The 72089-nt window shown below is 43.9% G+C and overlaps 2 protein-coding genes across 3 annotated transcripts in view; both read left to right on the top strand.

Moving 5' to 3' along the window:
* The first annotated feature begins 11600 nt into the window (after nucleotides 1-11600).
* On the top strand, nucleotides 11601-31024 carry LOC311127178 (keratin, type I cytoskeletal 18). 2 transcript variants are annotated; one of them, XM_084158959.1, is made up of 11 exons: nucleotides 11601-11671; nucleotides 13531-13804; nucleotides 14023-14148; nucleotides 17090-17172; nucleotides 17706-17862; nucleotides 19197-19364; nucleotides 19693-19818; nucleotides 23618-23740; nucleotides 23850-23944; nucleotides 24600-24622; nucleotides 30423-31024. In XM_084158959.1, the coding sequence occupies exons 2-11, from the start codon at nucleotides 13538-13540 to the stop codon at nucleotides 30542-30544; spliced, it is 1290 nt and encodes a 429-aa protein (XP_084015085.1). In that variant the 5' UTR covers nucleotides 11601-11671; nucleotides 13531-13537; the 3' UTR covers nucleotides 30545-31024. The 2 variants fall into 2 exon arrangements, with proteins under 2 accessions (XP_084015085.1, XP_084015084.1); XM_084158958.1 differs by having other exon boundaries at nucleotides 11613-11671; nucleotides 19669-19818.
* Nucleotides 31025-69012: 37988 nt separating this feature from the next.
* rc3h2 (ring finger and CCCH-type domains 2) overlaps nucleotides 69013-72089 on the top strand; it is a gene marked incomplete at its 3' end in the record, with an annotated part of 19842 nt that continues 16765 nt past the window's right edge. Inside the window, 1 exon segment of the mRNA XM_084159255.1 lies at nucleotides 69013-69219.

Below are 72089 nucleotides of genomic sequence, written 5' to 3' on the forward strand. Positions count from 1 at the left end.
GATGGCCATGTCGACCAGCTGGTCGAAAGTCAACGAAGTGTCCCTGCACGCCAACTCTCGCTGGACGTCCTCCCGGAGGCTGCAGCGGAAATGGTCGATATGGGCCCGCTCATTCCACCCTGCATCAGCCGCTAGGGTCCGAAACTCCAAGGCAAAGTCCTGGGCGCTCCTCATCCCCTGTCGGAGGTAGAATAGCCGCTCCCCCGCCGCCTTCCCCTCTGGTGGATGGTCGAACACAGCACGGAAGCGGCGGGAGAACTCCGCATAGTTCGTGGTAGCGGCGTCCATTCTCCTCCACTCGGCGTTGGCCCACTCCAACGCCTTGCCGGTGAGACAGGAGATGAGGGCTGAGACGCTCTCGTGTCCCGAGGGCGCCGGGTGTACGGTGGCGAGGTAGAGCTCCACCTGCAGCAGGAACCCTTGACACCCGGCAGTGGAGCCGTCGTACGCCCTCGGGAGCGAGAGCCGAATCCCACTTGGTTCAGGAGATGAGACAGGAGGGCTGACCGATGGAGCTGGGTCGGTTCGTGGTGGTGTGGGAACCCCGCTGGTCTCCCATCGGTGCAGGGTATTCATCACCCCCTCCAGGGCGTGACAGACCTGATTGATGCGGTCCTCCTGACCACGAAGACGTTCAGCCATCTCGGCTGTCGGCGTGGTCTCTCCTGCTGATTCCATGATTGATGCGTGATTCTGTCAGAGGTGTGTGTGTAGATGAGTGGAAGGAATCAAGCGCAGGAACCAGGATGACTTCAACCGTCTTTAGTAATGTTTCCAAAACACGAGAACAATGAGTCGCCAACCCAACCGGGTGGCGCAAACAATTACGCACCAAACACAGTGCGTCAAAAACAAGAAAAGCGCACGCAGTGCGAGCTCTCGGGAAAAACAACGAGAGATACAATAAACTTCACAGAGGCAGGCTGACAATAAACAATCACGCATAACACCTGACCCAAACACACGAAACTAAATAGGGAACAATTAAGACACAAATAAGGGACAGGTGTTATGAACAGACAAAACCAAATGAACATGAAACATAGAACGGTGGCAGCTAGTACTCCGGAGACGACGACCGCCGAAGCCTGCCCGAACAAGGAAGAGGAGCAGCCTCGGCCGAAACCGTGACACAAATAACTACACAAATGATATCTGTACAAATGATGCATTTGTAACATCAATATTTACATTACTTTTTTTTATGAATCAATACAGTAATATGAGATCTGTATGTAGCAATCATTGGTGAAAACACAAATGTGAAAATTGGTGGATATAGCGTTTTGAAAAGAAACTCTTCAAATGTTAAAGCATAGAGGTGCCTTATTTAAAATAAGACACAACACTTGTTAAGTTCCATGTCATTCTTAGTAACAATTTTGTTCGAAAAAGGCATTTCAGTAAAGAAAAGAAATATGGGGCATCTTTAGGCAATTTTTATGTTTAGGATCTTGTAGACTGAAGACATGATATTGCACTCATATCCTCCTGCAACACAGCATATTCTTTCGGTTTGATAGCAAAAATTGTCCAAAAGTGTTAGGTAGTGTCCCTGTGATTTGTGTTTTTCTGTACATTTCTGAGGTTCTGAGGTTCTGTACTTTGGGAAAGTTCATTGGGGTTACAACACAGGTTAATGTATATGGTATAGAATACTGTAGCAGCATGACACACAGACAGATACACACACACACACACACACACACACACAGACACACACACACACACAGACACCCTCACTCACTTTTCCTCATATGGTCACAAACCACACTCTAAATGTTACCAACTCCACTGATAAAAATCGCCACACACATTTTAAGCTGTCTGACATGTTCCACAAACACAAAAGCAACTTGTACTCAGGGAAAAAATACAATAAAACCCCAAACTGAATGAGAGAAAGAGTGAGGCAAAGGAGTGCAGGTGCTGACCTCCTGAGTTGTTCACATCTGTCTGTATCTGCTTGCAATTTCTCCACCAGAGATCTTTATCATTGATTCGTCAGTGTACTGAAATCAACCACCAGCCCGTTTTGAACCTCCGCCTCAACCCTCAACAGCCCAACTAGAAGCCAATCAAAGGCCAGAAAAGAGCAGACCTGTGTGTGTGTGTGTGTGTGCACAGTGCACATGGCCCTGAACCAGACCTGGCCATGCCATGCATCTTGGAGCACTTGTGTTGTAGATCTTCTCTGGATATCACCAGAGTAATTGTGTTGAGTGGTCACTGTGCATTTTGGAACACAAACAGAAAACACCCCAAGGGCAAGTCTGTCGTCGGTCGGTCAGTCTGTCTGCCCGTCTGCGCCAACAACAGGGCATAGAACCCAGTACAGCTGGTCTGGTCAAACAGGAAACAATCACTTAACAACAAAAAAACAGCCTCTTGAAATGCCATGGAGTTTGGGGGATTTGTTGTCCCTTTTTGTTGTACTGTGATGTGTGAGTGACACCTTACTTTTACACAATGTAAATGGCCCTTTCATATTCAAGAAGTGTAATTCCTATTTTAATATAAATTAAATAAAGTAAACTAAGATACATTTCGAAATTGTGTACCAAAGCCACGTGTTTGTCAGCCAAACCTCTGTGTACACTCCCTCCGTATTTATTTTGACTGGGAAGCTAAAATGTGTACACTTGTCTCCATACTCCAGCATTCTGGATTTGAGATCAAATGTTTCATATGAGGCGGCAATACAAAATGTCCCCTTTTATTTGAGGGTATTTTCATATATACAGTTGAAGTCGGAAGTTTACATACACTTAGGTTGGAGTCATTAAAACATGTTTTTCAACCACTCCACACATTTCTTGTTAACAAACTATAGTTTTGGCAAGTCGGTTAGGACATCTACTTTGTGCATGACCCGAGTAATTTTTCCAACAATTGTTTACAGACAGATTATTTCACTTATAATTCACTGTATCACAATTCCAGTGGGTCAGAAGTTTACATACTGTACACTAAGTTGACTGTGCCTTTAAACAGCTTGGAAAATTCCAGAAAATGATGTCATGGCTTTAGAAGCTTCTGATAGGCTAATTGACATCATTTGAGTCAATTGGAGGTGTACCTGTAGATGTATTTAAATGGGAAAATCAAAAGGAATCAGCCAAGACCTCAGAAAAAAATGGTAGACCTCCACAAGTCTGGTTCATCCTTGGGAGCAATTTCCAAACACCTGAAGGTACCACGTTCATCTGTACAAACAATAGTACGCATGTATAAACACCATGGGACCACGCAGCCATCATACCGCTCAGGAAGGAGACACGTTCTGTCTCCTAGAGATGAACATACCTTGGTGTGAAAAGTGCAAATCAATCCCAGAACAACAGCAAAGGACCTTGTGAAGATGCTGGAGGAAACAGGTACAAAAGTATCTATATCCACAGTAAAACGAGTCCTATATCGACATAACCTGAAAGGCCACTCAGCAAGGAAGAAGCCACTGCTCCAAAACCGCCATAAAAAAGCCAGACTACGGTTTGCAACTGCACATAGGGACAAAGATCGTACTTTTTGGAGAACTGTCCTCTGGTCTGATGAAACAAAAATAGAACTGTTTGGCCACAATGACCATTGTTATGTTTGGAGGAAAAAGGGGGTCCTTGCAAGCCGAAGAACACCATCCCAACCGTGAAGCACGGGGGTGGCCGCATCATGCTGTGGGGGTGCTTTGCTGCAGGAGGGACTGGTGTACTTCACAAAATAGATTGCATCATGAGGAAGGAAAATGATGTGGATATATTGAAGCAACATCTCAAGACATCAGTCAGGAAGTTAAAGCTTGGTCGCAAATGGGTCTTCCAAATGGACAATGACCCCAAGCATACTTCCAAGGTTGTGGCAAAATGGCTTAAGGACAACAAAGTGAAGGTATTGGAGTGGCCATCACAAAGCCCTGACCTCAATCCTATAGAACATTTGTGGGCAGAACTGAAAAAGCGTGTGCGAGCAAGGAGGCCTACAGACCTGACTCAGTTACACCAGCTCTGTCAGGAGGAATGGGAAAAAAATTCACCCAACTTATTGTGGGAAGCTTGTGGAAGGCTACCCGAAATGTTTGACCCAAGTTAAACAATTTAAAGGCAATGCTACCAAATACTAATTGAGTGTATGTAAACTTCTGACCCACTGGGAATGTGATGAAAGAACTAAAAGCTGATATAAATCATTCTCTCTAATATTATTCTGATATTTCACATTCTTAAAATAAAGTGGTGATCCTAACTGACCTAAGACAGGGATTTTTTACTAGGATTAAATGTCAGAAATTGTGAAAAACTGAGTTTAAATGTATTTGGCTAAGGTGTATGTAAACTTCCGACTTCAACTGTATCTGTTTTACTGTTTAGAAATGAAAGCACTTTATGTACTGTATCTAGTCCCTCAATTGAAAGATTTGTTTTCATAAGTATTTGGACAAATTCACATATAGTGTATTAAAGTAGTCAAAAGTTTAATGTTTGGTCCCATATTCCTAGCACGCAATGACTACATCACGCTTGTGACTCTACACAATGGATGCATTTGCAGTTTGTTTTGGTTGTGTGTGTTTCAGATTATGTTTTGCCAAGTAGTAACTGAATGGTGAACAATGTATTGTATAATTTTGGAGTTACTTTTATTGTAAATAAGAATAGAAGATGTTTCTCTACACTTCTATATTAATGTGGATGCTACCGTGATTATGTATAATCGTGAATGAATCATGAATAATGATAAGTGAGAAAGTTACAGAGGAACAAGATCATATTGCCCCAAAAATGCTAACCTCCCCTGTTATTGGTATTGGTGAGAGGTTGGCATTCTTTTTTTCTTGGGGGGGGGATCTTTGTTTCTTCTGACTTATCATTATTCACAATTCATAATCATGGTATCATCCACAATATAGTCCAAGTACTGGAGAAATAAAAAATAAAATGGGGGAGACTAGAAACATAAAATGCTTTTATTTCTAAACGGTAAAACAGATATGTATGAAAATACCCTCAAATAAAAGGTGACATTCTGTACTGTCGCCTTGCCTCATATGAAGATCTCAAATCCAAAATGCTGGAGAGCCAAAGGTACAAATGTTTGCTTCACTGTCCAAATAAATACAGAGGGGTGTATATTTTGCTGTAGGGGTCTATTTAGGGATGTGTCTCTCTGCTGGTATAATCACTATGACAGGGGTGAGGAAGGGTCAAGTGGTGTCAGGAGCTGCATCCTGACATTGCATTAACCCTAATCATTTACTTATTGATTTAACAGCAACTTGCATCCATGTTGACTGACTCCTCTCATTTAACATGGGTGAGTACGGACATGCACAAACTGGTTTGTTTGTTTGTGTGTGTGTGTTGGGGGGAAGGGGGAGTAACTGGTTACAAAATCAGCTTTCCTTATTTTGTAACCAGTTATCAGCTTTAAGAAAAGTTGATATTTTGTGATGGAAAGACATCATACTAGTGGTAAGATAGAGTTCTGAGATTCTGCAGCTGGACATTAGTAGTAACAATCCTATGACAGCACATTGGTACGAAGTTTGCTACTGCCCTCTTTTGGAGATGTGGTGATTGCCAGTGGTGTAGTCTTGAAGATCTGGCTCCTCCATTAGACCATTCCAGTCTTTTTCACTAGCCTGCAACTACCACCTTTCTCATATAGAGCAAGTGTATTCTATGTTACAAAGACTTCAATATTACTTGTATATTTTGTGTTCTTCCTCTCTCTTTATCAGACTTACAGTATAAACACAGTGATGTACAGACCTTGTACTAACCATCATATGCCACAGGGTGGCAATAATTCCTTACAGATACTAAAGAAGTCTCAGAACTTCTGTCATTGGAATTTGCTGGGATGGTTGCGAAGCAAAAGCCATATACATTCACTGATATTCAAATTATAAACGATGAGCCAGATACAATGGATGGTGTATTCCTTCTCTCACCAATGCAAATTATGTCAACATCAAAATTATGTCAACAAGATTTTTTGCCATATTTGTACATTTGATGTAATTGGCTTCTAACATTTCAAAGCTTGTACAACATTGGCTGTGTCTTGTTTGTCCTTAATTCTGTTCCCAAAGACTTTAGCATATATTATTCTAAGAAAGATTGACACATGCATCTTACCACTGATCCTCAATACAGATTCAGGCTAGATACAAAATGTGCATGGTTCTCCTCCTTTGCACAGTGTAGAATGATGATTACAGTAGGATGCAAAACACTCACCAATGACCTCACGGGAGTGTCCGGTATAAAAGCCAAAGACAAGTTAATGACTGGAGATAATTGTATCTACTATCAGGGCCGGACAACCACATCTGGGGCCCCGGGGCATCTACCTCCAGGGGGCCTGCAATTCTACACATTTTAACATGGGGCAGACAATAGGCAGAATCTCAAATCAAATCAAATCAAATCAAATTTTATTGGCCACATGCGCCGAATACAACAGGTGCAGACATTACAGTGAAATGCTTACTTACAGCCCTTAACCAACAGTGCATTTATTTTTTTATAAAAAAGTAGAATAAAACAAAAAAGTGTTGAGAAAAAAAGAGCAGAAGTAAAATAAAATAACAGTAGGGAGGCTATATATACAGGGGGGTACCGGTGCAGAGTCAATGTGCGGGGGCACCGGCTAGTTGAGGTAGTTGAAGTAATATGTACATGTGGGTAGAGTTAAAGTGACTATGCATAAATAATTAACAGAGTAGCAGCAGCATAAAAAGATGGGGTGGGGGGGGGGGGGGGGCAGTGCAAATAGTCCGGGTAGCCATGATTAGCTGTTTAGGAGTCTTATGGCTTGGGGGTAGAAGCTGTTGAGAAGTCTTTTGCACACCCAAAGCATATTTGGTGCTGGAGGTAAAAGGCAAAACTGGAAAAGGTCTCTGCACACTTCCAGTCAGATGCAAATGTATTTTAATTATAGCTGAGCAAACAATAGTGGGACAGATAAGGTCACACAGCGAGCCAGAGGTAATTGCAGACACCTGTGGTAATCTCAAGTACCCAGAACGGCCACTAGATGTCATAATATTAGATATAAATATAGGCTAGAACAGACCATGTTTTAGATGTATTTCTACTAGAACAAAACACATATACACAGGGAATGTGGTGTTAGTATAAGGACCCCATACTCTCAAAGAGAGCGCAATAAAGTCAAAAAATGGCTAAATATTTTTTTTTATATATACAACACTATATACTGTAGAACCAGGAGAAATCTAGAAAACAACTAGATAAAGGTAAAGGTTAAGGTAACCTGTCGGGGAAGTGTCAGGCCACTAGGGCCGTCATGAATACAGGACACCCTAAAACCAGGGTGTGTTTGTGAAGCTAAGATGATGGCAATAGGAATTACAACATGACCCTCATGTCAAAATGCTAATTAAGTCCTAACAGCTGTAGGGTGCCTAAAGTATGAATCCAGACAAGTTCTCTCTGGCAGAGTTTACGGTCGTTGCCGCCTCCTCTTGGTGACACTTCCACCTTCTCAATGCCCTGGAATTGTAGAGAAGACACACTGTGAGAGCACTGGACAAAGTGACAAGCAACAGACACACTGTGAGAGCACTGGACAAAGTGATATAGCAACAGACACACTGTGAGAGCACTGGACAAAGTGACAAGCAACAGACACACTGTGAGAGCACTGGACAAAGTGATAAAGCAACAGACACTGTGAGAGCACTGGACAAAGTGACAAGCAACAGACACACTGTGAGAGCACTGGACAAAGTGACAAGCAACAGACACACTGTGAGAGCACTGGACAAAGTGACAAGCAACATACACACTGTGAGAGCACTAGACAAAGTGACAAGCAACAGACACACTGTGAGAGCACTGGACAATGTGATAAAGCAACAGACACTCAGTGAGAGCACTGGACAAAGTGACAAGCAACAGACACACTGTGAGAGCACTGGACAAAGTGACAAGCAACATACACACTGTGAGAGCACTGGACAAAGTGACAAGCAACAGACACACTGTGAGAGCACTGAACAAAGTGACAAGCAGCAGACACACTGTGAGAGCACTGGACAAAGTGATAAAGCAACAGACACACTGTGAGAGCACTGGACAAAGTGACAAGCAACAGACACTCAGTGAGAGCACTAGACAAAGTGACAAGCAACAGACACACTGTGAGAGCACTGGACAAAGTGACAAGCAACAGACACACTGAGAGCAATTGACAAAGTGACAAGCAACAGACACACTGTGAGAGCACTAGACAAAGTGACAAGCAACAGACACACTGTGAGAGCACTAGACAAAGTGACAAGCAACAGACACACTGTGAGAGCACTAGTCAAAGTGACAAGCAACAGATACACTGAGAGCAATTGACAAAGTGACAAGCAACAGACACACTGTGAGAGCACTGAACAAAGTGACAAGCAACAGACACACTGTGAGAGCACTTGACAAAGTGACAAGCAACAGAAACATTTTCATCCTTAGAACTCTTATAGAACTCTTATGTTCGCTTATTCTCTGTTTCAAGCTTCTGGATGTCTTGCCCACGTACATGTTGTCACAAACACAATGTAGGATGTAAATCACATTTTTTGTGTTGCATGTGATCACACCTTTAACACTGTATCTTTTTTCAGACCTAGGGTGTCAGAACTCAGAGGTTTTTTTGGTGTTGTTGCACTGAGCACAATTGCCACATGGGTAGTTTCCATCTCTCAGGGGCATAAGGAGGGTTTGTTTAGCACCCATGTTGAGGCTGGCTTGGACTAGTCTACTGCGAAGATTGGGGCCCCGTTAATAGACGAATAAGGGGGGTCCTTGAATTCTTGGCTGAGCGTTGGGTCTGAAGTGAGCATATGCCAGTGTTTCATCACTATGTTTTTAATCATAAAGGCTTTGAGGGTGAATGTAGTAATGAAAAAAAAAAGTGTTTCTGTCAGTCTCTTTATGATATAGAGTGGTCATAAGTTCCCCATTAGCAACCTCTATTCACATGTCCTTGAAATGGACCCTCTTATGGTAATATTCAATAGAGAACTTCAGGTCAGTGTTCAAACTGTTAAAAAAGGAAGTGCATACATGGAGTTCTTGTTCACTGTCAATCCACACACAGAGAATATCATCAATTTACCTGAACTATTTGAGGATCTTGGAAAAGTAAGGGTTCCTGGTCTCATCACAGATAAACTTGTGCTCAAAATAGCCCACATATAAATGTGCATAATTAGGGGCAAAGGTGGAGTCCATAGCAACTCCACTAATTTGAAGGAAAATGTGTTTTTCAAAGGCAAAGTAGTTGATCTTGAGAACTAGAGAAGCCAGTTCAAAGATGAATTCACTAGGTGGTGACATTTCTCTGTCACATTCCTGTAGGTAATATATCCCAGTGCATCTAGCCTTTTTCATGAGAGGTATTCGTGCAGACTGTAGAGGCTCTCTAGATCAAATGTAGCCAATATGATGTTGTCAGGGAGATTAGACATTTTATGATATTTTGTTAATCACATCTGTAGAACCGTTGACAAATGCTGGGAGTTTTTGCACAATAGGCTTAATGAAAGAATCAACAAAGTTGGAGAGTGGCTCTAGAAGAGAGTCAGTACTGGCAACGATGGGTCTGCCCTTAGGTTTGTATAAGCTATTATGGATCTTAGGTAGTATATAGAAAACAGGTATGACAGGGAATTTGCAATGAATCAGATGTAGGGTAAGTTCTGAGTTTCCTATAGAAATGTTCATCATCAAGCTGGCGATAGGCCTCTGCCTTATACAGTAGTCTGATAAGACAGACTATAGCTCCTCCCTTATCGGCAGGTTTAATGACAATCCTAGTATCTTTAGCAAGTTCCTGAATGGCTAGTCTTTCATCTCGGCTCACATTCTTTGGAGAATAAGTCAGTTTGGACTGAGAGAAGTTTAAAACATCCTGTTCCATAATTCTAAAGAAGGTACAAATGGAAGGATTCGATACTTGAGGCATAAATATAATCTTGGGTTTGAACACAGGCATATTGGGTCTTTGTGTATCATTGGAGTCATTAGACCTGCCAAACGTGAATAAGTTAGATTTTTCAACAACAAAAAAGGCCTAAAGATCAGTCTTTATCTCAAAATAGTTACTTTCATATGTGGGGACAAAAGAGAGGCCTTTACTTAAGGCAGGCACCTATCAAATAGATTGATTACAGCATCCTCGCCTGTCGGCGGGTGAGAGGCCTGTTCCTAGGACTGTGGTTTCTTCTTGCCCCTGCTCGTCTTCCTGTGCCCCATCTGCCGTTTTTTGATCGCTGGTGTCCACGGTCTTGGTGATAATAGCCGCTCTGATTAGAGTCTGAGTCACTTGGGAAGTCACTGTCGTCTGCAAAGTGCAATTGGTGGTGGGGATGGCCTCCCTCTGGTGGGTTATGTTGTTTCGTGGGGTCCTCATATGTCCACTTGTAGACTTGGTTAAGCTGGTAATCAGTTGTGTCCCGCTTATATTTCCTGAACTTTTGAGTCATTAGTCCTTCTTCAAATATTTGAAGTGTCTGTTTAATGGAATCGTGGATTACAGTGAAATCATTTCCAAACTTCTGTTGCATCAGTCTTCTGGTTTGAAATGTCTTTGATGACGTCCTCTTTCTGGCATGAGACCTCCTCATAAATTTAGAGCATCAGATCTAGGGAACATTTGTTGAGTATGTTGCAACACTTTTTGTTTAAATCTATGTTGTCTTTCCCAGGGGTTGGAGCTTTTTGGATGCCGAGTCCCTATGGAATGTGTTTATTACACCAATAGAAAAATGTGCAGGCTCACAGTGTGAAGCCAGTACTAGCTACTGTGGAGCCTCAGGCAGCTGCTGAGACCTGCCGGAGATGTTGTGGTGGCAGGAAGTCATGAAGTCAGGAAGTCATCAAGTCGGGATGGACCTTACTGGAGAGCAGGTGGGTTAGCTGTAATCAACCTGTTGTGTTGGGTGTTATCAACCTGATTAACATCAAAGAGAGACTGGGAGAGACAGGGGTAGGACATGGTTTTACAGCAGGAAGACAGACCAACAGGAAGACCAGGAAACCCACTCTCTCACTCACTCTCTCTCTCTTTCTCTCTCTCTCTCTCGCTCTCATTGTTGTGTTAAATTTTTTTGCACTGGTAGACAATAAAAATACAAAAAATAAAACAGATCAGTATCTTTAGATCCTCATGGGAGTGTGACTTTGGGTGAGTACATTTATAAGAAGTGAGGGAATGCCTAACCAATAATGATGACTAACCAATCAGTCAACTCTCTGTAGCCTCAAAGTTCTGAAATACAATCACACGCCTCCTAAACTCCTCAGAATCAACAGCCTTCTGTACACTTTAGAATTGACATAACCACACATAGAACTTGTTAGAATGTACATAGCCTTCTGTTGTTTGATTAGACCAATTCCCTTTCCTTCTTTCAACATGTTGTTGAATATTTTATGTTACTCTCCTGAATGAAGTTCAGGTTACCTACCTACCCACAGGAGAGAATGATTCTTACAGAGACTCCACCCACTTTACACTTTACATGGCAACTCCCCCTTTCTCAACTCCATATAAATGCACCTGTAGGTCAGTCTCAAGGTAGACTGAGCATTCTCCAGGATCCATTCTCCAGGATCCCTCTCTCCCTCTTTCTCTCACTGAAGAAAACAGAATCCAGGTACATGTTTTCATTTCATTGGTTCTATTTAGTCATATCTTACTGTGCACACTAATCAAATATAAAAAATATGAAAGATAAATACGTTTGTGTGAATAACTAATTAGATTTCATTTTCAAAACTTTAAATGTATAATTACTAAAATATTTTGAACTAATTTATAATATTTCAATGATCCATCTTACAGGTAATTTTTTTTGCCAATCTAGATATTTCATATGCCATTATTGCTTTGCTTCTGTACATTTCTCTACTCATCAAAACAAAGGAATGTTTTACTTTTTCTAATGTTTTGTCATGGTGATGGTGGGAGTAATTATGTGACAGAGATGACAGAGAGAGGTTCACCAGCCCACTAATCTCTACTGAACAGCCGAGTGGCTGTGTAGAATGTTTGTTTGACACTAAACAATACTAGGCTACTGCTTTCAATTTCTAGGTACGGCTCTGTTTTAGACAGAGCCTCCACATTTTACATTTTAGTCATTTAGCAGACGCTCTTATCCAGAGCGACTTACAGTTAGTGAATACATATTTTTTATACTGGCCCCCCGTGGGAATCGAACCCACAACCCTGGCGTTGCAAACGCCATGCTCTATCAACTGAGCTACATCCCTGCCGGCCATTCCCTCCCCTACCCTGGACGACGCTGGGCCAATTGTGCGCCGCCCATGAGTCTCACGGTCGCGGCCGGCTGCGACAGAGCCTGGATTCGAACCAAGATCTCTAGTGGCACAGTTAGCACTGCGATGCAGTCATAACTCTGCCCTCGTGTTAGTTCTTGTTTTTGTGATTTCTCTTATTGGTTATTGACAAAGACCTACAAATACAGGAATATATTATCAACAATAACAATCAAAATAGTAATGTAAGATATGAGGGTTTTCTTCACAGTTCTTGGGAAGCTCTTCTGATAAGACTCCTGAACAGCTAATCATGGCTACCCGGACTATTTGCACTGCCCCCCCACCCCATCCTTTTTACGCTGCTGCTACTCTGTTAATTATTTATGCATAGTCGCTTTAACTCTACCCACATGTACATATTACTTCAACTATCTCAACTAGCCGGTGCCCCCGCACATTGACCGGTACCCCCCTGTATATATAGCCTCCCTACTGTTATTTTATTTTACTTCTGCTCTTTTTTTCTCAACACTTTTTTTTGTTGTTGTTTTATTTTTACTTTTTTGCTAAAATAAATGCACTGTTGGTTAAGGGCTGTAAGTAAGCATTTCACTGTAATGTCTGCACCTGTTGTATTCGGCGCATGTGACCAATAAAATTTGATTTGATTTGATTTGATAGAGGATGGGTCATTTACATGTTGATGATTGTACACTGAACTGGGATAAAGTAATGCTTGAGTGGAGCTCAGACAGTCTAGTAGATATAAAAGGCAGTCAACCATCAATGTTTATCAGTCTGTGGTTGACTTTTAGTTTGAATAGACAGCAATGTTGGGCTCATTCAAAACTGGCCCATAGGCTGTGTGTTATTTTGGCTCCTGTATGGGTGCAAAATAACCGTTTTGGACCCTAGCCAAAGGTTTGTGTGCCTAAAATAATTATTTGAATGTTGTATGAAGAAATAATTGACTCAAAGCTATCACAAGTGACCTTGACTAATTTTGTCCTCAAATACAGTAATGATGATTTCCGTACCCATCAGATCAGACATGTTTCTGGAGGCCACATCTGTCATGTTTTCAAGTCTAGCCTACATCTCAGACTGAATGATATAGTGAAAGACCAAATCCTCCTCAGTTTAATACCAAGTTCGTGTTTGTATAATGTTATTAGCCTATACTGTATGCGTTTCAACCAAGTCTTCTTCCTCTTTGTCATCTCTCACACAGAGCCGTCATGTCTTCCAGTTTCTCTTTGCGGAGCTTCTCTAAGGGCCGCCAGCCCTCCTTCTCCAGTTTATCTCTGAGAGACAGTGGCCGTGCCCGCTCCAGAGCCGCTGTGTCCTTTGCCGCGGCCAGCCCCCTGACCCGCTCTGCATCCGTCAGCCACGACCTGAACAGCCAGCCCGTCTACTTGAACCTCAATGGGCAGATGGGTAACCATACCAATGAGAAGGAGGCCATGCAAGGCCTCAACAACCGCCTGGCCACTTACCTGGACAAGGTAGGCGGAAGGTAGCCTAGAGGTTAGAAAAGCTGGTCAGCAACCAAAGGGTTGTTGGTTCAAATCCCTGATCCGCTGGAAATCTGGTGGGAAGTGAGCTGGCAACCAGATAGTTACAGTATCAGTATCCTAGATGCCATTTCCTGCCGTTGTTCCCTTGAGCAAGGCACTTGCAGGTACTAAAAGATGATGGACAATAAACTTCTTCTTCTTCTAAGGTGCGCTCACTGGAGAAGTCCAATGCAGATCTGGAGCTGAGGATCAAGCAGATAATGATTGAGCGCATCCCTAAAAGTCACGACTTCGAAACCATGATGGCCCAGGCCCACCAGGTGGAACAGGAGGTGGGTTCCCAATGTCCCTACGTTGCCATGAGCCCTCTTTCTCACCCCATGTAACTCCCCATGCCCTTATCTCACTTCTTGCAGCATGTACAACGAGGACACACTGTGTCATGATATGGATATACACATTGTAAACATAGTATGTATAGTCACATAGTACACACTTGTGGCCATATACGTATGTGTTCTTCACACTCTCTTAAATAGGAGTTTAACATTAGCAGAAATTGACCCTTTTAGTTAACCTGCACTAGACTGACACACTAGACTGTTGGTTAAAGATTAGTCAAAATAAGGCCATGTAAAATTGAATGGTTACACGTGAATGAGAATGGAATGTGTTACCCAATTTCTCAAGGATGTACACCTACTCATTCAAGGGTTTTTCTTTATTTTGACTATTTTCTACATTGTAGAATAATAGTGAATACATCAAAGCTATGAAATAACACATATGGAATCATGTAGTAACCAAAAAAGTGTTAAACAAATCAAAATATATTTTATATTTGAGGTTCTTCAAAGTAGCCACCCTTTGCCTTGATGACAGCTTTGCACACCCTTGGCATTCTCTCAACCAGCTTCACCTAGAATGCTTTTCCAACGGTCTTGAAGGAGTTCCCACATATGCTGAGCACTTGTTGGCTGCTTTTCCTTCACTCTGCGGTCCAACTCATCCCAAACCATCTCAATTGGGTTGAGGTCGGGTGATTGTAGAGGCTAGGTCATCTGATGCAGCACTCCATCACTCTCCTTCTTGGTCAAATAGCCCTTACACAGCCTGGAGGTGTGATTTGGGTCATTGTCCTGTTAAAAAACGAATTGTAGTCCCACTAAGCGTAAACCAGATGGGATGGTGTATCGCTGCAGAATGCTTCACGGTGGACTTATCAGACCAAAGGACAGATTTCCACCAGTCTAATGTCCATTGCTCGTGTTTCTTGGCCCAAGCAAGTCTCTTCTTCTTATTGGTGTCCATTAGTAGTGGTTTCTTTGCAGCAATTCGACCATGAAGGCCTGATTCACGCAGTCTCCTCTGAACAGTTGATGTTGAGATGTGTCTGTTACTTGAACTCTGTGAAGCATTTATCTGGGCTGCAATTTCTGAGGTTGGTAACTCTAATGAACTTATCCTCTGCAGCAGAGGTAACTCTGGTTCTTCCTTTCCTGTGGCGGTCCTCATGAGAGCCAGTTTCATCATAGCGCTTGATGGTTTTTGCGACTGCACTTGAAAAAACTTTCAAAGTTCTCAATGTTCTGAATTGACTGACCTTCATGTCTTAAAGTAATGATGGACTGTCGTTTCTCTTTGCTTATTTGAGCTATAAGGCAAGTACGGGAAACAATAGAACACAATGAAAAATCTGGGAAACCAGGCCTGCTATTTGTAGCTGACTTTGAAAAGGCTTTTGATAAAGTACGACTGGAGTTTATATAAACTCAGCAAAAAAAGAAACGTCCTCTCACTGTCAACTGCGTTTATTTTCAGCAAACTTAACATGTGTAAAATTTTGAATGAACATAACAAGATTCAACAACTGAGACATAAACTGAACAAGTTCCACAGACATGTGACTAACAGAAATTGAATAATGTGTCCCTGAACAAAGGGGGAGTCAAAATCAAAAGTAACAGTCAGTATCTGGTGTGGCCACCAACTGCATTAGATACTGCAGGGCATCTCCTCCTCATGGACTGCACCAGATTTGCCAGTTCTTGCTGTGAGATGTTACCCCACTCTTCCACCAATGGCCCTAGCCCTCACCCTCCGATCCAACAGGTCCTAGACGTGCTCACTGGGATTGAGATCCGGGCTCTTCGCTGGCCGTGGCAGAACACTGACATTTCTGTCTTGCAGGAAATCACGCACAGAACGAGCAGTATGGCTGGTAGGCATTGTCATGCTGGAGGGTCATGTCAGGATGAGCCTGCAGGAAGGGTACCACATGAGGGAGGAGGATGTCTTCCCTGTAACACACAGCGTTGAGATTGCCTGCAATGACAACAAGCTCAGTCCGATGATGCTGTGACACACCGCCCCAGACCATGACGGACCCTCCACCACCAAATCGATCCCGCTCCAGAGTACAGGCTTCGGTGTAATGTTCATTCCTTCGACGATAAACGAGAATCTGACCATCACCCCTGGTGAGACAAAACCACGACTCGTCAGTGAAGAGCACTTTTTGCCAGTCCTGTCTGGTCCAGCGATGGGGGGTTTGTGCCCATATGCGACGCTGTTGCCGGTGATGTCTGGTGAGGACCTGCCTTACAACAGGCCTACAAGCCCTCAGTCCAGCCTCTCTCAGCCTATTGCGGACAGTCTGAGCACTGATGGAGGGATTGTGCGTTCCTGGTGTAACTCGGGCAGTTGTTGTTGCCATCCTGTACCTGTTCCGCAGGTGTGATGTTCGGATGTACTGATCCTGTGCAGGTGTTGTTACACATGGTCTGCCACTGCAAGGATGATCAGCTGTCTGTCCTGTCTCCCTGTGGCGCTGTCTTAGGCGTCTCACAGTACGGACATTACAATTTATTGCCCTGGCCACATCTGCAGTCCTCATGCCTCCTTGCAGCATGCCTAAGGCACGTTCACGCAGATGAGCAGGGACCTTGGGCATCTTTCTTTTGGTGTTTTTCAGAGTCAGTAGAAAGGCCTCTTTAGTGTCCGAAGTTTTCATAACTGTGACCGTAATTGCCTACCATCTTTATACTGTTAGTGTCTTAACGACCGTTCCACAGGTGCATGTTCATTAATTGTTTATGGTTCATTGAACAAGCATGGGGAACAGTGATTAAACCCTTTACAATGAAGATCTGTGAAGTTACATGGATTTTTACGAATTATCTTTGAAAGACAGGATCCTGAAAAAGGTATGTTTCTTTTTTTGCTGAGTTTAGAATTATGTAGATATGTAAAAGTGAATGCTGCTTTTCTTAGGTGAGGAGGAAGACACTGGAGAACGCTCGCCTTATGCTGGAGATTGACAATGCTAAACTTGCAACTGATGACTTCAGGATCAAGTGAGTTTCGGGACTGGTTCCATGCACCTCTCTGTTTGTCATGTCTTTGCATCTTTGCTTCTGTTGTTCAGTACATCTGTAGCTCTGTTCAATTTCAGGTGAAGGCTGCAAAGGGTAAAGCGCTTGAAGCAGGTTTGCAGGTGTATGTTTAGGCAAAGGCCTGTGTGTACTGTTGTGTATTTTGTAGTCTACAGGACATGTTCATTGGCACCACGCAAACATCACTTAGTAGACAAATATTTGGGAATTTATAAGTGTGACTGTATGTGTGTCAGTGTGTGCTTGTGCATATGCGTATGCAAGTGTCGATTAGTCCTGTGACTACATTCCCTTCCTCCCTCTTTCCCGCCCTCCTTCACCCCACCCCTTCTTTCAGGTTTACATTTAATTTTTCTATGTGTAATGAATACTTTGAAGTCTTAGTCACCCAAGCTCACACATTCTCTCACTTTAAAATCTCTCACTTCTCAAACTCTCAATCTCTCACAATGTCTCACTTCTCAATCTCTCCCAAACTCTTCCCTCCCTCCCAGGTGGGAGACAGAGATGTGCATGTCCCAGTCTGTGGAGAGGGACTGCTTGGCCCTGAAGAAGGCCAAGGTGGACCATGAGCAGATCATCGTGTCCCTGAGAGGAGACCTGGACAGCCTGAAGGAAGAGCTCTACTTCCTCAAGAAGAACCATGAGGAGGTGAGAGGAGATAGCTCTGTAGATCTTTATTCATCCAAAAGCATATAAATAAAAAAGTAACACAAGAAAGAGGACAACTCCCCTAACGATGATGATATCCCAGCAGACAAAACTAGTTGAAGTTATGTCATCATTATGTAATTTTAACTAGTTTTGTCCACTGAGATAGTGGGGCCAGGTGTTCATCCTTAGCTTTGTGACCTGGCCTATCACTCGAACCCAGAGTTTTCCCTGGTCTCCTGGTATGAGGAGGTATTACTGACTGGAGAGAGACAAGGGTGTCCTCTGTCACCATTCCTCTTCTAGCTGGCCATTAGCTGGATAATCACAAAGACTACAGAATATAATAATTGGTCTGCGAGGGGAAGCAATGAAGGAGGAGAATAGAGTGGTCCTCTGTTCCTTTCTGCACTGGTGGTGGTATCACTCTGCATCCCCTGGGAAGCTGGGATGCACTAGAAAGCTTGGAACCTGCTCGGAGTCTGAAACTCAACACCGGAGGTCCCTTTGTGTTAAGTAACTTGAAGCCTGAGAGTAACTCAGGTCTTAGATTTTTTACTCAAGTCTCCATAGAGGCCCCTCTGATAACATCTTTGCTTCACTGGTTGCTCTGCTCTGAATAGGCACACTACAGACCTGTGTGAAGACATAAGTTACCTTGTACTACTTGTCTGTGGCGAGGGGTAGAATGATGTGTGTGTGTGTGTGTGTGTGTGTGTGTGTGTGTGTGTGTGTGTGTGTGTGTGTGTGTGTGTGTGTGTGTGTGCGCGCGCATGTAAGTGTTTGTGCATGTAAGTGTGCGTAGGCTCAACCCTTCCTGTTTTCCTATGGTGTGTGTGCTTTAAGTCGATGACTGGCACCAGAAGTGCTGGGTGTGTTTGGAAAGCAGGGTGTGGTGCCAATGCAGTGGTACCATATGTTCTATCTATTAGGCTGTATGTGACACACAGAGAAAGGGCATAGTGAGAGGGAACAGTGATCAAGGCACACACTAGGAGTAACATGAGCTCAACTCCATCAAGTATTTATGGAGAGGATGTTAATAAAGAGGAGGGTCTCACCTTCTCTCTTGTGGGGTGTAGAATTCACTGGAGAACACACACTTCATAGGACTAATACACGAACAGAGAATATTCATAAAAGCATGCAAACAATAACATAGAGAAAAACATGGTGGAAATTATGTTAGAAACTGAACACAAAGACAATCACGTAAGAGTTTCCATTTCCTGTCTTGCTTGCTCTTTGGGGGTCTACGCCAGGTTACTGTGAAGTACTTTGTGACAACTGATGTAATTGATTGATTAATTGATTGATTGATCGTCTCTCTGAAGGAGGTGAAGTCTATGAAGGGCCATATTGCTGCTCAGACTGTTAACGTGGAGGTGGACTCAGGCCGTGGTGGACCTGAACTGGGCACAGTTATGTCAGAGCTCAGGACTCAGTACGAGGGTATCGTCAAGAAGAACAAGGACCAAGCTGAGCAGTGGTACCTCAAGAAGGTCAGTGGGGGACTGGCTGGCTGGGTGCATCACCATGCCAGAAACTAGCCACTAGTGTTTAGTCTCTCAGGGCTGATTATTTGTAACTTGAGATGTGTGCGTGTGACTAGAATTTTCATGCAAATCTCCCATTGACGTTGCATGTGTATCTCAAGTTACGATTCAGGCGTATCATAGATATTATATCCAGGTGAACCCAGGTATTTGAACGCAGGTCTGGTATCTAGTAACATGGCCTACAGCGTTCAGGAACGTGTGTGTGTGTGTTACTGATCTCAGTAACACGGAGGTGTGGTGCGTTCAGGAAAGTGTGTGTGGTGTGTTACAGCTGGAGACCGTGCAGAACGAGGTGAAGGAGTCTAACGAGGCTCTGAGAGGAGCTCAGAGTGAGCTGGTAGACAGACGACGCTTCCTACAGACCCTGGAGGTAGAGCTGGAGAGTCTGCACAAACAGGTAGGAACTAGGAACCTTTCACCTGGGGATTGTGTTGTATTGGGGAACTTAGAATACGGTGTCACCTTAAGATAAAGCTGGAAAGTCTGCACAAACAGGTAGGAACTTTTCATCTGGGGGGTTGTGTTTCACTGGGGAACATAAATATACAGTGCCTTGCAAAAGTATTCATCCCCTTTGGTGTTTTTCCTATTTTGTTGCATTACAACCTGTAATTTAAATTGATTTTTATTTGGATTTCATGTAATGGACATACACAAAATAGTCCAAATTGGTGAGTGAAATGAAAAAGATTACTTGTTAAAAAAAACTATAAAAAATAAATAACGGAAAAGTGGTGCGTGCATATGTATTCACACCCTTTGCTATGAAGCCCCTAAATAAGATCTGGTACAACCAATTACCTTAAGAAGTCACATAATTAGTTAAATAAAGTCCACCTGTGTGCAATCTAAGTGTCACATGATCTGTCACATGATCTCAGTATATACAGTGGTGAGAGCAAGTATTTGATACACTGCCGATTTTGCAGGTTTTCCTACTTACAAAGCATATAGAGGTCTGTAATTTTTATCATAGGTATACTTCAACTGTGAGAGACGGAATCTAAAACAAAAATCCAGAAAATCACATTGTATGATTTTTAAGTAATTAATTTGCATTTTATTGCATGACATAAGTATTTGATACATCAGAAAAGCAGAACTTAATATTTGGTACAGAAACCTTTGTTTGCAATTACAGAGATCATACATTTCCTGTAGGTCTTGACCAGGTTTGCACACACTGCAGCAGGGATTTTGGCCCACTCCTCCATACAGACCTTCTCCAGATCCTTCAGGTTTCGGGGCTGTCGCTGGAAAATACGGACTTTCAGCTCCCTCCAAAGATTTTCTATTGGGTTCAGGTCTGGAGACTGGCTAGGCCACTCCAGGACTTTGAGATGCTTCTTACGGAGCCACTCCTTAGGTGCCCTGGCTGTGTGTTTCGGGTCGTTGTCATGCTGGAAGACCCAGCCACGACCCATCTTCAATGCTCTTTTTTATTTTTTTATTTCACCTTTATTTAACCAGGTAAACCAGTTGAGAACAGGTTCTCATTTACAACTGCGACCTGGCAGGTCACTTTAAGCTCTTACTGAGGGAAGGAGGTTGTTGGCCAAGATCTCGCGATACATGGCCCCATCCATCCTCCCGTCAATACGGTGCAGTCGTCCTGTCCCCTTTGCAGAAAAGCATCCCCAAAGAATGATGTTTCCACCTCCATGCTTCACAGTTGGGATGGTGTTCTTGGGGTTGTACTCATCCTTCTTCTTCCTCCAAACATGGCGAGTGGAGTTTAGACCAAAAAAAGCTATATTTTTGTCTCATCAGACCACATGACCTTCTCCCATTCCTCCTCTGGATCATCCGGATGGTCATTGGCAAACTTCAGACGGGCCTGAACATGCGCTGGCTTGAGCAGGGGGACCTTGCGTGCGCTGCAGGATTTTAATCCATGACGGCATAATGTGTTACTAATGGTTTTCTTTGAGACTGTGGTCTCAGCTCTCTTCAGGTCATTGATCAGGTCCTGCCGTGTAGTTCTGGGCTGATCCCTCACCTTCCTCATGATCATTGATGCCCCACGAGGTGAGATCTTGCATGGAGCCCCAGACCGAGGGTGATTGACCGTCATCTTGAACTTCTTCCATTTTCTAATAATTGCGCCAACAGTTGTTGCCTTCTCACCAAGCTGCTTGCCTATTGTCCTGCAGCCCATCCCAGCCTTGTGCAGGTCTACAATTTTATCCCTGATGTCCTTACACAGCTCTCTGGTCTTGGACATTGTGGAGAGGTTGAAGTCTGTTTGATTGAGTGTGTGGACAGGTGTCTTTTATACAGGTAACAAGTTCAAACAGGTGCAGTTAATACAGGTAATGAGTGGAGAACAGGAGGGCTTCTTAAAGAAAAACTAACAGGTCTGCGAGAGCTGGAATTCTTACTGGTTGGTAGGTGATCAAATACTTATGTCATGCAATAAAATGCAAATTAATTACTTAAAAATCATACAATGTGATTTTCTGGATTTTTGTTTTAGATTCCGTCTCTCACAGTTGAAGTGTACCTATGATAAAAAATTACAGACCTCTACATGCTTTGTAAGTAGGAAAACCTGCAAAATCAGCAGTGTATCAAATACTTGTTCTCCCCACTGTATATACACCTGTTCTGAAAGGCCCCAGAGTCTGCAACACCACTAAGCAAGGGGCACCACCAAGCAAGCGGCACCATGAAGACCAAGGAGCTCTCCAAACAGGTCAGGGACAAAGTTGTGGAGAAGTACAGATCAGGGTTGGGTTATAAAAAAATATCAGAAACTTTGAACATCCCACAGAGCACCATTACATCCATTATTAAAAAATGGAAAGAATATGGCACCACAACAAACCTGCCAAGAGAGGGCCGCCCACCAAAACATTAATCAGAGAGGCAACAAAGAGACCAAAGATAACCCTGAAGGCGCTGCAAAGCTCCACAGCGGAGATTGGATTATCTGTCCATAGGGCCACTTTAAGCCGTACACTCCACAGAGCTGGGCTTTATGGAAGAGTGGCCAGAAAAAAAACATGACTTAAAGAAAAAAATAAGCAAACACGTTTGGTGTTCGCCAAAAGGCATGTGGGAGACTCCCCAAACATATGGAAGAAGGTACTCTGGTCAGATGAGATGAAAATTGAGCTTTTTGGCCATCAAGGAAAACGCTATGTCTGGAGCAAACCCAACACCTCTCATCCCCCCGAGAATACCATCCCATTGTGGTGGCAGCATCATGCTGTGGGGATGTTTTTCATCGGAAACTGGTCAGAATTGAAGGAATTATGGATGGCGCTAAATACAGGGAAATTCTTGAGGGAAACCTGTTTCAGTCTTCCAGAGATTTGAGACTGGGACGGAGGTTCACCTTCCAGCAGGACATAGACCCTAAGCATACTGCCAAAGCAACAATCTAGTGGTTTAAGGGGAAACATTTAAATGTCTTGGAATGGCCTAGTCAACGCCCAGACCTCAATCCAATTGAGAATATGTGGTATGACTTAAAGATTGCTGTACACCAGCGGAACCCATCCAACTTAAAGGAGCTGGAGCAGTTTTGCCTTGAAGAATGGGAAAAAATCCCAGTGGCTAGATGTGCCAAGCTTATAGAGACATACCCCAAGAGACTTTCAGCTGTAATTGCTGCAAAAGGTGGCTCTACAAAGTATTGACTTTGGGGGGGTGGGGGGGGGGGGGGTTGAATAGTTATGCATGCCCAAATGTTTTTGTTTCACAAAAAAGAATATTTTGCATCTTCAAAGTGGTAGGCATGTTGTGCAAATCAAATGATACAAACTCCCCAAAAATCAATTTTAATTCCAGGTTGTAAGGCAACAAAATAGGAAAAATGCCAAGGGGGGTGAATACTTTCGCAAGCCACTGTACCATGCCACTCCAATCTACAGTCGAGAGCCTGTATGAGCACGTGACACACAGCAAGAAGTAACCTTTCCTCTGGGGGTTATGTTTCACTGGGGAACTGTAAAAATACAATGGCACTCAAATATACAGTATCACTAAGATCTCACCCTTTGTTCCCACCTATGTTAACCTTAACGTTGACAGCAAATATCACTCACCTCCCCTGACCTTGGGTCAGAGAAGGATTAGTGTTACGTAACGATCCCTGAAATGCTGTAGCTCTCTAACAGTCATATTCAGAGGTCAACAAAGACCTTAGTTGAACAATGTGCATGTGGATGTTAACAACATCTCCCCCTCAGGTGGCAGCTCTGCAGGGTAACCTGAGTGAGACAGGTGAGAAGTACAGACTGGAGATGGAGCGCCTGCAGGCCACGCTGTCCCAGCTGGAGGAGGACCTGTCTCAGCTGCGTCTGGACATGCAGGTACTTACTGGTAGCCCAGCGGCTAAGGAGGTGGACCTGTATATAGATTTATGTTGTTTACTGTAACAAAAGGACCAATAAAGTTGTATCGTATTGTGTTGTTTTGCAGCGCAACAAGACAGACTACGAACAGCTGCTCCGCATCAAGCAGAACCTGGAGATGGAGATTGCCACCTACAGAAGACTACTGGAGGGAGAGGAGACGTGAGTCACCATGATAATATATGCCATTTAGCAGACGTGTTTATCCAAAGTGACTTGCAGTTATGGGTGGGTAAATTTTTTACATATGGGTGGTCCTGGGAATCGAACCCACTATCCTGGCATTGCTAGAGACCCATGCCCTACCAACTGCGCTACGGAACATGATTATGCTACAGTAAGAAGTAATTAAGGGATGCTTAGTGAGTACTGTATATCCAGGCTAGTTCTCCTCTCAAAGGACTACATTATCTGCTTTGTTGTGTTGAGTCTAACAAAGAATTGCTCTTTCCTGGTAAACCAGCCAATTGATGACCATACATGGTAACATCTTCAGGCTCTGCTGTAGCCGGCTGCAACCGGGAGACCAATGGGGCGGCGCAAAATTGGCCAAGCGTCGTCCAGGGTAGGGGAGGGAATGGCCGGCAGGGAGGTAGCTCAGTTGGTAGAGCATGGCGTTTGCAACGCCAGGGTTGTGGGTTCGATTCCCACGGGGGGCCAGTATGAAAAAAAAATGAATAATGTATGTACTAACTGTAAGTCGCTCTGGATAAGAGCGTCTGCTAAATAATGTAAATGTAAATGTAAAATCTTCTGCCTGTGACAATTTCCATGTTTCAGCCCAAGTAATTGTGCACGTTTTAACTCTAACCTGCAGGATTAAAGTTCCCCCACCAAAAAGTGAGTATCATCAGTATATTAACTTCACTTTGCTTTACTCTCACTTCTTTAATTAACACAGGCTAACCTAAGCAAACATCAAAGCTTGGCATTACTCACTCAGCACACAGCAACACATTGATTGGTTGATTGCGGCTGTGACCGTTCACCTGGATGGCGAGGCCTTCTTTATCAGTGTGACATCAGGGAATTCCATCCATGGCGTGTGATAAGAATCCCCATTCATTCATGAACACGTCATTTAATTCTCACACAGAGAGACCTCAATTCACCTCAACCTCTCAAATGGACTGCATGGACCCACCCTGGTCACCCACTCTTTTGTTTATCTTTCTTTCTTATTTTCCCTCCTCCCTTTGCCCTTCTCCATCTCTCTATATGTACAGTGCCTTGAAAAAGTATTCATCCCCCTTGGCGTTTTTCCTATTTTGTTGCATTACAACCTGTAATTTAAATAGATTTTTATTTGGATTTCATGTAATGGACATACACAAAATAGTCCAAATTGGTGAAGTGGAATTTAAAAAATAACGGAAAAGAGGTGCGTGCATATGTATTCACACCCTTTGCTATGAAGCCCCTAACTAAGATCTGATGCAACCAATTACATTCAGAAGTCACATAATTAGTTAAATAAAGTCCACCTGTGTACAATCTAAGTGTCACATGATCTCAGTATATATACACCTGTTCTGATAGGCCCCAGAGTCTGCAACACCACTAAGCAAGGGGCACCACCAAGCAAGCGGCACCATGAAGACCAAAGAGCTCTCCAAACAGGTCAGGGACAAAGTTGTGGAGTAGTACAGATCAGGGTTGGGTTACAAAAAAATATCTGAAACTTTGAACATCCCACGGAGCACCATTACATCCATTATTAAAAAATTGAAAGAATATGGCACCACAACAAAATACTTTCAGCTGTAATTGCTGCAAAAGGTGGCTCTACAAAGTATTTTCTTTAGGGGGTTGGGGGTGAATAGTTATGCACGCTCAAGTTTTCAGTTTTTTTTGTCTTATTTCTTGTTTGTTTCACAATAAAAAATATTTTGCATCTTCAAAGTGGGAGGCATGTTGTGTAAATCAAGTGATACAAACCCCCAAAAAATCTATTTTAATTCCAGGTTGTAAGGCAACAAAATAGGTAAAATGCCAAGGGGGGTGAATACTTTCGCAAGCCACTGTATATGACTTGTGTTTTATATGGGCATATATGGTAGAAACATATACAATATGCCCATATATACTTATATAGGTATCCACACATGCTGTATATAAGTACATGTAAGTACATATATGTTACATATACATTACCAGTCAAAAGTTTGGACACACCTACTCATTCAAGGGTATTTCTTTATTTTTACTATTTTCTACAATGTAGAATAATAGTGAATACATCAAAACTATGAAATAACAAATATTGAATAATGTAGCAACCAAAAAAGTGTTAAACTAAATATATTTGAGATTCTTCAAAGTAGCCACCCTTTGCCTTGATGACAGCTTTGCACACCCTTGGCATTCTCTCAACCAGCTTCATGAGGAATGCTTTTCCAACAGTCTTGAAGGAGTTCCCACATATGCTGAGCACTTGTTGGATGCTTTTCCTTCACTCTGCGGTCCAACTCATCCCAAATCATCTCAATTGGGTTGAGGTCGGGTGATTGTAGAGGCCAGGTCATCTGATGCAGCACTCCATCACTCTCTCATTGGTCAAATAGCCCTTACACAGCCTGGAGGTGTGTTTGGGGTCATTGTCCTGTTGAAAAACAAATGATAGTCCCACTAAGCGCAAACCAGATAGGATGGCGTATCGCTGCGGAATGCTGTGATAGCCATGCAGGTTAAGTGTGCCTTGAATTCTAAATAAATCACAGACAGTGTCACCAGCAAAGCACCCCCACACCATCACTCCTCCTCCTCCATGCTTCACGGTGGGAACCACACATGTGGAGATCATTCATTCACCTACTTTGCGTCTCACAAAGACACGGCGGTTGGAACCAAATATCTCAAATTTGAACTAATCAGACCAAAGGACAGATTTCCACCGGTCTAATGTCCATTGGTCGTGTTTCTTGGCCCAAGCAAGTCTCTTCTTATTATTGGTGTCCTTTAGTAGTGGTTTCTTTGCAGCAATTCGACCATGACTGATTCACGCAGTCTCCTCTGAACAGTTGATGTTGAGATATGTCTGTTACTTGAACTCTGTGAAGCATTTATTTGGGCTGCAATTTCTGAGGCTGGTAACACTTTCAAAGTTTTTGACATTTTCTGGATTGACTGACCTTCATGTCTTAAAGTAATGAAGGACTGTCGTTTCTCTTTTTTTATTTGAGTTGTTCTTGCCATAATATGGACTTGGTCTTTTACCAAATAGGGCTGTCTTCTGTATACCCCCCCCCACCTTGTCACAACACAACTGATTGGCTCAAACGCATTAAGAAGGAAAGAAATTCTACAAATTAACTTCTAACAAGGCACACCTGTTAATTTAAATGCATTGCAGTTGACTACCTCATTACATTTACATTTACCTCATGAAGCTGGTTGAGAGAATGCCGAGTGTGCAAAGCTGTCATCAAGACAAAGGGTGGCTACTTTGAAGAATCTCAAATATAACATATATTTTGATTTGTTTAACACTTTTTTGGGCTCTACATGATTCCATATGTGTTATTTCATAGTTTTGATGTCTTCACTATTATTCTACATTGTAGAAAATAGTAAAAATAAAGAAAAACCCTGGAATGAGTAGGTGTGTCCAAACCTTTGACTGGTACTGTATGTTGAAAGGATTGGCCGTTTTCATATATGTGACATATTTCTGCCTTATATACACATATGTGCATATATGTATAATGCCTATATGCTCACATACAGTATGTGTGACACATGTCGTATTAAAATATTTATTACGTATATGTCCCATATGTCAATATGTGTTAACATATATGTTACGGGAGCATTATTGAAGTGACACTTGTATTCATGGTAATAAAACATTAGAACAAACGCCACAAAACACAAAACTTAATTTAAGCCTATTCATGTCATCACTTCTCAATTCAGCTGTTTTACTGTTTTTATATTTTCCTACTTGTCCCTTTGTTGCACCCGGTAAGGGCTTCATGACAGCATCTGTGGGGGGAAAGCAACAAATATAAGATAAACAGCCCATAGAACAGTTAGGGGTTCACCTTTATGTGAAAAGCTTATTAGATTTAGTTTAATAGGAAATCCTTGACCATTAATGCCCTATTTGAAATTATTGATTTGCAAATTCAATTAAGGGATAGTTAACCTTTTTACACCTTATAGTCAGTGAGATTAATCCTTATCCTGAAAGTAGTCCATGGGCCAGGAGAAACTGTAATCCATGATTCAGAGTTGTTTAAATATATCACGTTTCAGGAGAAGACCCAGATGCAGACAGTGTCGAAGTAACAAAAGTTTCTAACAAAAACAGGGGGCAGGCAAACGACAGGTCAAGGGCAGGCAGAGGTCAGTAATCCAGATCAGAACATTTAGTAGCCTCTTTTCACAGGCGATGTATCTCCGACACAACATCTGTTATCCTTACATGTGCATTCTGAGTTGGAGACCCCCCAAAAATGACTCAATGTGATTGGATCTTCTTCGAACTTGGAGACGAAATTCTATTGAGCCTGAGAAAGCTTCCACCTCACCCCCAAGGCCGAGCCCCTCCTAGCCATAATCTCAACAAAACGGAGCTGCTCTTCCTCCCGGGGAAGGCCTGCCCATTCCAAGACCTCGCCATCATGGTTGACCACTCCGCCCTCCAGACGTTATTTGGGACAGTAACGTTCGAGCCTGGGTGACTTTTGATCTGCAAAACATCAGTATTTCACTCAGATGCTGTAAAAAACTATAAAGTACTATAACTAAGTAAAGTAACATAATACATCCTCTGTATTTAAAATAGTCATACTAGCTAATATATTGACTTTTATTTAAAAAATATACCTTATCATTAATCTTAACCTCAGATGATATAAAAGTTAACAATCATGTACTATGTTTAAAGAAAAGGAAAACACTTACACTATATATACAAAAGTATCTGGACACCACTTCAAATGAGTGGATTCGGCTATTTCAGCCACACCCGTTGCTGACAGGTGTATAAAATCGAGCACATATCCATGCAATCTCCATAGACACACATTGGCGGTAGAATGGCCTTACAGTAGAGCTCAGTGACATTCAACATGGCACCGAACAAGTCAGTTAGTCAAATTTCTGCCCTGCTAGAGCTGCCGCTGTCAACTGTTATTGTGAAGTAGAAACGTCTAGGAGCAACAACAGCTCAGCTGCGAAGTGTTCGGCCACACTAGCCCACAGAACGGGATCACCAAGTGCTAAAGCTTCATGAAATGGGTTTCCATGGCCAAGCAGCCACACACAAGCCTAAGATCACCATGCATAATGCCCAGCGTTGGCTGCAGTGATGTAAAGCTCGCCGCCATTGGACTCTGAAACAGTGGAAACACGTTCCCTGAAGTGATGAATCACGCTTCACGATCTGGCAGTCCGACGGACGAATCTAGGTTTGGCGGATGCCAGGTAAATGCTACCTGCCCCAATGCATAGTGCCAACTGTAAAGTTCGGTAGAGGAGGAATGGTCTGGGGCTGTTTTTCATGGTTCGGGCTAGGCCCCTTAGTTCCAGTGAAGGGAAATCTTAACGCTACAGCATACGATGACATTCTAGACAATTCCGTGCTTCCAACTTTGTGGCAACAGTTTGGGAAGGCCCTCGTGCACAAAGCGAGGTCCATACAGAAATATTTTTTGGGAGATCGTTGTGGAAGAACTTGACTGGCCTGCACAGAGCCCTGACCTCAACCCCATCAAACATCTTTGGGATGAATTGGAACGCCGACTGCGAGCCAGGCCTAACTGCCCAACATCAGTGCCCGACCTCACTAATGCTCTTGTGGCTGAATGGAAGCAAGTCCCCACAGCAATGTTCCAACATCTAGTGGAAAGCATTCCCAGAAGAGTGGAGGCTGTTATAGCAGCAAAGGGGGGACCAACTCCATATTAATGCCCATGATTTTGGAATGAGATGTTCGACGAGCAGGTGTCCACATACTTTTGGTATTGTAGTGCATAAGGCCATATATTACTTTTCCGTATGGGACTGCTAAACTAACCCAAGATCAGCATCTAGGGGCAACTTTATCCTACACTGAGCTGTTACACAAGGAAACATCCCTAGGCTAGCGTGTGTAAAGTCTGTTGGTGGTAGATGTAAAGAGCAAAGGTTAGGTACTCCAGGCCATTGGCTCGCTGACAAAGCGAACTGCTATTTACACTACAGGTTCAAAGTAGGTTCAGCGGCATTCCCTTATGTCAGAATAAAATGTACAACTTTGATTCTGTGCTGCTTCCACCACCCTGGCATCAAATCAAGGGCCGTGGCTACACACTAATGACAGTTTGTTTCATAAACCTGCAAACAAAGCAAACGCCCAAAACATATCTGTCCCTAGCAACTACAGTAGGTACAAATATACTGTAAGCCGTAATGTTGTAACTACGTCTTCATGTAAGCCTGTAACTCACTCAATCCCTTCGGTAACACTTTATTTGAAGGACTATGGACTCCATAACTCATTCATAAGCAGTAGGTAAGTCATCAATAGCAAGTTAGCAAGTTCATAGGCTGTGTTACAAACCAGAACCTGTGTTACAGTATTAGTGTGACCCTGTGACATTCAGTAACCCATCTTCTTCTTCTTCCTCATCCACTACCTCTCGTTGCATTGCAGAAGAGCCAGAGGTGTGGACCAGGAAGATAGTGAAGGTGGTGACACAGACCATGATCAACGGCAAGGTGGTGGATGAGTCCAGCGAGGTGGAGCAGATAGACGAAGAAGTGAAGAAGAAGTGAGGTGGACATAATCATCTTCATACTCCTCATCACTCCAAACACCTGACAAGCCTCCATCAGACACAAGGACCAGCCAACCCGCTGGCCATAAAGTGCTCACATTAACATGGATGTCTGTTTTATTCCCATCAGAGTCTTAGTCTTCCCTGTTTCTCTCTGGAGCATCCTGCATTACCTCATTCACATGTCTGGAGATAATGAGATATACTGTAAGTGAATGGGATGTCTACTACAGCATCCATTTTAAGAAGTCCCTCAGTTGTCAGATGAAACTCCCTCAGTTGTGTCCTGTCCTCTATCATGGTGGTTGTTTAATAGAAGGTTTTGCTTTGTGTATGAAACTATTTATTTATAGATTTAGGGAACAAGTAGTCCATACAGTAGATCTCTTTCACTTCAATTGCATTTCTTCTGTTTTGTTTTCCATCTGTTTGTATTCTATAAACTTCTGTAAGGACTGAAATAAAGGTTAGTCATTTAGTCAAAGTTGGTATCATTTTCTCTTTTTTGTTTTACCTCAAATACAGCTCACACAATCAATAAATATATACCACACTGCAAGAGTAAAACAATAAAACACATCAAAACATACTCAAAACACATTCTATGCAAAACTATGAAGCTGCCCTGTCGACTACACAGCATGAGTATAATGGCATGTCAGTGCAGATAATTACGCCTGTTCATATGCGTGTATGATGGCTGCTATGTAGGTAGGCATGTAGTCTACAACAATGCTAGGTTAGCTAGGTTATCTTTGTGTCTGACAGCTCTGATGAATGCTCCAGTCCTATTCATCAAGCATCACAGTTAGCTAATCATACATTGTATGATGAAAGGTTGCATTGGAAAAACCATTCAGTGTTTCATCAGGTGTTTCCTCAGGTACATAGGGTGTGAGATATGAGACAGAGGTCAGGTGCCATCTAAATAAGATGTTTTACAAAAGGACTGACTGACAGACAGGCAGACAGATAGACAGATGGCTTTTACTAAGTTCACAACCTCCACCAACTGAAAGTCAACTGAGTCAAAAAACTGTGTAAAGCTGAAATACATTGTACAAAATGTAAAACATCATGGTCTCCGGCTTCCCTTGCTGTTGCTACGCATACATAATGATATAACCGTTACCTGCAAAACCCATTATGCTGTCACCTTGGCATCAGTTACTGATGGTTAGTTAATCAGTGAAAAGCAAACAGTAGAAATGTGTGTAAATATGTGGTGGGAGAAGGCAATTGTATTCAAGTATGTGCTATGTAAGTATGTGTATTTGTATAAGTATTTGCAGTAAGTTTGTTTGCGTCTGGGTATGTGGGTTGGGTCTGTGTGTCCCTCCCTGCCTGTGTCTGTACATATGCTTGTATGGTCATGTATGTGTTTCTTCAAAGGCATACATCAAGTCGGGGGAGGGTTCCCAGTCAGACATTAAGCCCTTCTTGGGAGGTGATTGTCTCTATGGACACTAATCATTGTCACAATGAACAATTACTGGAAATATGAGTGTGTCTCCTGGGTCTCTTTCCTGCACTGTACCATTCTCAACCACCCACATCCCCACAGGCTGAGGAGACCAGGTTGTGTATGTGTGTGGGGGAGGGGACTTTCCCTCCGACACACCCTCTAAGCTCCCTCAAGACACACATCAGAAGAGTGGGCTGACGGATGAGGGTGGATGCCACACTATGGGCCCAGCCCAAAGTCTCTTCTTCTGTCCTTAGTAACGGACACTTTCAGAGATCTGTCAAACCCTTTTATTGGCATAGCTTGAGCTGAGGTAAACTGGGAGGCAGAGACTAGTGTGTCAGCTAGACATACTGCAGTACAGTATAGATTCCGTCCCACTCTCATCCATAAGTCTATGATTCCATCTCACACAGACAGACGGACAGGTGTGTTCCGGAAGGCATTATAAACATGTACACGCTACCTGGCTGTGTCACACACACCTGTCCTGGATAGACGCCTGATGCATCACGACAAAAGCCGCTGGGACCTTATTGACAAAACAGATGAAGCCCTGTGTAATGACTGTGTAATAATGTTTGGTAATGCCTGTAATTATCATTATAGTGGGGTTGAACAACACAAGTTAAGTTGCTCTGTCTGTCCGTCTGTCCCTCCGTCCGTCCGTCCGTCTGTCCGTCCGTCCGTCCGTCCGTCCGTCTGCCACAGTGGCATTTCACCATGGGTCAGGAGGTCTCAGTGGTTTGAGGCTATTGTTGTTTTATCAGTCGCTCCAGCCGACAAATTATAGTTATGAGAAATATCATTAAGATTCTTAATCTACAAGTCCCATGTCCCATGTGAAAGGGAAATAATTACTATAGCTAGGGCTGTTACGGTGACCGTATTACTGCCACACCGGCGGTCACGAGTCATGACGGCAGTCAAATTCCACGTGACCGTTTAGTCATGGTAAGTCAAGATTAAATCAAGAATAGTCTGATGGATGACAATATTAGCCTATCACATGTGAATGATATATTATCACTTGTGAATGATGCCCAGCTTGTGTGCATTAAGGTAAGAACCAGCACACAACTTTTTCAGATCATTGTTGCACATCTCATGTAGACTAGCCCATAGGCCTATATGTTTTGATAAGGTTTGTATCACAGCTAAAGTGGCCAAATAACTTCTTAAAATTAAGCACATTAATCAGCTTTACAATGGATAGTAGGCTATAAGCAAAATGCAATCAATTAGCGGGAAAACACCATTCTCAAAAGTGCATGTAATGCTTTTTATTATACAAACGCATTTGTACGATGAAAATGATCTTCCCCAAACTTGAAACTCACGCGCTATGTATGTATGCCAAACTCACACGCTACGTATGTATGCCTAACTGGCATACATACAGTACCAGTCAAAAGTTTGGACAAACCTACTCATTCAAGAGTTTTTCTTTATTTTGACTATTTTCTACATTGTAGAATAATAGTGAAGACATCAAAACAACACATATGGAATCATGTAGAAACCAAAACAGTGTTAAACAAATCAAAATATATTTTATATTTGAGTTTCTTCAAATAGCCACCCTTTGCCTTGATGACAGCTTTGCACACTCTTGGCATTCTCTCAACCAGCTTCACCTGGAATGCTTTTCCAACAGTCTTGAAGGAGTTCCCACATATGCTGAGCACTTGATGGCTGCTTTTCCTTCACTCTGCCGTCCGACTCACTCCAAACCATCTCAATTTGACTGGTACTGTATGTATGCCAGTTAGGCATACATACGTAGCGCGTGAGTTTGGCATACATACGTAGCGTGTGAGTTTCAAGTTTGGGGAAGATCATTTTCATCGTACAAATGCATTTTTATAATAAAAAGCAATACATGCACTTTTGAGAATGGTGTTTTCCTGCTAATTGATTGCATTTTGGAATATTCACACTTATAGCCTACTGCCGTGTGCGAATTGCTGCGCTTATAATGTGAACAAATAGGCTAATAGTTTATTAACATTTTAAGCTAAACCTTCTGATCTGTTGCGCCAGACTCATTGCTTTAAAAGGTTTTTGGGATGCTAGTGGTTGTATTAATTTGGGATCTATCGCATCCCACAACTGTCCCAGAATATGTTTGGAATATTTGTTTCTCGCACAGAATAGGTCAACTTTTGTACTATGGGGGATAGTAGATTGACATAGGCTAGTGCTTTTGCTGTTCGTTAGGCGTACTCATCTTGTTGGCTGACGAAAAGTAAATGTGGACAGTTCATCCAACATCTTCAATATGCACCTTGGAATTGGATAAGGACGCCCGAGGTTGGGTCCCCGATGTGTCGGTCTTCACTTGTAGCCCGTGATAAGGACCCGATCATTGGCTAATAAAAATTGAGCTATATGAGAGCGCCGTGTGAGTGAGAGGTGCTTTGGAGCACGCAGCTGGGAGAAAGGAATTATAATTATTATATTCAGCTCAAGGGCATAATGGCCATAACGCCGCAAAAGGCATGGATTTATTTAGGGGGCATTACGGCCACACAAAGGGGAGGCCACCGGGAAATGTGCGGCGTTATCAAATTGTGAATGAGAGGCTGATAAAGTGTGTGCAAAACAAAGCAGAGCTCATGCCTATCATGCAACTTTTTCAAATCATCACTAGAATCGCAACATCATGCAACCTTAGAATGTATTAAAAATCAAAACATATAGCCCAATGTTTGTATCACAACTAAAGTCGCCCAGGACAGAGGGTGTGGCTCTCCATGCGGGATCTTCCCCTCCGCGTGGAGTCCAGGATGCTGTCCTCCTGGTTCATCGGGCCATTCAGAGTGGTCCGGCGAGTCAACCCAGTGGCCTACCGCCTGCAACTTCCCCCCACCATGCGGGTGCATCCCACGTTCCATGTGTCCCTCCTCAAGCCTGTCGCCACCTGTCCCCTGGCTCCCCCTCCTCGTCCTGTTCCCCTGCTGCGCCTCGTCGGAGGGCAGCTGGCTTTTACTGTGGACCGGATCCTGGACTGCCGGCGGGTGGGGAGGGGTCTCCAATTTCTGGTGGACTGGGAGGGTTATGGGCCGGAGGAGTGGTCCTGGGTGCCCAGCAGGGACATTCTGGACCCAGGGCTGATAACAACAATCCGTCGCCTCCGCCCGGAGGCGTTTGTCGGGGAGCGGGGGGGGGGGGGGCACTATTACAGGAGGGGGTCGCAGTTCCGGAGCGACCCCCTAGGTGTCATCCTCCGACAACCTTAGGCACCTCCTCACTCACAGTCGGGACTAATCATCATCCTATTGGTGTCACCTGTGTCTATCGGTTCACCTATGTATTACTTCCCTGAGTTCCCTTCCTCAGTTTTCTCTGCTAGTTTCTCTATGTCCAGCAGTACTACTCAGTGTCTGATCGGAGATTTATGTACAGGTACTTGAGAAGTGTTCTCCCTGTTTCGTTATTTGTTTCAGTCTTAGGTAGTATTTCGTATTTTGGCTGTCAGACGGTTTTTGGAGACTTATTTGCTCCGCCTTTCTTTTATCGTGATTTTGTCTTTTGGTTTCGGGACCACCAGTAAAGATCCTTGTTTCACCATCTCTGCCTACTGCCTAGTGTATATCCTGCACCACACCTGGGTCTCACCTCACCCCAACCCTTACAACGCTATTATGTTCTTCTGAAATAGACTCCATGTTTCTTTAGACCTATCTAAAATAAATAATGGATTTATTGTGATGGTGTAGGCTATATTACATGGATTTGTTAGACTTTTTAAAATGTAGATGTTCCAAAGGTCTGCATCAATGGCTTGTAGGCTATGCGTGGAAGCCATAAGATGCTAAATGTGTTTATGTTAATTAACGGGCAGTGAGACCGGCAGTTATTTGCTTGACAATTACTGGCTGACAAAATGTAATGACTGCCACAGCCCTAACTATAGCTTGACTCAGCTTGTCAAAGCTGTAATGCTGACCAGACATTTCTTCTATACAACTCATCAGATGTTGCAGTAGAGGCATGGTGAAACACGTCGCTGCATGCTTTTTCCACAATGTTTCATACATGATAAAGTACCAGACATAGAAGCAAAAAGGTGACAGGTGTGTTGTTGAGGATCATACAGTAACCAGTGAGTCAGTGGCTGAGAAGTTGATAAGAAGCTGACTGCTAATTAGCCTTTAAAGTGGAGAAAGTCCTAATCGTTTGTCCATGAAGTCAACATATTGATACAAACATTGGGCTATATGTTTAGATTTTTAATACATTCTAAGGCTGTATGATGAGACTCTAGTGATGATTTGAAAAAGTTGCATGAAAGGCATGAGCTCTGCTTTGTTTTTTTGCACAGGCTGCACACACTCTCATTCACAATTTGACAAGCACTTGATAATGCCTCAAATTTCCCGGTGGCATCCCCTCTGTGTGGCTGTAATGCCCCCTAAAAAGATCCATGCCTTTTGCAAAAGGAGAGATCGAACCTGGGTGTCTTTAGTGCTCTTTTACAGAGGTCTTAGTCTTCCTTCATACAGAGGTCCTTGCCCTCTTTTAAACACTAGGTGGCGTAGTACGGCTACAGACTATACTGTGACACCCTCATTTGGGGTATAGTCGGCAGGATCTCCAGTTCACCAACAAACAATAGATACACATGGATCCTGAAAACCAAGGAGCAGCTGAATCTTCTGTGGGACTGAACATGATGTGGGAGGCAGGTAGCTTAGTGGTTAAGAGCGTTGTGCCAGTAACCGAAAAGTTGCTGGTTCTAATCCCCGAGCCGACTCGATGAAAAATCTGTCGATGTACCCTTGAGCAAGGCACTGAACCCTAATTGCTGTAAGTCGCTCTGGATAAGAGTGTCTGCTAAATGACTAAAAATAAATGTGGCCGTGGTTCTTTGGAGTACCATGGGCTCCAAAATTCAATGGCAAAAGGATGGCACGTTTGAAAAGTGGTCCAATAAAACACAAGCCCTGCTCTGAGCACAAGGCCTCCCTGAAGAACAACATGTCCTTGTTTTTGCAAACATTGCTAGAAGGAGAGGCCAAACGCCAGATACAGTTAATAGATTCTAATGAGAGAGATGCTAAACTCTTAGTTAAACTTGAAGCAATATATGGCAAGCGTTTATCACCCCGCTAACCTGAGAATTCAGTTTTTCCATGCTAAACAGGCCGTCGCAGAACCTGTGGGGTCCTTCCTCTTGCAATTACAGAAGGCATTCCAGAAGTGGAAAACGGCAGAGCCAGACGGTTCAGCTAGCAATGTACAGTCGTAGTCAAAAGTTTTGAGAATGACACAAGTATTGGTCTTCAAAGTTTGCCGCTTCAGTGTTTTTAGATATTTTTGTCAGATGTTACTATGATACTGAAGTATAATTACAAGCATTCCATAAGTGTCAAAGGCTTTTATTGACAATTACATTAAGTTTATGCAAAGAGTCAATATTTGCAGTGTTGACCCTTCTTTTTCAAGACCTCTGCAATCCGCCCTGGCATGCTGTCAATTAACTTCTGGGCCACATCCTGACTGATGGCAGCCCATTCTTGCATAATCAATGTTTAGAGTTTGTCAGAATTTGTGGGGTTTTGTTTGTCCACCCGCCTCTTGAGGATTGACCACAAGTTCTCAATGGGATTAAGGTCTGGGGAGTTTCCTGGCCATGGACCCAAAATGTCTATGTTTTGTTCCCAGAGCCACTTAGTTATCACTTTTGCCTTATGGCAAGGTGCTCCATCATGCTGGAAAAGGCATTGTTCGTCACCAAACTGTTCTTGGATGGTTGGGAGAAGTTGCTCTCGGAGGATGTGTTGGTACCATTCTTTATTCATGGCTGTGTTCTTAGGCAAAATTGTGAGTGAGCCCACTCCCTTGGCTGAGAAGCAACCCCACACATGAATAGTCTCAGGATGCTTTACTGTTGGCATGACACAGGACTGATGGTAGCGCTCACCTTGTCTTCTCCGGACAAGCTTTTTTCCGGATGCCACAAACCAGGGGCGGCCTGTTCAATAGGGCGATATGGGCGACGCACTGCCAAACGGGAAAAGGAAGGGATTTTTTTTCTAATCAATTATATCACGGCAACAGTAGTTATCAGTGTTGTAATCTATACGTCTGATCTGCCACAGTGCCACACTGCCACTAAATGTCGAATCAGGCTAAAGTCGTGCTTCAAATGGCTCCCCCCCCTTTTGGGGCGATTTCAGTCAGGTTGAAAATCGCCCAGAAGTCTGTCATAGACTCCCATGTAAAATCTATTTTTTTCAAATTTCAGAGCCTTCAATACAATCTCAATGGGTGTCTGTGGGCTTGCACTTACGCGCTTTCGTCATACGTTACGTAACCATGAACGTAACTGAGAAAAGAGTGGATTGTTTGAAAGAAGTTCCTTTTTGTCGGCGAACAAATGAAGATAAATTGGCAACGAAACAATTAGGACCTCCCAGACCAAATGTAATAATTCAACAGGTTTCTACTAAAGGCGGAAAGTCCTACACCCGAGGATTTTCCAAAAATTGGTACGAACGAAAAAAGACATTGCCACTCACTCAACTGGATGACGAGGGATACAGGCTAGCTGTCCGCCGCCACAACGATGAGGTTAGTGTTGATAATCACAAGTTTACTGGAGAACCAACTGAGACCAAGTAGAGACTTTGGACAGGGTGGATATGGTGTAATAAAGGCAGTTTATTCAGAGGTAAATATATCTGGAATCGCGTTCACGGACCCGTTCGTCAAACTCTTAGGGAGCTATAAATTAAGCCCCATTACTTACCATATCAGATAAGAGAAATTGCTGCAGCTACATATATTTTACATCCTGGCCCTACATAGTTCAGTATTTGCATCACTTACCAAAATATTACATGTGGTCATATATGCTTGGAAAGTGGAGATGCCATAGAACGTCAAAAAAGTAAACATTGCTGGAGACACATTGCCGTTTTGGAGAAGACATCGCGTTTGCTAGCGAAGAGATTTGTTGTGGCAAATGAACTTGGGCTGGGAATTGCCAGGAACCTCACGATAAGATATATGCATCAGCATTGCGAGTCTCATGATTCTATACGTATTGCGATTCGATACTGTGATTTTATTGCGCACCATATGTCTGTTGCAGAGGGATCAGAAAGCCATGAGAACGAGTTTTGATCAGTCATGGAAATAAAAGTGCTGAAAACAAATTGGCTCCCAATGTGAAAAGATTGAGAACAAGCTATGAAGGAACAATAATGGTGTTTTGGTGCAGGTACAGCCAACTAGCGCTAAAATATTGCGATATTGTCAATACAGTATATCGTAAAGTATCACTATGTAACTCGATTTCTTTCACCCCAATCCCTCAAATTAACGGTAAATAACTGAATTGTTTGCCCCACATTTAGCTAAGATGATTAGCTAGCCAGCTAAAATGTTTTATTTAGTTAGCAGTCGCATCTACAATAGTTTACTGTCAATAACATGTCTCCAAAAATGACGTGGTGTCTCCAATTGTGTTGACATTTTACAATTGCAATGCGCATCCATGAGTATCCACTTTCTGTAGCTCAGCTGGTAGAGCATGGTGCTTGTAACGCCAAGGTAGTGGGTTCGATCCCCGGGACCACCCATACACAAAAATGTATGCACGCATGACTGTAAGTCGCTTTGGATAAAAGCGTCTGCTAAATGGCATATTATTATTATTATTATTATTATTATCTGAAGAGAGCCCCGAAACATTGTGTGCAGACATTTTATGCAATAAATGAAGTAGGTTCAATCTAGTAGTTCTGATCTTCTGATTGGTCCTGATGAGTTGGGCGAGGTCACCTCCAGGCTACTGTCACTGTTGCATTGGCTCTGAGTCGGGTTCTCTGTCTTCAAATGTTCAGCCTAAGAGAGGGGATTTTTGTGTGTGTGTGTGTGTGTGTGTGTGTGTGTGTGTTTAACAGTGATGATGTGTGTGTGTGTGTGTGTTTAACAGTGATGATGTGTGTGTGTGTGTGTTTGTGTGTGTGTGTGTCCTCAGAGCAAGAACTCGTGAGTTGGAAGAACTGAGAGGCCTATGGCGTGGGTGTTGTCCTTGGCCACCTGCTGACAAGGCTGACAAGATAGGACCCTTTTGTCCATTGTTATTGGATAGGAACAGAACTTATAAACAGCTCCTGACCTAAATAGATCTTAGCACAACATTTTACTCAACATATCATATTCCATATTCACTATAACAAATATATTTACTATGACATTAGCAAGAACCGCCACATCCTCAGCCGGCTAATCCAGTGTGTGAAGTTTTGCGGAGTGTTTGAGTTAGCTTTGCGAGGCAAAGATGAAACTGAGGGCTCCACCAACCCTGGTAAGCCAACACTTTTGAGATCAGTCAATAAATGCTTCTGGTATTGACTTATATGCTGCCCCTGTCTTCATGTTGTTGCTGGACATATCTTTTTTTAAATGTGTGTAGGTCACCTAAATCATCAGAAAAATTGCCCCTCCTGAGAATTTTTTCAGGAGCCGCCACTGCCACAAACAATCGGAAAGGGGATTCATCAGAGAAAATGACTTTACCCCAGTCCTCAGCAGTCCAATCCCTGTACCTTTTGCAGAATATCAGTCTGTCCCTGTTGTTTTTCCTGGAGAGAAGTGGCTTCCTCGCTGCCCTTCTTGACACCAGGCCATCCTCCAAAAGTCTTCGCCTCCCTGTGCGTGCAGATGCACTCACACCTGCCTGCTGCCATTCCTGAGCAAGCTCTGCACTGGTGGTGCCCCGATCCCGCAGCTGAATCAACTTTAGGAGACGGTCCTGGCACTTGCTGGACGTTCTTGGGCGCCCTGAAGCCTTCTTCACAACAATTGAACCTCTCTCCTTGAAGTTCTTGATGATCCGATAAATGGTTGATTTAGGTGCAATCTTACTAGCAGCAATATCCTTGCCTGTGAAGCCCTTTTTGTGCAAAGCAATGATGACGGCACGAGTTTCCTTGCAGGTAACCATGGTTAACAGAGGAAGAACAATGATTTCAAGCACCACCCTCCTTTTAAAGCTTCCAGTCTGTTATTCTAACTCAATCAGCATGACAGAGTGATCTCCAGCCTTGTCCTCGTCAACACTCTCACCTGTGTTAACAAGAGAATCACTGAAATGATGTCAGCTGGTCCTTTTGTGGCAGGGCTGAAATGCAGTGGACATTTTTTGGGGGGATTAAGTTCATTTTCATGGCAAAGAGGGACTTTGCAATTAATTGCAATTCATCTGATCACTCTTCATAACATTCTGGAGTATATGCAAATTGCCATCATAAAAACTGAGGCAGCAGACTTTGTGAAAATTAATATTTGTGTCATTCTCAAAACTTTTGACCACAAATGTAGATATATTGCGTGACCAGAGCTCATGGCTTTGCAATCAGGTTCCATAAAAAAGGACCTCCAACATCAAACAACTTTTTCCCGACTTTTACAGGAGACGAAGCAGCTGGAAAGGGAAGAGGGGAGCGCACAGAATGATGGCTTGGCCAGGCAAGTGACTGTAAAAGAACCCTCTCTACAAGACGCTGTTGCTCAGTTGAAGGAACAGAAACGTACCGAGTTCGTTCAGTTAGTCACAGAGCTTGGGAAGTCATTACGTGAGGAACTGATGCTGAAGGAGCAGCGACAGGTAAACCCAACCCACAACCCTAGAATGTTTAATGGACAAGGGGTAGATGGTCGTTTTCAGCGGCTGCGCTGGGATGACCAAGGCCGCCCCATCTGTCTTCACTGCGGAGAGGTAGGCCATATATGCAGAAAATGCCCACAACTGCAAGAGCCAAAGCAGCCTTTAAACCGGAACACTCTGCCTCTGTAGGGCGAGTGGACGAGGTGAGTACTGCAAAGGAGACTGTCACGATCGTTTATAGACGGGATGGACCAAGGCGCAGCGTGATAAGCATACATGTTTATTTAAACGAACGAACACGCGACAAAACAACAAACGAAACGTGAAGTCCAAGGTAACACACAAACATACCATAACTGGAACAAGATCCCACAACTAACTAGTGCCAAAAGGTTGCATAAGTATGGTCCCCAATCAGAGACAACGAGCGACAGCTGCATCTGATTGGGAACCACACCGGCCAACATAGAAATAGACATACTAGAACATATCACCATAGAAATATACAACATAGAATATACACCCTGACTCAACAAATAAACGTCCCCTGAGTCAGGGCGTGACAGAGACTGAGTCAATCAAGCCCATTTTCATAGGGGAGTGTCCTGGGTCAGGGCGTGACAGTACCCCCCCCCAAAGGTGCGGACTCCGACCGCGCCACATAAACATAACAGGGTAGGGGCCGGGTGGGCATTCCGCCTCGGAGGCGGATCCGGCTCCGGGCGTGACCACCACCTATTCTCCGCCTCCCTGTTGAGCCCCTGGTCAGGTCTGGACCTCGGCGTGCTGCTTCCCCTCTCCTTCCTCCCACTAAGTACCAAGCCCTGTCTGGACCCAGGTGTGGGAGACCCCGAACCTGGAGAGGACCCGACGACGGTGGAGCGAACTGCTCTGGCTCCGGAGTGGAGCCGCTGACCGGAGCTGGACTGGACCCCGGTGGAGCGGATTGCTCTGGCTCCGGAGTGGAGCAGCTGACCGGTGCCAGACCAGGCACCGGTGGAACAGGCACGGGCCGTGCCGGACTGGACACACGCACCACTGGCTTGGTGCGGGGAGCAGGAACGGGCCGGACCGGACTGACGACGCGCACCACTGGCTTGGTGCGAGGGACAGGAACAGGCCGGACCGGGCTGGCGACGCGCACCACTGGCTTGGTGCGAGGGACAGGAACAGGCCAGACCGGGCTGGCGACGCGCACCACTGGCTTGGTGCGAGGGATAGGAACAGGCCGGACCGGGCTGGCGACGCGCACCACTGGCTTGGTGCGAGGGGCAGGAACAGGCCGGGCCGGGCTGGCGACGCGCACCACTGGCTTGGTGCGAGGGACAGGAACAGGCCGGACCGGGCTGGCGAAGCGCACCACTGGCTTGGTGCGAGGGACAGGAACAGGCCGGACCGGGCTGGCAACGCGCACCACTGGCTTGGTGCGAGGGGCAGGAACAGGCCGGACTGGGCTGGCGACGCGCACCACTGGCTTGGTGCGAGGGACAGGAACAGGCCGGACCGGGCTGACGACGCGCACCACTGGCTTGGTGCGAGGGACAGGAACAGGCCGGACCGGACTGCGAAGGCGGACTGGAGGTCTGGAGCGGAGAGCTGGCACAACCCGTCTTGGCTGGCTGCCCACTTTCGCACTACACATGCGGGGCGCTGGCACAGGACGCACTGGGTTGTGCACGCGCACTGGCGATACAGCTCGTAGAACAGGCGCAGGATATGCGGGACCGAGGAGGCGTACTGGAGACCAGGAGCGTTGAGCCGGCACACCCCGTCCTGGCTGAATGCCCATCTTCGCACGACACGTGCGTGGTGCTAGCACAGGACGCACAGGACTGTGCCGGAACACTGGCGACACAGTACGTAGCTCCGCATAACACGGAGCCTGCCCAGTCACACTCCTCCTCGCGTGAGTACGGGGAGTTGGCTCTGCTCTACCTCTAGGCTCCGCCAACCACCCTTTTAGCCCCCTCAAAAAAAATATATTGGGGCTGTCTCTCGGGCTTCTTCCTCGGCCGGCGCCTTCCGCGTTGCCGCTGCTCCTCTCTATACCTCACCTCCACTGTCTCCTCCCAAGGACGGCGATCCATCCCGGCCTGAATCTCCTCCCAAGTCCAGGATCCCTTACCGTCCAGGATCTCCTCCCAGGTCCAGGCTGTCTGCTCCTGGACACGCTGCTTGGTCCTTGTTTGGTGGGATCTTCTGTCACGATCGTTTATAGACATGTTTATTTAAACGAACGAACACGCGACAAAACAACAAACGAAACGTGAAGTCCAAGGTAACACACAAACATACCATAACTGGAACAAGATCTCACAACTAACTAGTGCCAAAAGGCTGCTTAAGTATGGTCCCCAATCAGAGACAACGAGCGACAGCTGCATCTGATTGGGAACCACACCGGCCAACATAGAAATAGACATACTAGAACATATCACCATAGAAATATACAACATAGAATATACACCCTGACTCAACAAATAAACGTCCCCTGAGTCAGGGCGTGACAGAGACTGAGTCAATCAAGCCCATTTTCATAGGGGAGTGTCCTGGGGTGGAGGTTATTGCAGGGGGAGTCACTGTGCCTGGCCTACTAGACTCTGGGTCCCAGGTGACCATGTTTAGTTAATCCTTTTTTCAAAGACATTTCAAACACAAACAGCCCGGGGGCTGTGCTGGACTTCAGAGTCGGGGGGGTCAAAGTCACCTCCAGAAGAGTCATCATTGTGGCTGATCACTGTATGGGCTCACAGCAGGGACTGTTGGGGATGAATGTTATTGGACCTGTATGGGAAACGCTTAGTGATGGTATCCACCCTGGGTTATGTGTGTTCCAGTCTAATGTTTCCTCAGCCCCCAAACAGGAGTGGGAGCGTGCTTCTGCTTGCTGTCAGAGAGCCATGGTTGTAGGTCCCCCAGAGACACATCCAGCAACGGCCCAACTCATCCGACAACAGCCAGTATGTATACCACCAGAAACTGAGATGCTTCTATGGACCCATGTCCAAGAGGCTCCTGGTAAGACGGACTACTGTGCTCTGGTGGAAAGCCTAGATACAGAGACTGAGTGGGAGGTAGCACATGCTGTAGCCAGGGTGCACAATGGACAGATTCCAGCACGTGTGCGTAACCCCCACTCTTACCCCATTGAACTTCCACAACGGCGACCCCTAGCCAAACTATGTCAAGTTGATAACCAACAAATACAGGCACCACAGTTTTGCTTGAACTGTCAGAGGGTGTGCTCAAAGTTGCAGTGCGAGCAGTGCAAGTAATGTCCAAGGAGGCGAAAGTTGGAAACGCCCCACACTGCGAAGGGTACGCCCCTGAGCAACAAGCCAAGGTGGACCGACTGATACAGAACTGGCATTGCATTTTCTCCCAGTATGACGAGGGCTTTGTGCACACTGATGCAGTTCGACACAACATTCCTACTGAACAGCGCCACCATCTCGCAAAAGGTACCGCCCCATACCTCCAAGCCTTTACCAAGAATTCAGGTCCTTATTGCAGAGTATAGTAAGAGAAAGCAGTAGACCCTGGGCAACACCCATAGTCCTTGTTAAAAAGAAAGATGGCTCCTGGAGGTTGTGTCGACTATAGAAAGTTGAATGCTGTCACTCATAAAAATGCGTACCCTTACCTCGTATAGAGGAATCTCTCACAACCCTGTCTAAAGCAGAATGGTACTCTAACCTCAACCTGACCAGTGGCTACTTGCAGGTGGAAGTGTACCCGGCTGATCGATAGAAGACAGTGTTTACCACCTCGCTGGGGCTGTACGAGTTCGAAAGGATGTCATTCGGCTTATGCATCGCTCCCACAACCTTTTAACGCTTAATGCAATGCTGCCTTGGCTCACAGGTGAATGATGATGATATCATTGTGTATTCAACAACCTTTGATAAACATTTAACCCACCGAGTCTTTCAGACACTCCACAAACAAGCTCCAACCAAAGAACTGTGATGTGTTCAAGGCAGAGGTCCATTACCTGGGTCATGTAGTTGGCCAAAAAGGAGTCAGTGCAGACCTAGAGAAGCTGACGGCGGTACAGGACTGGCCCAAGCCCACAACGGTCAAACAGGTATGCTCATCTTTGGGATTTGTGGGCTATTATAGACTGTTCATCGCAGCCTTTGCTAACATCGCAGCTCCTCTCAATGCTTTACTGACTGGGAAAAGGCAGTTGGGGAATAAGAACTACCCGGTTGAGTGGACTGACACCTGTCAAATGGCCTTCGAGGAGCTCAAGGGAAAGCTGGTGAGAGCCCCCATTCTAGTATATGCTGACTTCTCCTTAACATTCAAACTGTACACAAATGCTAGTCTGGGAGGCCTAGGTACAGTCCTATCTCAGGCACAAGAGGGCACAGAGCGTGTCATAGCCTATGCAAGTCGAACCCTATCTCCCAATGAGCGCAATGACAAGAACTATAGTTATTTCAAATTGGAACTATTGGTCCTAACATTTCTGAGAAATTAAAAAATTACTTGTGGGGGGCACAGTTCACAGTATATACTGCCAAGCTGGGAGCTGTAGAGCAACAATGGGTGGCGGGGCTGGCTAACTTTGATTTAGATGTTAAGTACCGCCCAGGAGCAAATAACCAGAATGCAGATGCCCTATCTAGTAGACCCGAGGAGAAGACTACCATGATGGTGAGGACTGGAGAGACAGAGGAGAGAGACCGTGCTGGACAAACTGAAGATGATTGGAGAAGACAACAGCAGGAGGACCAGGTATTGAAGTACACATAGGCCATTGTTAAGGACAGGTTACCAGCCCCATGAGGAGCCAAAGGTCAGGCCCCCTTCACAATCCGCCCCTACCTCCAGAACTGGGCCCAACTGGAAATACAAGATGGCATCCTACTAAGGGTGAATGCCGAAGCAGGTTCTGGTGAGACGTTAAACCAAATCGTGCTCCCTCTGGAATCGAGACGGCTGCTTTGGAACAAGTACCATGAAGCCGTGGGTCATCTAGTTGGGGCTACAACCCTGTCTCTACTCCAGCATTGCTTCTATTGGCCAGGACAATGGGAGGATGTACAATGGTGGTCCCTGAACTGCAGCCACTGACTATCACGAAACACAAGACCAGAGGTAAGAGCTCCAATGGTGTCTACTGTCACCTCTTATCCTCCAGAGATTCTTGCCATTGATTAGCTGTCACTTGGGCAACCGGGAGACATGCACCCTTATATTCTGGTTATGGTGGACGTGTCTCTCGGTTTGCATCGGCGGTGCCCACCAGAGACCAGACTGCTAGTACTACTGTTAAGGCAGCCCTTCGGATGTCCTGAGTGCATTCACTCAGACTGTGGAGCAGCTTTTGAGTCGGCTATTGTTGCTGAACTGAGTAAGATGGATGGAGCACATGTGGTGGATATTTTAAATACTATCAAATGAGGAAAGACAAACTTATCTCAAGTCAGAGTTATACTTAAACTAAATCTTTATTCAAATAACTTATCGATAATGGAGCTGGTCGCAATACCCACACAACCAAGTGGAAAGTGGGAGAGCCCAACGAACAGGGAAGGCTGACGTCTTATATAGTGGACCTAAAAATGCTTAGTCATGGCTGGTTCCACCCCTCCCCAGCAGATCAGGAGCTACCTTGTTTTCTTCTTGTGGCTATGTGTATCGGGTCATAGCGCACAAACAAGTGATAACGTTAGTTCCGTTACTACTCATATCTCCACACAGCTGTGCCCTTGGAAGACAGTAAAAGACAGGATGAACTGAAAAACTGTGGTCACTCTGAGCCTCTTTGCCGTGTGACCAGGTTACTCAGAAGCAACGAGAAATTTAAACAATACAGGTCTATCTCTATCCCATGTCCTTGACTACAAGCCCAGACCATCTGCAGGGAGCTAGAGGGAACCATCCTTATGAAAAGCACAGCATTGATAGTTAATAAATGTCTCTACTACTGGTAAGCATATTAATAGTTAACTATTCATATTAAACAAATCAGGTAAATACGTGATCTTTCTCTCACACACATAAGAGCCTCACCACACCCTACTGGCCACAAGGTAATGGGTCAGTAGAAAGATTCAACCACACCCTATTATCCCTGTTAAGTTCCCTAGACGAGGAAGAACAGACTCACTGGGTGTACAAACTCCCTAAGCTGGCACATGCTTATAACAACACTGTTAATGACTCCACTGGTCTGTCTCCTTTCTATGTGATGTTTGGCAGGAGTGGACATGGTGATGGCGACCACCTCACCGACTGGAGGGAACACTCGTGACGGGTGGGTTTATACCCACCACAAGAAGCTACAGTGGGCCTATGAAACTGTAGCCAGGCAAGCACAAAAAAAGACAAGACCAAGATAACACTGATACTACAGATGAGCCAAGGTATTGCCCCTACCCCAGGAGGAAGAGTGCTACTGAGTAACTTTTGTTGGAGACCAGAGTGTAAATTGGCCCCAAGATGGAGACCAGAACGCTCAGTGTACAGAATTAGGCCTGAAGGACAGTAGGGACCAGAACGGCAATTCACAGGAACAAATTGAGAACATGCCCTTACCGTGTTGAACCGTCAGCCCCAGCAAGTGTGGAAGGGCAAAGTGATAGTGGCTCTGGGGGCCAAGGAGGGGGAAGGGACGAGCCAGGCAGTAGTCCTCTAATCTGTCCTTTCAGATTTCCGCTGTTCCGGTCCCATAATGCAAGAGGAAGGAAGAATGGGTGTAGGGTCTGAGTTACTGGTCGGAAGGTCAAACTGGCGGGAGAGAGCATCAGCTTTTACGTTATTCTTTCCAGGGATGTAAGTAACATGAAAATGGAAGCATGTGAAGAGAGCCCCTAGCGGGCTTGTCTGGAGTTTAACCTCTTGGCCCCTCTGATATATTCCAGAATACAATGATCTGTTAGGACGAGAAAGGGATGTTGTGCGCCCTCCAACCAATGGCGCCACTCCTCGAGGGCCAGCTTGATGGCGAGGAGTTCTCTGTTCCCACATCGTAATTCCTCTCAGTGGCGGATAACTTCCTGGAGAAGAAGGCACGGGATGTGATTTTAGAGGTGTTCCCACCCGCTGAGACAGTATGCCTCCTACACCTACTTTGGAGGCATCCACCTCCAGAGTGAAAGGAAGGGTCGGATCAGATTGGCGAAGGACAGGAGCTGAGTTGAAGAGGCGTTTCAAGTTGTTGAAAGCAGTCAGGGCGGTATCAGTCCATTGAAGGGTCCGGGTCTTTTGGCTGGTAAGGGCAGGGAGGGGAGCGGCAGTAGAACTGAAGTTCCGAATGAACCGGCGGTAGAAGTTGGAGAACCCAATGAAACGTTGGAGTTCCTTAACCGTGGTGGGTTTGGGCCAGTTACTGACGGCGGTGACTTTGTTCTCATCCATGCTGACCCCTCCAGGTGTCAGTACGAAACCGAGGAAGTTTACCGAGGTTACATGGAAGGTGCTCTTTTCAGTCTTCTCATAAAGGTTATGGTCAAGGAACCATTGAAGAACCTTTTGTACATGCTGTATGTGTTCCTTCAGGGAGTGGGAGTAAATCAGGATGTCATCAATGTAGATGATGAGAAAGCGGTTGATCATATCCTGGAAAACCTTGTTCATAAAGGATTGGAAGACGGCGGGGGCGTTAGTAAGGCCGTAGGGCATGACCAGGTATTCGTAGTGCCCTCGTGCGGTGATAAAGGCCGTCTTCCATTCGTTGCCTTCACGTATACGGACAAGGTTGTATGCACTTCGCATGTCGAGTTTTGTATAGATGTTGGCGCGGCCCACTTGTTCAAGGGTCGCTGGGATCAGAGGAAGAGGGAAACAGTTCTTGACCGTGACGTCATTCAGGGAACGGTAATCAATACATTTCCAATGAAGAAGAAGCTGGATGCAACCGGGGAAGAAGAAAGATGAATGAAACCGTTTGAGAGTGCTTCATCAATGTAGTTCTCCATTGCCTCATTTTCTGGGATAGATAGGGGTAAACACGGCCCTTCAGTGGGGACACTCCAGGGAGTAAGTCAATAGCACAGTCCACTGGGCGATGTGGTGGCAGAGTGGAGGCCTTGATTTTGCTGAAGACATTGCTGTACTGGGCGTATTCAGATGGTATAGTGGGTGGCACTGCAGAGGCAGAGTCCTCAATGGTGGTTGCTCTGCAGGGTAGGCTGAGACAACTGGTGAAGCAGGTAGAAGACCAGGACAGTAGTTCACCTTGTCGCCACGAGATGGCAGGGTCGTGACGACAAAGCCAGGGGTGTCCGAGGATGAGTGGCTGTTTGGGGGATGATAGTTCCATGAGTTGAATGGTTTCGGTGTGGAAGACTCCAATCTGGAGGGTGATGCTCTATGTCAGGTGCGTAATGAAGCCTGTGCCCAATGGCTGCCCGTCCAGGCCGTTAATCCTTAAGGGAGGGGTGAGAGGTGTTAGATCAATGTCAAGCTCTTGTACTAGCTGGTGATCAATAAAATTACCTGCTGCTCCCAAATCTATCAAGCCCTCTACATACTTAGTAACCCCCTTCTCGGTTATCAATACTGGGATGGAGAATCGCTTCTGAGAGATATTTAGAAATAAGGACACGCCTACCTACATGGCAGCGGAGGGACCCTTCTCATCTCTCTGTGGGGGGCGAACAGGGCAATGGCTGAGTAGATGATCTTTCCCTCTTGGATCCGCCTTTGACGTTCGATACGCGGGAGAGGAGCATGGCCCAACTGCATGGGCTCTGGAAGACTCGAACGGGATGACGGAATCATGGAAAGAGGAGGTTTCAGGTTCCTGGGTGGCAGAGTTCTTCGACGGTCGGCGATGAGGTGGTCGATGGAGATGGACATACGAATGTATTGATTTAAATCCTGAAGGTCACCTCTACAGGCTAGCTCTGCCTGAAGTTCCCTGTTGAGCCCTCTTCGGTAGACGGTAAGTAAAGCAGCCTCACTCCATCCTCTCTCTGCAGCCATGGTGTGGAAGTCGAGGGCATACTCGGGCAGCTGTATTGCGTCCTTGTTGAAGTTCTATGAGGAGGTCTCATATAGGACGACCGGAAGGAGAGTGATCGAATACCTATTTGAAGAGGGTGTGGAATTGGGTCTCGGATCCGAGTTCTGTGTTGTTGGCAGTCCATATGGCAGTGGCCCAATCGAGGGCTTTGCCTGTGAGTAGAGACAACAAAATCCGCCCTGCTCTTGTCGGTGGTGAAGTTAGTGGGGTTGTGCTCAATGCATTGCATCAGAAATCCCTGACATTTCCCAGGTGAACTGTCATACTTTCCAGGCATGGATATGAATGAAGGAGGGCTATGGGTTACGATCCCTGGCATCGGAGGAGTAGGGATAGGCTGGCGGAGAAGATGGCAAATTTCCTCAATACACTCCTCTTGCTGGGTTAGGCGCCTCTGTAGCTCCACTGAATCCATTCTGTTTTTGGTGAGGTATTCTGTAATGAATACTCAGCGAGAAAAAGGTGTAGATTCACGCACAGAGCGCGGCAGGTGTTTATTTCGCCTTCGCAAAAGGCAGGAATCGTGGTCACAGGCAGGCAATGGTCATACACAGGTAGGCAAACAGGCAGGGGAATCAAAAACTAGGACTGAAGGCTATAACTGGTTCTCACAAACAAGCTAGGAAAAGGCTTAGTAGAGTCAAAACAAACAATACCTCACAAGGCACAAACAGAATGAACTGAACTAAATAAGGAGCTAATGAGACCAGGTGAGTAACAAACACAGGTGAAATCAATGAACAAAAATGAAAGACAGGGCTACGTTCAAGAACACAAGGTTGACTAAGAAAATAAATACAGAACCTTACCCCAGTGTCTGGTGGAAAGTAGACTGAAACAGGTTTTCCTCTAGGATTTTGCCTGTGCTTAGCGCCATGCCGTTTCTTTTTTATCCTGAAAAACTCCCCAGTCCTTAACGAGTACAAGTATACATATAAAATGATGCAGAGAGTGGTACTCAGTAATGTGTTGTATTGGATTTGCCCAAAACATAACACTTTGTATTCAGGACAAAAAGTTAATTGCTTTGCCACATTTTTTGCAGTGTTACTTTAGTGCCTTGTTGCAAACAGGATGCATGTTTTGGAATATATTTATTATGTACAGGATTCCTTCTTTTCATTCTGTCAATTAGGTTAGTATTGTGGAGTAACTACAATGTTGTTAAACCATCCTCAGTTTTCTCCTATCACATCCATTAAACTCTGTAACTGTTTTAAAGTCACCATTGGCTTCATTGTGTAATCCCTGAGCAGTTTCCTTCCTCTCCGGCAACTGAGTTAGGAAGGACGCCTGTATTTTTGTAGTGACTGGGTGTATTGATACACCATCCAGAGTGTAATGAATAACTTCACCATGCTCAAAGGGATATTCAATGTCTGTTTGTTTTTTTATCTACCAATAGGAGCCCTTCTTTGCAAGGCATTGGAAAACCTCCCTGGTCTTTGTGGTTGAATTTGTGTTTGAAATTCACTGCTCGACTGAGGAACCTTACAGATAATTGTATGTGTGGTTTACAGAAATTAGGTAGTCATTAAAAAATCATGTTAAACACTATTATTGCACACTGGTGAGTCCATTAATCTTATTATGTGACTTGTTAAGCACATTTTTACTTCTGAACGTATTTACACTTGCCATAACAAAGGGGTTGAATACTTATTGACTCATTCATTTATTTTTTTACCCTTATTTTACCAGGTAATTTGACTGAGAACACATTCTGATTTACGGCAACAACATGGGGAATAGTTACAGGGGAGAGGAAGTGGGATAAATGAGCCAATTGGAAGCTGGGGATGATTAGGTGTCCATGATAGTATGAGGGCCAGATTGGGAATTTATCCAGGACATCGGGGTTAACACTCCTACTCTTACGATAAGTGCCATGGGACCACAGAGAGTCAGGTCACCCGTTTAACGTCCCATCCGAAAGACGGCACCCTACACAGGGCAATGACCCCAATCACTGCCCTGGGGCATTGGGATATTTCTAAAAACATAATTCAACTTTGACATTATGGGGTATTGTGTGTAGGTCAGTGACACAAAATCTCAATTTAATTCATTTTAAATTCAGGCTGTAACACAACAAAATGTGGAAATAGTCAAGAGGTGTGAATACTTTGTGAAGGCACTGTATATCAATGATTAAAGAATAAGCACACAACACAGAGAATGTTCATGGAATTATATTGAAAAGTGTATTACAGAACAGTTTCACTGTTGTAGTACTGCGATGTGTAACTGCACACTCTATGCTGAGTAAAGTTTTTCATGTGAAAATGCTAACATTTGTGTTTATTGGCAGTGGCTTGTCTACCAACACCAAAGTGTGGATTGCAGTCACTCCTTAGAGCAGTCCATTGACTACAAATATTTAAATACATAATTTCGCTAAACATTACGTTTAAAGTTGGAATTACATTCACGTCATTTAGCAGACGCTCTTATCCAGAGCGACTTACAGTTAGTGAGTGCATATGTAGTGTCTGAAGCAGTGGCGGCTGGTGAAAAATATTCTCGGTGGGGCTGTGCCATACTTTTTTTTTCCTGTAACCATCGCGATATATTTTAACACAAACTGCAGGACAGCAGTGCTCAGTGAAACATTCAGTAATTATTTAATGCCAATATTAAAAAGTTGAGGCATTCTTACACAAAAACATATTACACAAACCCAAGCCTTTCATTTGCATTTAAAGTGAACTTTTCACCATTGGTAGTAAACAGGCAACGCAACAGGCATGCTGTCAGAACAGAGTGGAAAGTGGACAATAACATGAAATTATTATAAAGTTTATAGGAAATCTTACACTGTATAAAAGGATGTATAATATAGAAATGGATGTCAAGTGGATGAACTCAAACCTTTGACTGGAAGAATAGCATACAGTATTTTATGATCATACTAAATGTGACTAATTGTTAATGTGCTCCAGAACTGCAACAATTAATTGATACAAAACAACATATATACAGTAATATTAGCAAAGACACTATTAAGACTTTCTAGAGTACCATATATAACTGGATTTTTTATGCTAAGGTCAACTATATACAAAGAAACATGCGGCCAGAGCTGCTCTGTGTGTGTGTGTCTGTCATCTTATTTGTACAGGAATTTTGCCCGTCTGTCCTTCTGAGTGGCAAACCTCTCAATGACCCTTTGATTAAAGTCAGGAATGTCCCTGACAAGTTTCTTCTCCATGGAGAGCATGGCCAGAGCGTTCAGGCGATCCTGTGTCATGCTGTTTCTCAGGAAGGTCTTGATCCTTTTCAGTGTAGAGAAGCACCTTTCTGACTCAGCAGTTGTCATGGGTGAGGTGATGAGGATCTTGAGGAGGCTGGCAGTCTCTGTGAAAGTGCTCTGAAGGTTGTTCTCCATGAAGAACTGGTACAGGGGCACTGCACCACTACAAGCCTTGAACTCACTGTTCTCATAGATGAGGGACAGTTCGGTTTTGAGCTTGGCCTTGTTCAACATGGGGTACGCCTCCACGGTTGTTTCAAGCGCTGTATCGGGGAACTTCACACTGTGTTGTGGGAACAACTCTCCGTGCAATAGTGTTGCGCTGATGAGGTGCTGGGTGAAGGAGAACCTCTCTTTGGCATGACTCAGGATGGTATCACATACCTGTAAAAGATACATCATCAGCTTTAATTTGCAATTAAGCTATTTTGATGCAAGTGATCCTGACTGACACATGCCTATGTCCAACTCAAGTATATGATTACCAAGGTGCTGATTGTTCAGGGTTTTGGCTACATACTACCAGGCCTGAAAAAGGTTCTAGGGGGAAACACTGACAATTACATCACAACTTACCTCTATAGCCAACCTCTGTTGTTCTCCTGGTCCCAGCATCCTCCGTCGCTTGATGGGCTGTTGCTGCTCGTCAGATGCGCTGTCCCCACACAAAGAGGGAATTGAGGCCCTGGGTCCAAAAAATAAAGTTTAATTTGATAACTTGCAATCAGACTTCTTAACTCACTGTAATTCCCCCTCAACACACAACCAGTGACTTTTATTTATTTATATATATATATATATATATATATATATATATATATAGACAGACAGACAGACAGACAGACAGACAGACAGACAGACAGACAGACAGACAGACAGACAGACAGACAGACAGACAGACAGACAGACAGACAGATAGTGTGTATATACACACAAACTATGTCTAGTAACTGCTTTTAACCTGTGATGTACATAATTAACTGATGTTATTACGTTTTAAAGCCTTTTTCTATTACATTTGTGAGAGGGATGCAACATCATTTTGTTCTGCTGTGCACTTAGCAATAAAGTTAATCTTCAATAACAACTAGGCCTCTTCTAGAAATTGACCTGGTGGACACCTGAATAATTATTACAAACTGTGTAGTACTTTCCTGCATTATTATCAACGTCTGATTGTGTCTTCTCTTTCCTTTTAAAATACTAAAACAAATATAATTGTGACGGCTCTATGATAATCACTCACTTTGATGACCAGACACATTTAGGCTTTTAAACTGTTGTAAGTGAACTATTCATCTTTCTAACAACATCTTTATCAGCCAATAGTAAATATAGTTATTTACCTGATTGTTAGCATGCTGTCTGTGAACCTCTGGACAAGTGCTTTAATGAAGACAGGGTCGATGTTCCTCTTCTGCAGCTGGCTGAAAAGCATGTCCACATTTGGCATGATCTTGTGGAACAGTGCCAGGAAAAAACAGAAAGCCTCGTCTTCGAGCATCCTCACAAAGCCCCCCGCCTCTCTGACAGTCGGGGCATCAAAGTTCCCAGAGTCTCTGATGGTCTGGAAACACGTTAGGAGGTCATCCCTGTACTCGTACACAGTGTTTACAGCGCGACTGTGGAAGTTCCACCGTGTTGTAGAGGCTCTGGGGAGTCTATGCGCAACCACTTCGTCAAGCACGGTGGTTCGCTTGGGAGACCTGGAGAAGAAAGCAGAAAATCCTGCAAGGTCGGAAAAGAAAGTGCCGATCCTGGGGATGCGTGAAGTAGCCTGCTGCATGATGAGGTTCAGCTGATGTGCATAGCAGTGGACGTAGTGCGCATTTTCGTACACATCCACTATTTTATGCTGCACTCCGCCGGTGGCTCCCCTCATCACACTTGCTCCGTCGTAAGCCTGGGCAATAAGTTTGGCCTTTTGTCCATGTGAGAGTATGGTGCTGAGCCTCTCCAGCAGCGCTGTAGCGATGGTGTCGGGGGTTGCGTTCTCGATCAAAATGAACTCGAAAAAACGCTCTTGGACGTTACTTTTAGCATCGATGTAGCGTATCACAAGTACCAACTGGCAGTGGGTGGAAACGTCAGTCGTCTCGTCAGCTTGAATGGCGATAAAATCAGCACTCTTTACTTCCTCCAGGATGTAATCCTTAAGCACTGACAGCATACAGTCCAACAGCTCGTTCTGTATCGTCTTTGACGTGCCCTTAAAAACGGTAGCTGTCTTCAGGTGCTCCTCCAGCACACTGTCGAGGGAGGCAACAAAATCCACTAAGCCCCGGAAAATGCCGGGGTTGTCCGAGGAGTCAGTCTCCTCGTGCCCACGCAAGGCCAACTCAAAAGCCCCACAGAACTTCACACAATCGATAATTTTGGATAGAATGTGCCTGTTTTTATCCACCTCCTCATTGTGTTTCCTCACCGCAATCCTGTGGCCGTCATCCAGCTGCGTAGCAATGTTCACCCTTCCTAATACAGCTAGCTTTACAGAGTTGTCCATGTGTGCCCTGGTGTTCTCATGTTTCTTTACCTTCTCTGACAGGTGCTTCATATCCCTCACTCCGGTACCTGTCCATGCTGAATCTGACCCCGTCGTTTTAAAAAGCAAGCACGGAAAGCAAAATAAAGCATTAGCATCAGTGCACCCAGCTAGCCAAGCCTTCCTGGTGTACCAGCTACGGGAGAAGCCGCGCATATACTGCTTCCCTTTCTCGCTAGCCTGCTGTCTGATTGAGAGGTCAGGTTGATCTGGGCCCAGCTCTTTCACCCGAACTTTCTCTGACAAAGTTCTCCTCTCAAACGGATCTTGGAGGAGAGATTTCACCGAGTTAGGGTTGGGTCTTGGAGGAGTAACGTTTGCGCTCGCCATTGTCGTCTAGTAAAAATGGCGCCACTGGAGCCCGGTCCTTATTTTATCAGGGGCGAGCTTGGGGCGATAAAATAATCGCCCTCATTGGATTCGATTTAAGATCGCTGATTGGCTACATTTTATGTCATACATTCATATCTTAAATTAGCAATTGGCTTAACTGCTACGTAGACCCGCCTCCTCGGGGCACTTTCTGTATCGCCCAGAGCTGACGAGGCGTTTGACAGGCAGAGGAAAGGTTGCGAATATGATTTTCTATCATATCTTACACATATTACTGTGTGCATTCCATATTTCAAACACACAAATATTGACATACTGATGTTTTTATTATTATTATTATTATTATTATTATTATTATTATTTATTTTTTTTAATAATTTTATTTAAGGGGGCGGCGCCCTAGCGCCCTCTATCGGCCAGCCGCCACTGGTCTGAAGGTCTATTGATTTTGCTGATGTTTGCAAATGGTGTAATAGATGAACTTTACTCTGCTTTGCTGAAGCATTTGGAAAAGCATTGCTACATAGGTTTCTTGGAATAGGGGACATTTGGAGATATGTGAAAGCCGGGGATTGGTTTATTAAAATCACGCCATACTATGTCACATAGGATATAAATACCGTGTCTTAAACAAAGGACTGGGAGAGAGACAACATATTGGATCAACAGATTGGCCGTTTCTCTCCAGATATAACTGCAGATATCTGTAAATTAATACTGTGAACTTTGATACAATAAATCAAAGAACAGTGTAAGCGGACTTCTTATCATCACAGCATAATTAGCAACGCTGTCTTGGACACCACACATACATCTTTCATACTGGCCACCCGTGGGAATCGAACCCACAACCCTGGCATTGCAAGCGCCATGCTCTACCAACTGAGCTACAGGAGGCCCGTTGCCGGTAAACTTCCACATCCGTTTGAGATATTAGAACAAAGACTTTACTTCAAACCAGTGCTTGACTTGGGATGGAAGAAGAGCAGGATCTGTCTTTTTCCAAGTCTGTCCATTAGACTATGTTCAACGAAATTCACAAATGACCTTATGCAATAGAGACCTCTGATTATTCACTGTTAAGGGTTTATGACTTATAACCAAATTTCCATGACTATTATTATAGCCTACATGAAAAAGTAAGCATTATTTACGTCATGATTCGAACTTGTCTTTTTCCGAGTTCCCAGTTGTCCTGAAAGCACCAAAAACACAGAATGCCCGACTTTGATGACAAAGTTTGATTCCTACATTTTCCCACAAGAAGGACCGCAGCGCCACCTTCCTGTTCAAGTGAGCACAGCACAACAATGTGAGTCCAAAAATGACTTGTATGCTGCTGCATAAATTATGTAATATGTCAGGGAGATATGTATACTGTAGTAGTAACACTAAGTGTATGTTGTGTAGTAAGCTGTTAGTAGCCCATGTGCCTCACCCTAATAATTTGGTCCCTTTCCCTCTCATAACTTAGCCTACTGTTCTGACTTGGTGGTGCACATGTAGTCCCTAACAGTTTGTGGGCACTGTTTGTCACCTTTGTAGTGCAATTCATGTACTGTATTGTTTAGTGTTGTGTTGTGTAGTGGCTTTGCTGGCATGCATAAAAAATAAATAGTTTGCCCCACCAAGATTTACATGCTAAAATCGTCACTGGTCTTTATACAATTATTCCCTCATTCAATTAATCAGGGATCAAATGGATAAGATAGGCTACTTCAAAGCAAGTTATCTAACTAGACAGGTTTAGCCTATATATAAGGCTCAAATATTCATGTTTCAGGGGAGATCTATGCACAGCAAGTTATTTGTCAATTAGGCTATTCTTATAATATTTTTAGCGTTGTCGGAATCACATGGCTACTGTTTAATAGAGGGGAATCCCAGCTTTCGAACAGTGCAGATTTATTTTGGCTCTACAGTGCTGGTGGAAAGGCGAAATGAATGCTTAGTTAGCTATAGTTAACTAGCGGGATAACTGCTACAAGTTATGTTTTGAATTGGCCATCTAGTTAGCCCACTCGTGCTGTCTTTTTTACACGCATTGAAGGGTCATTCTGATAATTACTGATATGTCGATTTTTAAGTGAATTATCATATTTTAAAGTGTGCCTTCATTAATTACATGAACAAAAATTCTGAAACAAATTTCCATGCCTTTTAATGACCTTACAAACCCTAATTTTACCATTTGGAACCGCGCATCATGCGCATTTAGGCTGGCGCATTTTCAATCTGCGCAATCTCGAACAGCCTACTGTCCAGTGGCGATTTTAGCATGTCAATCTTGGTGGGGCAAACAACTTTTTTTTTAGATGCATGCCAGCGAAGCCACTACACAACTCTAAACAATACATAAAATGCACTATAACGGTGACAAACAGTCCCCACAAACTTTTAGGGTCTACATAAAGCTGTCCTGAAAGTGGCTCTTATGGCTGACTTGCTTAAATACATATGGTTTCTACTGGCTCCTTGTGGATTTGTGTAACTGGATAAGAACCACACTCTCCTTCAATAATAATGAATGTCGACATGTTCAGTAAATTCACAATGTTTATTCTTATATAATTAACACTTAGCTCTTGAGTATAAACAAGTTCAAGCAAACTGCGATGAGGTAGACCTATTTGTTCAGCAATTTCGAAATGGACAGCGACAGAAATTCAGATAGATATTAGTTTTAGAGAAATTCAGCAAGATGTTGAGGCCTTCACTTTACTCTTCTTTAAGTCACCACAGAGAGAGAAAGAGAGAAAGATCCAGACTCAGCGGTTAGCCTAACATTTGATGTATTTTATTAGGGCTACATGGTCTAAAAAGGAAGGACAATACAATCACGAGGATCCACTTTTATAGGCAATACACAGACGCACTGACAGCGCATTGCGCAAACAAAACAACCCTCGCAATATGAACTGGAATTACATGGGTCTATTACTGAACTATTTAAATTGGAAGAGACTGTCACTGGCAAACATGGTTACGAGGAGGGGATACTATAATATAATGTTGTTGGGTCTGTAACTTACCCTCCTCGTGGAGAAAAGCACCCGAGCTAATTATAATACACAAAGTAAGAAAAACGATTAAATGCATAATTCTAACATTGCCTAAAATTATTAATAAGATACTAATGAGATAGACCTATATAAGCAATATAACAATGCAGATGTACAAACTATGGCATATATGACGATAAGCGGTTAATAGGCAAGCCGTAATTTCGATTAAGACATGAGCGAGCTGAGACGAACGTAGCCTATATGCCGTCTATTTGTTCAGCACTTCTGAAATGGACAGCGACATAATTCAGAACATGGGCCGTTCTTACAGTATTCTCCCTGTACACCAAGTCAGAACCGTAGAATAAATTAACAGGGGCACATAAGCAGCCAATGAAAGCTCTTACAATGGGGGCAGGTAAGCAGGCGATGAAAGCTGTTACAATATTCGAGATGAGATTTCTCTAAAACAGGCTATTGGCTAGATGTGCACAACCAAGTCGGAACAGTAGGCTATATGCCTAATCGTTCAGCGGGTTTGAAATGGACAGCGACATAATTCACAATATGGGCCGTTCAGTATTCTCCCTGTACACCAAGTCCGAACAGTAGGCTATATTAACAGGGGCACATAAGCAGACAATGAAAGCTCTTACAATGTGGGCAGGTAAGCAGCCAATGAAAGCTGTTACAATATTCGATTATTACATTTCTCTAAAACTGGCTATAGGCTAGATGTGCACAACCAAGTCCGAACAGTAGGCTAAATTAACAGGGGCACATAAGCAGACAATGAAAGCTCTTACAATGTGGGCAGGTAAGCAGGCAATGAAAGCTGTTACAATATTCGAAGATGAGATTTCTTTAAAACAGGCTATAGGCTACATGTGCACCACCAGGTCAGAACAGTAGGCTAAGTTCTAAGGGGGGAAAGGGACCACATTCTTAGGGTGAGGCACATGGGCGACTAACTGCTTACTACACAACATACACTTAGTATTACTTTCTTAGCTACAGTATACACATCTCCCTGGCATATTACATCACTTATGCAGCAGCATACTATACATATTTATGGTCTCACCATTGTTGTGCTGTGCTCACTTGAACAGGAAGTTGGCAAGGTGGTCCTTCTTGTGGGCAAACTTCTCAAATACTTTGTCATCAAAGTCTGGCATTCTCTGGATGAAGTCATGCTGGATTGACAGCATGGCCAATGCATTTAACCGTTTCTGGCCAATGCAGTTGTGTATGAAGGTTTTTATCATTTTAAGGGTGGAAAAGTTTCTCTCTGACTCTGCGGTTGTCATCGGAGTGGTGATTTTGAGACGAGAGACCGTCTCAGACAAGGCCTCCTGCAGGTTGTTCTTCTAGGGTGATTTCAATAAAGAAAGTGCTGTCTTTCCAGTGAGCAGCTCGTGATGCCGATAGACAGTGAACAGCTCCCTTTTCAACTTCTCCTGGTTGCCCACAGGCCATAGCTTGGTAGCACAAGGAATCCTTCAGTAGCGTTTGGACACCACATACATTACCACCCATCTTAGATTTGTGCAACCAGCCTTTCCTTGACAGTTGTCTGGTAACATGTAGCGCAGCACTATTACCATCTGTGATTTATAGGAGACATCAGTGGTCTCGTCTGCCTGTACAGACGCAAAAGGAGTCTCAGACACCTCCTTAGCTATTGCTTCTCTTTACACTTCATACATACAATCCAAAGGTTAGTTTTGGATCTTGCTTGATTCACCCTTAAAAATTGGTTGGTCGTCATAATGCCTTTGTAGCCTGTAATCTCCTTCACGCATGGTCTCAAAAATACACCTGAAAACGCCTGGGTTCAAGACTCATTGTTGAATTTGCAATTTCCGACTTGTTGTGAAATGTTTATGTCTAATGGAGGATGAGCACCGAGAGGTTTTATCACTAATTTCTCTTCATATGACAAGGTTTGAAAAGGATTTGCCAGTAGATTGTCAACTTGATTCATGATGATGACTGCTAGCTTGCTAGCTAAGATTTCGAAAGTATGATGTTGACATGATCAGTCCATTCAAAGCTACTGTGTTTTATTTGTGGCCAATGACCTTGGGCCTTCTTGGATGGGCACTTCTAAAGTAACTCTATGGCAGCACCAAAAGGGCTTGAATTTTCAAACTCTCCCAGTAGATTTTGCGGTGACGTAGTGTCACCATGAGTGACAGAACACTGAGACAACTAGAGAACATTACCAACCCCTAGCTCTGCCCCACCTGACCTGAATGATGCGTCTCCACTGATCATAGATACAGTTGAAGTCGGAAATGTACATACACTTAGGTTGGAGTCATTAAAACTCGTTTTTCAACCACTCCACAAATTTATTTTCAACAAACTATAGTTTTGGCAAGTCGGTTAGGACATCTACTTTGTGCATGACACAAGTAATTTTTCCAACAATTGTTTACACACAGATTATTTCACTTATAATTCACTGTATCACAATTCCAGTGGGTCAGAAGTTTACATACACTAAGTTGACTGTGCCTTTAAACAGCTTGGAAAATTCCAGAAAATGATGTCATGGCTTTAGAAGCTTCTGATAGGCTAATTGTCATCATTTCAGTCCATTGGAGGTGTACCTGTGGATGTATTTCAAGGCTTACCTTCAAACTCAGTGCCTCTTTGCTTGACATCATGGGAAAATCAAAAGAAATTAGCCAAGACCTCAGAAAAACTTTTGTAGACCTCCACAAGTCTGGTTCATCATTGGGAGCAATTTCCAAATGCCTGAAGGTACCACGTTCATCTGTACAAACAATAGTACCAAAGTATAAACACCATGGGACCATGCAGCCGTCATACCGCTCAGGAAGGAGATGCGTTCTATCTCCTAGAGATGAACGTACTTTGGTGCAAAAAGTGCAAATCTATCCCAGAACAACAGCAAAGGACCTTGTGAAGATGCTGGAGGAAACAGGTACAAAAGTATCTATATCCACAGTAAAATGAGTCCTTTATCGACATAACCTGAAAGGCCGCTCAGCAAGGAAGAAGCCACTGCTCCAAAACCGCCATAAAAAAGCCAGACTACGGTTTGCAACTGCACATGGGGACAAAGATCGTACTTTTTGGAGAAATGTCCTCTGGTTGGCAATAATGACCATCGTTATGTTTGGAGGAAAAAGGGGACAGCTTGCAAGCCGAAGAACACCATCCCAACCGTGAAGCACGGGGGTGGCAGCATGATGCGGTGGGGGTGCTTTGCTGCAGGAGGAACTGGTGCACTTCACAAAATAGATGGCATCATGAGGAAGGAAAATTATGTGGATATATTGAAGCAACATCTCAAGACATCAGTCAGGAAGTTAAAGCTTGGTCGCAAATGTGTCTTCCAAATGGACAATGCCCCAAGCATACTTCCAAAGTTGTGGCAAAATGGCTTAAGGACAACAAAGTCAAGGTATTGGAGTGGCCATCACAATGCCCTGACCTCAACTGTGCGAGCAAGGAGGCCAAAAACCTGACTCAGTTACACCAGCTCTGTCAGGAGGAATGGGCCAAAATTCACCCAACTTATTGTGGGAAGCTTGTGGAAGGCTACCTGAAGCGTTTAACCAAAGTTAAACAATTTAAAGGCAATGCTACCAAATACTAATTGAGTGTATGTAAACTTCTGACCCACTGGGAATGTGCTGAAATAAATAAAAGCTGAAAGAAATCATTCTCTCTACTATTATTCTGACATTGCTTTATCTTGGCCAGGTCGCAGTTGTAAATGAGAACCTGTTCTCAACTGGCTTACCTGGTTAAATAAAGGTGAAATAAAAAAATAAAAAAATAAAAAAAATAAACAATTCACATTCTTAAAATAAAGTGGTGATCCTAACTGACCTAAAACAGGGAATTTTCACTAGGATTAAATGTCAGATTAAATGTATTTGGTTAAGGTGTATGTTGCATGGTGATTTGTAGATTAGTCAGTCTCGCCTATGTCAGCAAACTGTTGATCAGTGGCTTGCCTCAGATTTCTGCTCTATCGTGTACAGTGCATTCGGAAAGTATTCAGACCCCTTCCCCTTTTCCACATTTAGTTAAGTTACAGCCTTATTCTAAAATGGATTAAATAAAAACAAATCAATCTACACACAATACCCCATAATAACAAAGCGAAAACAGGTTTTTAGAAATGTTTGCAAATTTATTTTATATTAAATAAACTTATTTACATAAGTATTCAGACCCTTTGCTATGAGACTCCAAATTGAGCTCAGGTGCATCCTGTTTCCATTGATCATCCTTGAGATGTTTCTACAACTTGATTGGAGTCCATCTGTGGTAAATGCAATTGATTGGACATGATTTGGAAAGGCACACACCTGTCTATATAAGGTCCAACAGTTGACAGTGCATGTCAGAGCAAAAACCAAGCCATGAGGTCGAAGGAATTGTCTTTAGAGCTCTGAGACAGGATTGTGTCGAGGCAGAGATCTGGGGAAGGGTACCAAAACATTTCTGCAGCATTGAAAGCCCCCAAGAACACAGTGGCCTCCATCAATCTTAAATGGAAGAAGTTTGGAACCACCAAGACTCTTCCTAGAGCTGGCAACCCGGCCAAACTGAGCAATTGGGAGAGAAGGGCCTTGGTCAGGGAGGTGACCATGAACCCGATAATCACTTTGACAGAGCTCCGGAGTTTCTCTGTGGAGATGGGAGAACCTTCCAGAAGGACAACCATCTCTGCAGCACTCCACCAATCAGGCCTTTATGGCAGAGCGGCCAGACGGAAGCCACTCCTCAGTAAAAGGAACATGACAGCCCGCTTGAAGTTTGCCAAAAGGCACCTAAAGGACACAGACCATGAGAAACAAGATTCTTTGGTCTGATGAAACCAATATTGAACTATTTTAGCCTGAATGCCAAGCATCACGTCTGGAGGAAACCTGGCACCATCCCTACGGTGAAGCATGGTGGTGGCAGCATCATGCTGTGGGGATGTTTTTCAGCGGCAGGGACAGGGAGACTAGTCAGGATCGAGGGAAAGATGAACGGAGCAAAGTACAGATAGATCCTTGATGAAAACCTGCTCCAGAGCACTCAGGACATCAGACTGGGGTTGAAGTTTCACCTTCCAACAGGACAATGACCCTAAGCACACAGCCAAGAGAGACCTGAAAACAGCTGTGCAACGATGCTCCCCATCCAACCTGACAGAGCTTGAGCGGATCTGCAGAGAAGAATGGGTGAAACTCCCCAAAGACAGGTGTGCCAAGCTTGTGGCGTCAGTTATTTATTAATTTATACATTTACAAACATTTACAAAAACCTGTTTTTGCTTTGTCATTATGGGCTATTGTGTGTAGATTGATGAGGGGGAAAAAACAATTTAATCAATTTTAGAATAAGGCTTTAACATAACAACATTTGGAAAAAGTCAAGGGGTCTGAATACTTCCGAATGGACTGTATGTGTGGATACTATATATACTACAGTGGTGAAACCTTTATGTGACAGCTGATAAATAATTAAACTGTTACTTTTACTACTTCAGTTATTTCATCATGTTCCAGTGCTTGACTTGGACTGAAATATGTGCCGTGTCTATACTCATTTTGGATGCCTGCACACTCTTAGAGAAAAGCGTTCTTTGGGGTTCTATATGGAACCTTTTGGTTATTTGGATGAAATAAATAAAAACTTCACAGAAATATAACCGCAACATGTAAAGTGTTGGTCCCATGCAGTGGCGGCTCCTGAAAAAATTCTCAGGAGGGGCAATTTTTCTGATGATTTAGGTGACCTACACACATTTTAAAAAAGATATGTCCAGCAACAACATGAAGACAGGGGCAGCATATAAGTCAATACCAGAAGCATTTATTGACTGATCTGGGGAGATGGATTCCAGTTTCTGTGACAGATTATAAATAATCTCTGATGCCTTTGTTATATTAGCTTTTGGTTGAATGTACTGTCGTAGTAAATATATAATGTTATAGCTTGGTCTGACTAAAATCTTGTGCATGACCCATTTTGTGTTGGGCGTTTGTTTTCAATCAATGCTGTTCCTATCCTATAACAATGGACAAAAGAGTCCTATCTTGTCAGCCTTGTCAGCAGGTGGCCAAGGACAACACCCACGCCATAGGTCTCTCAGTTCTTCCAACTCACGAGTTCTTGCTCTGAGGACACACACACACACACACACACATCATCACTGATAACACACACACACACACACATCATCACTGTTAAACACACACACACACACACACACAAATCCCCTCTCTTTAGGCTGAACATTTGAAGACAGAGAACCCGACTCAGAGCCAATGCAACAGTGGAGGGGACCTCGCCCAACTCATCAGGACCAATCAGAAGATCAGAACTACTAGATTCAACCTACATCATTTATTGTATAAAATGTCTGCACAATGTTTTCGGGGCTCTCTTCAGATAGCTCCCTAAGAGTTTGACGAACGAGTCCGTGCACGCGATTCCAGATATCTTTACCTCTGAATAAACTGCCTTTATTATACCATATCCACCCTGTCCAAAGTCTCTACTTGGTCTCAGTTCTCCAGTAAACTTGTGATTATCAACAGTACACAACGGTAACAAACAATTGGGGGAACTCACGGGGCAGATAGTAAGGTCGCAGTGACACAGAAAGCAGTTCAATGTCGGGGTACAGAGTCGCTCTCTTACCAGGATCGATCTGTGACTGTCAGATCGCGGTCCGCTCTGACCAGGGTGAAGCCGGCCGGCTCCACTTCTCCGGGACTCTGTCATCCAGCCAAGTCTCCCAGCTGTATTGGATTCCGCTGCCAGCAGCGTTTTCATTATTTAGTCCGTTCGTAGCGGGTATGTACACGATCAACAAGATCAGTCCAAAACCCACCACTGGAAATCCATGGTTGGCAGAATGTTTGTAAACTAAGTGTACAAATTAAAAACATAAAATAACGCCACACTGCAGGTCGCAACAGAGACGCTGCTAGCCGCTATTTGCTTAGTTACGTTCATGGTTACGTCACGTATGACGAAAGCGCGTAAGTGCAAGCCCACAGAAGCCCATAGAGATTGTATTGAAAGCTTTGAAATTTGAAAAAAATAGATTTTACATGACAGGCTATGAGAGACTTCTGGGCGATTTTCAACTTGACTGAAATCGCCCCAAAAACGGGCGGGGCCATTTGAAGCACGACTTTAGCCTGATTTGACATTTAGTGGCAGTCAGATCAGATTACAACACTGATAACTACTGTTGCCGTGATATAATTGATTAGAAAAAAAATCCCTTCCTTTTCCCGTTTGGCAGTGCGTCGCCCATATCGCCCTATTGAACAGGCCGTCCCTGGTCCCATGTTTCATGAGCTGCAATAAAATATCCCAGAAATTTTCCATTCGCACAAAAAGCTTATATCCCTCAAATTGTGTGCACAAATTTGTTAACATCCCTGTTAGTGAGCATTTCTCCTTTGCCAAGATAATCCATCCACCTGACAGGTGTGGCATATCAAGAAGCTGATTAAACAGCATGATCATTACACAGGTGCACCTTGAGCTGGGGACAATAAAAGGCCACTCTACAATGTGCAGTTTTGTCACACAACACAATGCCACAGATGTCTCTAGTTTTGAGGGAGCTTGCTGACTGCAGGAATGTCCACAAGAGCTGTTGCCAGAGAATTTAATGTTAATTTCTCTACCATAAGCCGCCTCCAACATTGTTTTAGAGAATTTGGCAGTACATCCAACCGGCCTCACAACCGCAGACCACATGTAACCACGCCAGCCCAGGACCTCCACATCCGGCTTCTTCACCTGCGGGATCCTCTGAGACCAGCCACCTGGACCGCTGATGAAACTGTGGGTTTGCATAACCAAATAATTTCTGCACAAACTGTCAGAAACCGTCTCATCTGCGTACTCGTCGGCCTCACCAGGGTCTTGAACTGACTGCAGTTCGGCGTCGTAACGGACTTTAGTGGGCAAAAGCTCACCTTTGATGTCCACTGGCACGCTGGAGAAGTGTGCTCTTCATGGATGAATCCCGTTTTCAACTGTACCGGGAAGATGGCAGACATGGCGTTTTGTGGGTGAGCAGTTTGCTGATGTCAACGTTGTGAACAGAGTGCCCTATGGCGGCGGTGGGGTTATGGTATGGGCAGGCATAAGCTACGGACAACGAACACAATTGCATTTTATCAATGGCAATTTGAATGCACAGAGATACCGTGAAGAGATCCTGAGGCCCATTGTCGTGCCATTCATCCGCCGCCATCACCTCATATTTCAGCATGATAATGAATGGCCCCATGTTGCAAGGATCTGTACACAATTCCTGGAAGCTGAAAATGTCCCAGTTCTTCCATGGCCTACATACTCACCAGAAATGTCACCCACTGAGCATGTTTGGGATGCTCTGGATCGATGTGAACGACAGCGTGTTCCAGTTCCCGCCAATATACAGCAACTTTGCACAGACATTGAAGAGAAGTGGGACAACATTCCACAGGCCACAATCAACATCCTGATCACCTCTATGCGAAGGAGATGTGTCATGCTGCATGAGGCAAATGGTGGTCACTCCAGATACTGACAATTTTTTTCATCCAGCCCCTGTCTTTTTTCTAAAGGTATCTGTGGCCAACAGATGCATATCTGTATTCCCAGTCATGTGAAATCCATAGATTAGGGCCTAATGAATTTATTTCAATTGACTGATTTCCTTATATGAACTGTAACTCAGTAAAATCTTTGAAATTGTTGCATGTTGAATTTATATTTTTGTTCAGTGTATATACCCAGTGAAGGCAAAGAACCTTGAGGGTTCTATCCCTACTTCAGTGTAATGGGGATTTTAGAAAACAACAGCTAACAAAAGCTAACCTAGTCACATCAAACTCTGAAATGACAGCTAACATTCCAATTGAATTTGCATGATTTCGCCTGGTCATAAAATTGGCTAGCTGACGTCCGACACCGTTAGCTCTCTATGGCAGCGGGAAGATCAAATTCATATTTTGCAACATTGTTGCCGAGGTCTGAGTGGCAAACAGCAAGGTTCATACAAACCTGTGCTGTTGCAATCTAAATGCTAGCTAGAAGCAAGAGGAAATAATGTGTAAAAGCATACACTCTTAGACAAAAACCAACTGCCATTCCAGCATGACCACGTAAGAGGATGGCGGTTGAACCAACTTGCAAGTATCCTAACAATAAGCACGTTATCTTTCAATGTATTAAGGTAAGCAAAGTTGATAATTTAATTCAAATATATGAAGCCAAAGTCATATGATAAACTATAGGCTAGATAAATAAATAAAGTTTAAATATTGTTAGAATTTGAGCATGTTTGTAAGCTAGCTAGCACAGATTGACATTGGCAATTAGCTAATTGTTACTTTTATTTCAGTATTTCAGTTTGAGTCAATTGAGTGGACTATGTTTCATGAAGCCATTCGAAGACTGTTGCTAACTGAAAGGAGGTATGTAATGTTATCAATTATTTATAATAAATTATGTATAATAAGTCTTGGTGATTCAATAACCTTTTAAATTATTAAATTACTTTCAACACACTATCTAAAAATGGGCGGAATTGATCTGACACCTGGAGGGCTGCTGGGTTCACATCCTCAAAACATTCCCCTGTCGTTGGGCCCTTGAGCAAGGCCCTTAACCCCACAACATGCTCTCCATCCAGGGGTGCTACACTGCAGCTTGAACCTGTGCTGGTCTCAACTGTATGTGTGAGGTCTGCTGTTTGGGGGGTTGAGAACGGAGCAGAAGACACATTTTTGTTGTTCGCTGTAACTAATGGACAAAGTTGTATTGTATTGTAAAGAAGTCATCCAGAGTACAATATGTTACGAATTTGCTGTACGTATGATATGTTAATGTTAGCTAAGTGGCTAGGTGTCTAACGCTAATGTTAGCTAGGTGGCAGGGACGGCCTGTTCAATAGGGCGATATGGGCGACGCACTGCCAAACGGGAAAAGGAAGGGATTTTTTTTCTAATCAATTATATCACGGCAACAGTAGTTATCAGTGTTGTAATCTGATCTGACTGCCACTAAATGTCAAATCAGGCTAAAGTCGTGCTTCAAATGGCCCCGCCCGTTTTTGGGGCGATTTCAGTCAAGTTGAAAATCGCCCAGAAGTCTCTCATAGCCTGTCATGTAAAATCTATTTTTTTCAAATTTCAAAGCTTTCAATACAATCTCTATGGGCTTCTGTGGGCTTGCACTTACGCGCTTTCGTCATACGTGACGTAACCATGAACGTAACTAAGCAAATAGCGGCTAGCAGCGTCTCTGTTGCGACCTGCAGTGTGGCGTTATTTTATGTTTTTAATTTGTACACTTAGTTTACAAACATTCTGCCAACCATGGATTTCCAGTGGTGGGTTTTGGACTGATCTTGTTGATCGTGTACATACCCGCTACGAACGGACTAAATAATGAAAACGCTGCTGGCAGCGGAATCCAATACAGCTGGGAGACTTGGCTGGATGACAGAGTCCCGGAGAAGTGGAGCCGGCCGGCTTCACCCTGGTCAGAGCGGACCGCGATCTGACAGTCACAGATCGATCCTGGTAAGAGAGCGACTCTGTACCCCGACATTGAACTGCTTTCTGTGTCACTGCGACCTTACTATCTGCCCCGTGAGTTCCCCCAATTGTTTGTTACCGTTGTGTACTGTTGATAATCACAAGTTTACTGGAGAACTGAGACCAAGTAGAGACTTTGGACAGGGTGGATATGGTATAATAAAGGCAGTTTATTCAGAGGTAAAGATATCTGGAATCGCGTGCACGGACTCGTTCGTCAAACTCTTAGGGAGCTATCTGAAGAGAGCCCCGAAAACATTGTGCAGACATTTTATACAATAAATGATGTAGGTTGAATCTAGTAGTTCTGATCTTCTGATTGGTCCTGATGAGTTGGGCGAGGTCCCCTCCACTGTTGCATTGGCTCTGAGTCGGGTTCTCTGTCTTCAAATGTTCAGCCTAAAGAGAGGGGATTTTTGTGTGTGTGTGTGTGTGTGTTTAACAGTGATGATGTGTGTGTGTGTGTGTGTTATCAGTGATGATGTGTGTGTGTGTGTGTGTGTCCTCAGAGCAAGAACTCGTGAGTTGGAAGAACTGAGAGACCTATGGCGTGGGTGTTGTCCTTGGCCACCTGCTGACAAGGCTGACAAGATAGGACTCTTTTGTCCATTGTTATAGGATAGGAACAGCATTGATTGAAAACAAACGCCCAACACAAAATGGGTCATGCACAAGATTTTAGTCAGACCAAGCTATAACATTATATATTTACTACGACAGTACATTCAACCAAAAGCTAATATAACAAAGGCATCAGAGATTATTTATAATCTGTCACAGAAACTGGAATCCATCTCCCCAGATCAGTCAATAAATGCTTCTGGTATTGACTTATATGCTGCCCCTGTCTTCATGTTGTTGCTGGACATGTCTTTTTTAAAATGTGTGTAGGTCACCTAAATCATCAGAAAAATTGCCCCTCCTGAGAATTTTTTCAGGAGCTGCCACTGCTAGGTGGTTAACGTTAGCTAGGCTAGGGGTTAGGGTTAGGGATTATGGTTAGGGTTAGGGTTAGGACTTAGGTTAAAAGGTTAGGGTTAAGGTTAGGAGTTAGGTTAAAGGATTATGGTTAGGATTAGGGTTAGGGGAAGGGGAAGCTAACATGCTAAGTAGTTTCAAAGTAGCTAAAATGTAGTAAGTAGTTGCAAAGTTGCTAAGCAGCTAATAATGTCCATGATGAGATTCGAACACACAACCTTTTAGTTCCTAAATGTTCGCTTTATACTCTCACCCATCAACCTCGATCAACCACCCTCCTTTCGTTTTTGCCTTAACTAACCTTCTGTATTATGTAACCATACCAAACGTAACATATCATACCAATTTGAGTGTCCCGGATTTACATTTACTATGTTATGGCTAGTCTATGAGACCAGAATGACTGGCTAGATGGGCTCATAAGGAAGACTTACTGAACTGACTGAACCAAATCGGTTCGTCTCCACTCGGCTCTCGCTGCACGACAAACGTCATCAATTTGGTTACCAGGCGTATCCTTATAGCCTCTCCCATGCAGAGATGATGTTTATAGCCATTTGTCAGCCTACACAATCAGGGGCAGATTAATGCAGGGGCTTACAGGGGCTGAAGCCCGTAGGGGGCCCAAGAGGCAATAAATATATATTTAAAAATATATATATCCAACCACCAGAGCCGGCTCTCAATGTTCAAATTACAACAGAGAACATCATTTAGCCAAAGGGGTTCAATAGTTTCTAAAAAAATAACTGTGGAATAAGTTTTAT

The sequence above is a fragment of the Coregonus lavaretus genome (genome assembly GCF_964263955.1).
Source record: "Coregonus lavaretus genome assembly, chromosome: 4".
NCBI lineage: Eukaryota > Metazoa > Chordata > Actinopteri > Salmoniformes > Salmonidae > Coregonus > Coregonus lavaretus.

Coding starts and splice junctions, on each gene's coding strand:
- LOC311127178 (XM_084158958.1), top strand. CDS start 13,538: ATGTCTTCCAGTTTCTCTTTGCGGAGCTTCTCTAAGGGCCGCCAGCCC. Junction 23,741..23,849: donor AGCTGCGTCTGGACATGCAG/GTACTTACTGGT, acceptor GTTGTTTTGCAG/CGCAACAAGACAGACTACGA. Junction 23,945..24,599: donor CTACTGGAGGGAGAGGAGAC/GTGAGTCACCAT, acceptor TCTAACCTGCAG/GATTAAAGTTCCCCCACCAA.